This window comes from Eurypyga helias, unplaced genomic scaffold (genome assembly GCF_000690775.1).
Source record: "Eurypyga helias isolate BGI_N326 unplaced genomic scaffold, ASM69077v1 scaffold10637, whole genome shotgun sequence".
NCBI lineage: Eukaryota > Metazoa > Chordata > Aves > Eurypygiformes > Eurypygidae > Eurypyga > Eurypyga helias.
This window is the reverse complement of record NW_010263697.1, coordinates 1-71,860: the sequence shown is the minus strand read 5'-3', so window position 1 is coordinate 71,860 and position 71,860 is coordinate 1. Positions and strand designations below refer to the sequence as shown.

The 71,860-nt window shown below is 43.9% G+C and overlaps 1 protein-coding gene across 1 annotated transcript; it reads left to right on the top strand.

The window, feature by feature from the left end:
- Positions 1-47,422: 47,422 nt before the first annotated feature.
- On the top strand, positions 47,423-69,760 carry LOC104512949 (synaptotagmin-16-like; the record flags this gene model as incomplete). The annotated part of the gene is made up of 2 exons (XM_010156142.1): positions 47,423-47,978; positions 69,507-69,760. Coding segments are annotated over exons 1-2 (810 nt in total), but the record flags the coding sequence as incomplete, so codon positions are not given.
- Positions 69,761-71,860: the final 2,100 nt, after the last annotated feature.

Genomic DNA, 71,860 nt, shown 5'->3' with positions numbered 1-71,860 from the left:
CTTGCTCTTGCAGCCAGCAGAGAGAATGATGACCACTGGGTATTTACTATTCTCTCTCTTATTAAAAGTGTGCTCATGGTTTACAGGCTGGATCTGATGTAATCATCACAGCTCCCTGACTTCACTGGAATACTTCACTTCTACAGGAATTCTACTGGGACACTTCACTTCTACACTGGAAGATCTTATCAAGGTTTTAAAATAAAATGCAGTTCCTGTGAGCTAGTCATGAAGGCTATTCCTCACCGGCTGGGGCTACAGGCATGTGTCAACCTCAGCTAAAACCTGGACAAATGCCTGAAAGGGAAAGGCTAAATCACAGCAGCACTAGGGAAGGTACAGCACTCTTCTGCGTGTTCTTGTTCAACACACTTGTTCCTCAAATACTGCTGACTGTTTTAATGCTAGGTGGAACACTTTCCTGTCTAATATGTGAGAAAGCAAGCATCAAATCGTGTGATGGCAGGGCACATCCAAGTGTCAGTTATAGCGTGGCAGGAAACCTTTTCATCTCTGAGCTAGTGACACGGGAGAGGGAAAGTGTGATGCTGAGGCTGGGGAGACTGCACCTCCTGCGGGGTCCCGTGATGGTGGGTCCTTTCCAAGGAGCACAGACTCATTGGTGGTTTGCTAGGAAGGTGTGAATTACTGCTGCTATGAAGAAGAAGGTGCAAGACGGGCTGGTGGGTGAGTCATGAACATAAACCACTCGGAGACTTGACAAGTCTGTTGCAGTTTTGCCAAGATAAAAGGGCTGATTCCTGGCTCGTCCCGTGAACCTCTTGCCAGAAGCATGGAGTGTGGGAGCCATCCAAACACGCTCTGTATTTTTGTGCCCAGCGTCCTCATTGCATCCATGAAGGATGCAGCATTATTAGAGAAGTAAACCAGGGTGGCTGAGAGAAAAGGTATCATGGTGTGCTCTTACTATAACAGGAACTTGCAGGTGCTTCAGTGCTTGTCTGCCCTGGAGTTTAAATATAGTCGTTGCTAGCCCAGTGTGTAGTAGTGGGAAGAGACAGAAGGACCAGCCTGGCACACTGGCAGAAGGTGGTTGCACAGCCCATCCTTCAAGCACTGGCAAAGGGAGAGATAATGAAGTTTTCCAGTCTGCCCCTGGGGCTGTGGAGGGAAGCTCAACTGCAGTGGTTAGAAGAAAGGTCTGTCTAGCCAGCGTCTTATCTCTGACAGCAAGTGATGCCTGGTAGGAGCACAGGAGCGTGACTGACATGAAAGCTGCTTCTGCTTTCATGCTTTCTCCCAGCTTTCACAATCTGCAGTTCAGGTACTCCCTGAGCCAGGGATGGCTATCTCTGCTGCAAGCTCCCGCCGCCTTGCTTCACCAGGTTGCAGAGATGCAAACTTCAGGCAGGCAAGGTCACGCTGCTTTCCTGTAAATGGCAGGCAAGTGCAAAGTGTAATGGATAATTCCATGATGTCAACGACCAAAAGCAAACGTCTTGCAGGGTGTAATTGGTTTTTCTATAGTGTCAAGAGCTTTTATGTGTTCAGCATAAATATCTTTGCATTGATTGGGAGAAGGAGATAAAAATCGATGATTTACAATGCAGAAGTGCTTAGAACATGACATTAAAATGACTCTGGAAGACTCAGCTCATAGGGGACATAGTAAATACTCAAGAGGTACAGGAAATGAAGAGACTCTTCCTAAGTCCTGAAACCAAGCAATAAATTTAATAGAGTCTGTGTTTCTCTGTCTAATGGATTTTACTACTGATTTTCCTTTTGTAGAATTACTCTTCTACGTTGTTTAGTTGTGGTTATTTTTTACTCTTTTTCATTTGGGTGTTTAAGAGTGGAAGCTAAATGGAGATATTATGGTTTTGTGAGGAAACTCTCCAGCTGGAACAAAATGCGAACCAAATCCTGTGCTGGCTGGCTTTGTACACTAATGCGCAGGAGGATGTCTTGACCGATAAGTTCTGAGGAGCACAGGTAATCATAGAAAATACAGCTGGAAAGGACCACAGGTCCATTCCCTTGCCCCACATCCAGATGAACTGTATCTAACTCACTCCTGACGGGTTTCCTTGCTGCCATTTAAGCACTGTATCTAGTAGATCCAGAGATCAGATAATCTAGCTTCTTTACACAGGGATTTTTAAAAATGTTTTTCCCCTCTTGTAATATTCCTTTTTTCAGTCTTTCTTTATATCTCCTTGCGTGTCCAGTTTCCTACCACCTTTCTTTTTCTTTGTACTTTTTTAATGGGATTTGGGATTGTCCTTTCTTTATCCCCAGTGTGCTACTGGACACTAGATGCAGTATGTGGCAGCGATCCTAAGAAAGAGGAAGGATTGCTTCTTGTGCCCCATGCAGGGGTCGTCACAGCTCCATACTGCCAAAGGCAAAGGTAACCAACCATATAGGATCCCTCCATGTAAAATTTCATCTCAGTGGAAGAGCAGGAAGGTGCAGCCCTGTGGTGTCAGCTGGACGTGGCACTGGTGTCTCTTGGCTATAAGTGCACCGTAGTCACACAGGACTCTTTACAGGCGAAAGGGGTAGATCTCAGAGCTTACAGACTTTTCTGTGTCTATCCTGCAAATTAATCCTTGGAAAGATTAATTAGCTGTGCATTTCTGCCAAGGCTAGACTGACTAGACTACCTGTGCAAAGTAGCTTGGAGCCAGCTGAAATCTCTGCTGCATCATGTAATGCAATGTCATGTACAAAGCAGACAGACAGCAAAGCACCTTTTTTTCAGGGGTGCTTTGCTAGAGCTCTGCTGCAGATGAAGGCTTTTGCTGAGATGATTTTGATCCCCAGTACTTCCCCAACATAATGTGTTCACCTTACACAAGAGTTTCCCAAACTTTCTGCAAATATGATCATCTTCGGTCTCATCTGCATTTTTTTGATGATCCTTTTGCTTCCACCTTCTTTTCATATGAGAGAATTTGATTCCTTTAGGGCTGGAGAATGAGACACAATTGTAGTGGGTTTTGCTGCAAGTATTTATAGACTATTTTTGTATTAATCAGGAAAATCCTAACTGCCTTTCATTGCTGGCAGCAACTTGTGTGATTAGCTATTCCCTGGAGAGGATAAATGCTCTGAGCTTCTTGAGGACTTGCAAGCCTGTGTCTTAGAATCTCAATTTGAGTTTGGGTTTTAAAGTAGAAGAAAGAAATGACAGTTTAGAGATGAAGGATTCCAGATTTGACAGGTGAAAGAGGCCCTGTGATGAAGTATGCAAGTGGATTGCTGGTCTGTTTATGTGCAAGTCAGATGTTGTGTGCTTGCATTTATGCAAGGGGTACAAAGCAGGAGGTCCCTAAAATACTGTGTTGGCATTGTGCATCAGTGTTAGTAAAAAAGCAGCTCTGTACAGGTAAGACATGGACCTGCTGGAGCAGGTCCAGAGGAGGCCACAAAAAGGATCAAACAACAGGAGCACCTCTCCTTTGAGGAAAGGCTGAGAGAGTTGGGGTGGTTCAGCCTGGAGAAGAGAAGGCTCTGGGGAGACCTTATTGTGGCCTTTCAGTACTTAAAGGGGGCCTGTAAGAAGGATGGGGACAGTCTTTTTAGTCGGGCATGCAGTGATAGAACAAGAGGGTAGATGAGAAGGAAGGAAGGAATTTTTTGTGATGAGGGTGGTGAAACCCTGGCACAGGTCGCCCAGAGAGATGGTCGATGCCCCATCCCTGGAAACATTCAAGGCCAGGTTGGATGGGGCTCTGAGCAACCTGATCTAGTTGCAGATGTCCCTGCTCATTGCAGGGGCTTGGACTCGATAAGCATTAAAGGTCTCTTCCAACCCAAACTTCTATGATTCTATGATAAGGCTTTACTCTGTTTTTGAAATATCTGTAAGTAACAGGGCAGGAAATCATCTGAAGGGAGCTGTCCATGTATTTTCAAGAATTTGCACTATGATTGCATGTGGCTACCTGCAGACGCAAGGTAAAACATCACCTAGATCCAGTGTCTGTCTGTCTTCCTCACACCTATACCAGGGAAGGAAAACTGTTTGCTCAGGAGTTTCTGCCTCTTCTCCGCACAGGTCTAGATTGACTTTGGCTTCCTGTTTTAATTGCTATTTAATGAAAAAGCTGTAAAAAGCCTGTGGGACAACCAATATATCAGGAATATATACAGAAAAAACGTGTGTTCCCAAAGTGACACGAGAACAAGAGGGGATGTGATCTTCTGTGATGCTGTGACCTTTGTCTCCGAAAAACTCTGAGGGAGCTCCCATTTTTCCACCTGGCTGTTGTCAGAACTGATGATCTGTGTCTCACCATCTCCCCAGCCGTGAGCTGCCTTTGAATCCAGTCCAGCCCGGCTCCTCTGCCAGGCAGACTGGTGTGGGTGGTGCTGACTGTACACTTCATCTAGCACTGCCAGTAAACTGCTGCCCTCGCGTGAAGCCAGGAATACTTTTATGGTTAAGTTTGTAAGGAACAAATCAAGGCTACTGCTGAACTGAGGATAGAAACATGCTGTGAGCTGAAATAATTAACACTGCTTTGATCACAGAAATACGGGTTGCTTTGTGTATGGCTGCATAAGTATTGCAGAGTTAAGAAAAAAGGTGAAAGGTGTAAAGGTACCTCATTAACCTAATCCACCTGATTGCCATTTTGGACATTAGGTCTTGGTTTCTCCCCCTGCTACCAACGGTGATGTCCATCTGTGTTTTACCCCTTCCTCATTGTGCCTGCAAGTTCTCCTGCAGCATTCCATATGGTACCCTGAGCTGCAGTGTCTTAGTCTTGCTTGACATCTTGAAAGTGCTAATGTGATGCAAGTTATCATTTTATCAAAATTGGGTTTATTAAGGTATTCACATTCATTTGCCACAGAACTCCAGATGAAAGAAGCAAGTCTGTCCATGAGAAGGCTGCCTGCCTGCTCTGTGCCTTCCAGGGGCCCTGTTTTTTGGCCATTTTTTTCTCACAACTCACTGAGGGTTGCTGTTCCTGTTGTGGGAGCTCTGATTTTTGGATTACTCCTGCTGACAGGATGACTGGATTAGCTGTGTTGACTTGTTTATACCTGCAAAACCATGAAAGATGCAAGGTTGCCTTCTATTTAGTTCTTTCCCAAAACCCAGTTCTGAATGAAGAGTTGATGATGCCTTCTGTTAAGTAATTAAATGTGTTTTTCTCCCTCCTTAGTGCTTCCTCCTCTTCCTGTGCCTTTCCCTGTTCTCCCTAACTTTTGGTTTGATGAGGACTGATACTGGATCACTGGGTGGAAGATATTTATGACTGAAGCACAGTTTAGGTGGTCTGAACATGTGGTTGCCACTGGTGAAGTAAAATCAGGCAACAATGACCTTGTGCTGGATGAGTGTCTGGCATGCCACATGTTATCCCAGCCTGTTCTGTCTAGCCACTGCTTGTTTTCCACGTGGATTGCCAAATGCCAGCCAAGCTCATGAATATCTGTGCTGACTCCACATGTTATGGGATGATCATACACAAACATGGAGGAGATAGGGCTGCAGGTAGTATCTGAAAGCAACCAAACCCCATGTTCTCTCTAATTCCATCCCAGCCAGTTCAAGACTGGGGAGGTGATGTCTGTGCACACAGCTAGAAGGTTATAGTGACTGGCAGGAAAGCTGTAGATGTGTGATGCTGCCGAGGGATGAGCTGACCTTCTGCCTACTGTCCAGGCACAGATCCTAAGCAGGAGAAGCTGTGTGACCTCTGAAGTGTCCACAAGCCCCGTAGTACTTTGCCTTCTCCCTCTTCTGTGTGTCCTTGTAAGAGCCCTAGAGAGGCTGGGTTGCTGTGTGAGCACACAACACTGACTGGGAACATCTGTTCAAGACAAAGAATAAGCAGAAGTGGTAATGTTTGCAAAGCCGCTGAGGGTTTGGGAGAACAGATGATAGATGAGGACCTGGCTGTCCAAGTCCAAGGGGTAGGCTGTGTGGGGTGGCCTGCATTGGGGTGTCCTGCTGCTGGGTGTTGCTGTGCCAGGCAGAGCAGCCCCAGCCACAGCAGGCAGGGCAGGCAGTGTTCCCTCCTGGGGAAGCTGTCCTGGCTCTGTGCAGACCCATCTGCAGGGAATGAGGGGAGGTGAGCAGAACTAGCATCTGCCCTGGTTGCCTGCCAGCACCTGCCAAGGGCAAAGGCAACACAGATGCTGCTGGTTGAGGGCATCTGTCTTGGAAAGGCACAGAGATCCTGTGCAGGGAGTCAGCATCCGCTAAGCCTGCCTGGAAGGCTTGGCTGGAGGAAATGAGGTTAGCAGAAACAGAAGTTTCTACAGCATGCCTACCAAGTGGTGGCTAAAGTTGGCCCAGGATGCTGGAAACCATTTCTTAGCCTGGGCATGTCTCTGCCTACATCCAATCTGTGCAGCTACCAGCCATGCTAAAGAGCAGGGCTGTGATGCTCCCTAGGCCTGTCTTGTAGAAGGTAAAGCACCGTCTGGAAGCTGATGCCTCAACCTGACTGTGTAAAGTGTCTAAAGAGAGAGAGGACACACAGGGCCCACACCTTTAAAGGGGGCACGTGGGTGCCATTTCCTTTGCAACTGAAGCTGTTGCAGAGTTTGATCTCTGTGGTTTAAATTTCTCTTCAATAGCACTTCTGCTAAGGGGACAGGAAGAACTTCATAATAAACTTTCAGGGGAGATCAAATGTCAGATCAGAATATAATTTTTCTTGTTTAGTTTGTATTATCTCAGCAAATACTGAATTTTTCAGGTTTGAGACTCGTGTTTATGTCCATGAGATTTCTGCTTTGAATTCTGATGATATATCATGATATATCCTTTTTTTTAATTTTCATTTTTTTGATTTTCATCACTCATTCTTCTTTCCTGCCTATTGTTTTTGTCATTATCCCCCCCTCCTATTTTATGTCCCCTTGTTATTTTCTCAGAAGTAAATACTGAATTTTTCAGGTTTGAGACTCGTGTTTATGTCCATGAGATTTCTGCTTTGAATTCTGATGATATATCATGATATATCCTTTTTTTTAATTTTCATTTTTTTGATTTTCATCACTCATTCTTCTTTCCTGCCTATTGTTTTTGTCATTATCCCCCCCTCCTATTTTATGTCCCCTTGTTATTTTCTCAGAAGTTAAGCATTGGAGTTTTTCACTGCTGAACCCAGGTATGATTTTTGCTACAGTACCTTTTTTTCAGTACCCTGGTAGTTGCTTAGTCCCAGTTTTCTCTACATCTGTCTCATCTACAAAACCTAATTTTGATGCTCAGATGCTTTGCAGGCAGAAACCCATAGAAAGTGTGTACACTTAGCACATATAAAAATTGAGTACCTTGTGTCTCAAGGTGGACAGACAGAGGTTAACGTTTTTGTAAGTCTGGAGAACTTCTGGAAAATGTTTCTCACCTCCCTAACTGTGTTCTTATGATTTGCAAGCTTGGGGTAATTCTGCTATGGGAGGTAGCTGTGAAGGTAGTGAATAGGTGGTCATTTTTTTGTGCTCGGCAATTCAGAATGACAATCCACATCATTAAAACTCAGTGCATGTGTACTTGATACTAAACAAATTGGATATAGCTCTGAGATTGCTTATTTCTTCCAGAGATACAAAGATGAATTGAACCAAAGCATTTGCAGCCAGGCGTGTTTCAGCTCAAGGCCGCTAATGACACATCCTAGAAACACAGAGCATCAGCAAGTCCTTTGTACTTCGCTAATATTTTTCCTGCGGTAACATGAGAGCAATTACAGCTTGGAAGGATGGAAGCTGGAAGGCTGGAGGAGATGAAAAAATTCAAAGAGGAAAATAGGAGTTCGTGAAGTAAAGGCAGGGAGTGTATGTGGGTGGGTGAAGGAGCAAGCATCTGTAAATAGTTGGCACTGAGAGCTGTTTTTGAAATATATAGGAATTTGGAAAGAGAGAGGTAGAACAGCTGCGTGTGTCTGTATATTTTATGGAAAGAGAAGGATAGCAATGTTCAGCTTGTGAGGGAAGGAGCAAAAGACCAGAGCTAGGCAGGAATCCATGGAAGGGGTGAGAGAAAGTGGAGCAAAACAGAGTGAAGTTGGGAAGGAAATAAGTCAAAGGGATCTTCAGTAATGAGTATATACTATAGTGCAGCTGTTGTAAAATTCACTGTCTTGCTAGTGACTGCCAGGGAGGGGAAAATTGCTGTTGCTGCCTGCCTGCTCTTGCAACCTGGCCTCCCTCTCCTACTTTATCTTTTGATTTATAGTGATAAGAAATTGGCCTTTCTAAGAGCAGGTCCTGGGACTCGGCTGAGGGATTAAAGCCGAGTCTCTGACCTCCCAGCATCTTGTAATACTTGTGAGTCATTGACTCACCCTCTGTATTGGCAGGATGATGGATTCCTAACTAGGTTGTTAGTGGCATTTCAGTGTTGCTGCCGGAGATGTGCCTTTTGTGTTTACACTCTGACTTGGAGAAACAAGTTCATTGCAGGCTCTCTGTGTTTCTCTCCTCCTCCTTTTCTCAGCTTTTACTTCTTTAAATGTAGACTTCTTTTGACAGATCATCTCCATGGTAACTAACAGGACCAGGCTGCCTACAGAAATTGTAGTAATAAAGTGGTTGGTTTTTACACATGATGAAAAGATGATGAAGCACAATGATAGGTGATAAAGACACAGGTAATTGCTCTAGAATAATATTGCTGCCAAGAAGATGACTGAACTCCTACACAGAAGATGAACAGATGGTGTATTTATTGAAATTCATAGGCTGCGAGAAATGTAATTGATGGCTGTGTAGGTTTTGTTTCAGTTTACTATGTGCTGAGCAGAGCCGGGCAAGCAGCCTGCCGGCAGATGGAGCCCGTAGGCAGGGACACCCTATTTTCTCACTGGAGAATTGGCTTCTCGCTTGAAATCAGAATTCCAATCAGAGCCATAAAAGCAGCAGAACCGCTAATTGCTCTGATGCACTGCACTGTTTTAGATCTGTCACATAGCCCTGTTTTATTTTAGAAAGGGTGTAACGCTTTTGTAAGAACAGTGTAAATTATACTAGCATACTGGGAACGTTGAAGTAGAAAGTGGAAAAGCGAATACTTGTAAAACTTGTGCTTGGTACAGGTTTTCCAAGACCAGGCGTGTGTTTCTGCTAGTATGTGGCAGCCGTAGCTTGTTTGTTAACCTGGTTGCTGAAGACTGTCTTCTGGTACGTCAGGTCTGTTGTGCAGAAAGCACCGGAAGGCAAAGGCAGGGTGTTTTCCTTTGGTTGCTCTCTCTGCGTGTTCAAGCATAAGATAAGACGGGTCAGTTTGATGTTGAGGCTCTTGTCGAAATGTTGTCTGCCTGCACGTGGCAATGCTATGGGTCTGGTTTGGATGGCTATGATGCTGCTTTGGGGTGTGGTGCAGGGGTCACTGTGTTTGGACTGATGTGGCATCCCCTGCCACAGGGCTCAGTGCCTTCAGTTTCCCAGAAAGATTACATCAGTGCTTCCAGAAGAACATAAATGGCCGTGGGAGTCATTGTCTGAAAGGTCTTTCTCTGAAAGGTGCAGATAACCCTACTTATGACAAAGAATGCAGCTCTGGTGCATAAAGGTTTTTCCCATGTGTAACAAATGCTAGCTGTTGGGAGGGATACTGCTAGGAGGAACTGGTTGAGCTAAAGTACTGGTGGCAGACTGCTGCCTTCCCTGTGGCTCTGCTGTTTTCGGCAGCTTTATCACCCCTGTTGTGCCTCTGCTAACTCCCAGAGTACCATGATTTATTGGTGATAACGTCTGGGTGCTGTTTAGTACATCATATGATTCTCTCTTCCTCTACAGTCTAGTGCTACTTTATTGATTGCATAACTCATTTTCTCATCAAGTTCAGTGAGGAAACCACTTCCCACTTGGGTTTACATCCAGCTGCACCTACTCACATATTGACTACGTTTGTAGGACTTGCATGCAAGGGGCTTTGAGAGGGCATATAAATAAAAGAAGAAACAGGTTCTTTGTCTTACAATGGTAGTGCCAACAAGAATGAAAATAAATGTGGAGGTAGTACGGAAGAGACTCTCTCTCCAGGACACTTTGCCCTAGGGAAGAAACTAAAAGTTGTGGGTTCATCACTTGACAGTGTTTTTGTCAAATTCACCCTTCTTTTTATTTCTTCTCTCCAGATTGGCAGGACCCCCACATCTTCTGTGGCACCTGAAAAATCTGATTTCCATGCAAATTGCTCCCATTTAGGTTAAAACATTGCTGTCATTCTTTTTTTTTTCAAACTTCTTTCCTTTTTTTCCCACAGAAAATGAAGGGGAGAAAAAGTTATTTAAGCGATACACCTTCTCCATACAAGATTAAACAGAATTGCGCTGGCAGTGGAAAGACAGGCTTTTTTGAGACCTGTCAGCCAGCCAACAAGTGGAGCATTAAGTTAGAGATTCCAGAGAGATGTACTATATTAATAAAAGAAAGGAAAGGAAGAAGATGAGTCTGTTCACTGAACGGAGACTGGCCTACCAGCTTTATTTGAGTAGTTACTCGAGTGCATGAAGTGTGGTTGGAGTTATATTAACCCAGCTTGGTGAGTGTCGTTGTGGTGATTCGTTCCTAACGAGCCTCCTGATTTATTTTTAGCACCAGCCATTCCCATTACTAGATTCAGGCACCTGAGAGGCCCTGCAGACCTCGTTGGGGGAGCTGATCTGTGGGACCTAGGCAACGTGGTGGGATTCTCTGGAGAAGATGGTACAGGGTATCCTTGAAAGGATGAGCCTTGCTTGAGATAAAGGGCTTGGATGTCTTAGCTCAACACAGATTTCTCAGGTGCTTGGTGGCCTTGGGTGCTGCAGCTTCTCTTCATCAGGCTGGCTTTGTTTGCTGCCCAGCTGCTGGCCTCCTTTCTTCCCTTCTATCCCCACCCCCCTATTCCTGCTCTGCCCTTCACTTTCACCAGTGTTTCAGGAAAAGCTAGTCAAAACATTTTTATTCAAAACTTCTTTTTGATGCTGTCAAGCTCAGCTGCCAGGAAAATACGATAAATGAAAAGATACTGTTGTTTTTCTGTGAGAAATTCTCATTTTCAAAGTTGGAAAACGAACTGCTTTGTTACTTAATTTAAGGGAAGGACCTTTCCTATCGCTATTTCCTTTTCTATTTTACCTTCTCTCCCTTCTTCCTGCCTTCATTCCCCCCTCCATCTTTTTTTTGCCTACTTGGCTGTGTAAAATTTGGCAGAAAGGTCAAGGGATTCTAGGATGATGTGAAGATTTTATCTCCAAGTTGAGTGTTTTTTATTCAAAAAAAATAATTTGATGTTTTTCAATGTCCCTGTCCTCCCTCCCCCTCCAAAGTAATGATTGTTCTTGGTCTGGTTGCTGCCTCAGACCAGCTAAGGCTTCTCTGGTTTCCTTGCCCATCAGGGCAGAACTGGGCTGGTGCTCTGTGCAATGGTTCCCAGAGCTCTCCATCAGGCAGCAAAGCTCATCTGTGAAACTGTCTGTGTCTCTTGCATATCCCACTGGTTACGTGCATGTGGCTGAGGCTGAATCACAGACTGGTTTGGGTTGGAAGGGACATTAGAGATCATCCAGTTCCAACCCCCCTGCCATGGGCAGGGACACCTTCCACTAGACCAGGTTGCTCAAAGCCTTATCCAGCCTGGCCTTGAAGGCGGCCAGGGATGCTGTTATGCCATTTCTGGGATGGCCAAGAGAACTACTGCTTGTGTTTATCCTTGTGGCAGAGGAGTCTCCAGGCTGGAGGAGATCATGGCCTGGGAGAGGATTTGTTATCAGAGCGGTGACCTTTCCCTGTGCTGCTTGTCATGACTTGAGAGCACCTTAGTAAAATGAGCATAAATAAAGATAAGGCTCCAGATTAATGCCTTGCCCTAGTTTAGGGGAGAGCTTGGATTATGCAATACCCATGATAATTTTTACAGTTGAGTTGCAGGACCAGGGGACCGGTGTTTACTGGTGTGTACATAGCGTAGCAGTTGGGCTGGCGTGCTGTGCTGTTAGTTGCCGGGTGATTAGCAGTGTGAACTAGCTTTCAGATACCATTTCTGCTGGGACTGCTGCCCTTGAGTTTAAAGCAAATGATCAGAAAGGTTTATTTGACAGGTAAAGCTACTGGACCAGGTTACTTATTTGATCTACTGACTGAAAGCTGCAAACCAAGTGGTTAATTTTTCATCTTTTGTTAACAGCTTGCAATCTTCTGGGATCAGATTATTTTTACATTTAAAAATAATCTAAAAAGTTAAACAAAAAAAGCAATCTGTGGTGCACTGCCAGAATAATGTTGTGCTGTGTCAAAGCAAAGATCCCTGATGCTGGCTGGCAGTAAGTACCAGGGGGAATGTTTTAAGAACAGAGTTTGGCTATGTATTCCAGCTTCTGACAACCAGCAGCTTGGGGACTTTAAACTCCAGAGGTTTCAGTACAGCTTTTATGTTTGGAGCCTCTGATGATCTCAAACCCTATTTAATGTTTGCTTTTGAACCTATTTATGCTTCCAGCCTCTGCAACATCCTGCAGCAGCGAGTTCCATAGTCTTGTGTTGCATTAAACATTATTTCTGTGCATTGGTTTCTGTGCCTGATACCTATTCATTTTGGTTTGTTCCCTCTAGTTGTTTTCTAGAAAGGAGCAGTTACAATTCGTGCCTTATTTGCCACTGTCATACACTTAACCATTTTATTACCCCTCCACCCCTGCCCTAATGCCATAATTACCTCTTTCTCTAGCTGAAAAAGTCAAGTTTTTTCCTTGAGTGGAAGCTACCTCAAACTCCTCATTATCCAAGTTGCCTGTCTCAGTGTGGCTCTCATAACCTTTCCAAGTCTTCTACACTGTAGTGAAGAAAGGGGCTACAAAATAGATTTGTAGTAGCAATACTGCTTTTGTGGTCTTACTCACTAGTTTTCTTAGTATTTCTTTACTTGACTTGTTACTGAACACTGAGCTGTTTTCAAATAACTATTTGAACAGTCACCAAGATCCCTTTTCTGAGCGTAAATGGCTGAGTTACATCCTTCAGCTTCTCTGCAGGTAACACTGGTGCAAAATCTGACTTTCCTACTCTAGACCTATCATCATGAGTGTTCCTTGTACACTTTCATCATTTCTGACCCCACCAGCTCTCACAAAGGCATCCTATTTCTGCAACACTTGAAAAAGAGTGGTAATTAAATTTTTATGCTGTTAGGAAGTTGCTTAGCACAGTTGTTTTTTGGTCTGCCCTCCTATGATTCCACTTTTAACTTGCCAAAAGTTCACGATCTTCTTTTCTTTTGCTCCTCAGAACATGCCATTCTCATTCTGAAGGATATTCTTTTCCCCCTTTTTGTCTTTACTGCCAGTAATTGCCTTAATCTGCTGTTCAGCGCCAAGCAACAAATTGATTTTTTGTTTTGTCCCTTTAAAGTATTTTGAATTGATGATGATGCTTTCCTATAGTACCTGCACATAGTCTCCTGGAAGTATTTCCATCTTTCCAGCTATTTCTTTTTACTGTTACGCTGATCTTTATGTAGTTCTTGTCTTTCAAATCCAAGTTTATTGCTTAGATTTCTGTGGGGTATTTTTTCTTTGATAGGGTGTTGAAGAATAGTCATTCTCGTGTGTCGCCAGAGACTATCTGCTTTTCTATTACAGGTTTTTAACTCGTTATTTATTATGTCTAAAAATACAGTGTTTTCATCACCCTGTCAAGATAGTTTCCCATTCTGTGTGGGGGTAACTGTAGTTTCAGATCATGCCTGTTTTCTGTCTTACATACCCAGTCTCCTGTAGCCCTGTGTACAGTGTCACAGTCTGGTTGGTTTTAAACTAATCCGAATCTGTGCTTTTTTAACACATTGCAGCATTTCCCTACTGGCCTTGCTTGCTGTGATGCTCCCCTGCCTCTTGTATTTGGAGAGTTACATCTTCCTGCTGGGTTTTGTCCTCCCTTGGGCCTTATCTTGCTGGGTCCCCCTTATGCAAGTCCCTCCTCTCCTGCAGCAGCACGGGGCTTGCCCGTGGGGAGGTGTGACAGCCCGGGGACTGTGGTGGATGCAGCCCATCTCTGCACTCCTTGGCACAGAACTGTCTCTGAAGATGGGGAATTGCCTGATCTTGTAAACAAGCTGCCCTTTATTGCAGGAAACGCCACTGTGCAGTTGTGTAAACCTGGAGTTTACCTTGAGTACTGCACGCAGTTTTGGCCCTCTCCTTTCTGAAAGGATGTGGCAGAACTGGAAGAGGTCCCGCATAGGCTGCTAGGTCAGCTGTGCAGCCGTTTCTGGTGCTGGGCATGACTGATTCATGAAGACTCATAAACCGGAAGAAGAGATTAACTTTGGGGGATCATCAGATGTACGGATTTATGTGAGTAGTAATGCGGAGGGGGGTAGGGAGTGCTCATTCACTGCCTTGTAAGGCCTGAGGGGTATCCAAGGGAGCCGGCATTGGGAAGAACAGCAGGAGCTGGACCTTCATGCAGTGGGTGGTGGATCTACAGAGATCTCTTCTGACGGGTGTGTTGGCTGAAAAATGTTTCCCTGGGTTCGGTGTGAGGCTGGTTAAGTACCTGGAAGAAAACAAGCCATATCAGGCTCAAAAAAGCCTTGGGAATGAACATGGTTGGAGGTGGGAAGGCTACTCAGGAGAAGGCACATGTGGGTGTCCCGCTCTTGCTCTTTCCTCAGCATCCACCTATGGCGGTGGTTGGAAAGCAGGCTGTCCTGGGGAGAGCGGGGTCCTTGCAAAAAAGAAAGGCTGCTGGTGCATTCTCGTCTTGTGTGGAAGCTTTTGTCACAGGTTTTGATTTACATCTCTGATCTCCACTGGACCTTCACCCAATTGAGTAGATTGACCCTGGCTCTTACACAGCAAGCAATTAATCAAAGACTGACTAATCAGTGCTCTCAATGACTGGCACCTTGCAGAAAGGCTGGGAATCACGTGCTGCCTCTGCAAACCAGTTTTGTGCTCTGAGATTTATAACCAGTTAATTCTATTGAAGTCTGTGGATTTACTGTAAACTTTAATTATTATAAGCTCTGAAGTGTAATAAAAGTTACTTTACTTAGCTACCTTAAGTGGGAATTTAAAAACTAAGTTCTGTAGATGCTTTAACTAATTACACTCAGTAGTTTTATCACTTTTAAAATTTAGCTGAAATCTGTCATCTCTCCCTGAAATTAAATACTTTGAAAACTGGCTGGCTGAGCATTGGAGTCTAAAGTTATTCTTCAGGGTTTAAAAGTAGTTTTATTCTACTTAATTTTCATCTAAATCACTTTCTAAGTTAATGTTTGACACTGCTAAAATCTAGAACTTGGCTTTTGAGGTAAAGTTCTCATTTACCAAGCAGCAGTAGTTAATAAACTGCCATCTATTGTGAGTTTTAAATTGAAGACGTACTGTGAAATAGGATGAAATTAAACAAAGAAGGATAAATGTCTACAGTCTTCCTGCACAGCCAAACCTGTTTATGTTAGTGTGGTCTGTCCCAGGGCTGACGCAAAGGTCTCGTTGGAGCCTACGGCACTGTCCCATGGGGAGCAAGCCACTACTGACATCCTTGTCAAGAATGACAAGGGATGATTTTTCATTTTTTCCCCAGCCAGGCCTATGTACAAGCTCCTGGGGAGATCCTCTGAGCCCCTTTCTGCCTTCACTTTTCTGCAGGAAGGGGGTAAGCGAACTGTACTTCACTTTTGTTGATGCTGAGTTTTGCTCTGATGCTTCAGAAAATCACATCTATTCCATTTCAGGTAACAAATGTTCAAATCTCTGATTTACCATTGTTAATACACTTAATTAAATAAACTAGATTGCCATGGGCAATTATGCATGCTGGCTCTTAATGTACCACAACTTTCTTTTGCTTCATTTTCTCACCACCCTGAACACTGGAGGTCCTCTGCTGACTTTTTCCATTGCTTCCCACAACTGACTGACAAGTGGAGACCAGACACTCTCAGCTCTGCTATGTTGTTTATGGTCCTTGTGTTTTGGAAGCTGTCTGTTTTGCTTGGCTTTCTCTTAATAACTGTTGTGTCCCTTTTGTCACTTCTGTGACCTAAAGCACGCTGCTATCACTGAAAGCACAATCATTTTTTGCCCTCCAGTCAAATCCCAGGCTGGACTACCCTTGCAACTGTGTCTTAACTGATGGCAAATCCCTTCAGTAAGTTTTGGCTGCACTGTTAGTCTCGTGACTGTATTTTCACTGTTTGATTTTGTTTTCATTGCTGTTAGATAACTATATTGCATTCAAGTGGAGTTTCACAGACTCTGGGAGCATAGTTGGTCTGTTTAAAGTGTGGATTCCCTATGTGTTCTGGGCCATGGGCATTCCTCAAAGCATTTGAGTTTCTCTTCAGAGTTACTGAGAGTTTTGAGGCCTGCTGTTTTGATTTTCTGTTATTCATTTTTTCACCTTTCCTATCTGCATTCAAACAAATCTTTGTTTCAGAGCAGGGCTGGAGCTGGGCTGGGTTGACAGCATGGCCCTGGCATCCTCCTTTCCCTGCTTGGGGTGCTGCCCTCCAGGCAGATCCCTGGCTGTCACACGTGCACTGAGCATGGACAGATGACAGTGCTTGAGCGTGTCAAGTACTGTGAAGGTTTTGTGATAACATTCCTGGTGTTTTGGGCTCCTTATTGGCCACCTGCATTTGCTCATGCATCTTCAAATGGTTTTACTGTGTGTTTTCCTTCAGTTGGACTACTGCTGTTTATCAGTGTCACTGGGATTAGATTGCAGTGTTTGTACATGGCAAGTGTTTTGAGTTAGCTGAAGCTGCTCTGGAGGCACCTTCCTCTTATTTGGCAGTGTTCTCAATCAGTGCACGTGTTGCTGTTTTTTTCATTCTTACTGGGTATTAGGTTCTGTTTCCCTCATCCCTGGCAAGATAGCTGTTAGAGTGGGTATTGTCCTCTCTGCCTCTCCTATCACTTTCCTTGCTAGAGTGGTTGTTATTGCCTGTATTCCAGCTCTGCTTGTCTCATCTGTCCAGTTACCTTGCTTTAGTCCATGTATTTGTGTTCTTGTTTTGGTTCCCTCCCTGCAAAGAGACCCTGTGGCCCTCCGCTTGCATTTTTGGAGACTTAGATCTGCTCTTCTCCATACTCTAGCTTGCAAAATGGACTCATGTAATCCACAAGCTCTTTATTTGATGTTTCCAATGTAGTGTGTGGACTCAGTTGCCAGGTGAAGACACTGATCATCTTTATCTTGATTTCTGATCAAAACCTGCTGGTTTTCTGGGGAATTCCAGCCTCCATTCATCTCATCTGCAATTGTAACGGTTTTGGTTGTATTTCTGGCAACACTCTCTTTCAAAGCTGCAATATTATTAAAAACAAACAAATAATAAAAAAACCCTAACCCCAACCCAACCAAACAACAGCAACAACAACAACAACAAAAATCCAAACAACCACCTTTAATTAGAAAAAGAAAATCCTTGCCATTGACTTTCAGGTCTCTAAATAGACTTGAACCACCCTTATGTGCATAGACATTTTCTTTGGAAATGGCCTGTCTGCTTGCTTTGTTTCTTGGGGTTGATTTGCCTGCCAACTTGTCTTAGCTGGGCATCCTGACTGAGTGGTGTTCCAGGCTTCCCTTCCTCCCACCTTCGCTGTCACAGTAGGAGAAAAGGAAGTTGCAGAAGAGACCAGAACCTTAGGGTTCCCCTGAAACTTCTGCAAATTTCTGAGAAATGGATTACTCAGTTCCACTTCAAATACTATTAAATTAGTGTGAAACTTTACATTGGAATAAGTGAGCCCAGGAGTTCAAGCTTGGGGTAGAAGTCAGGATTGGATGTGAAAATCCATCTGTGAAGTGTGTAGGTACACAGGATTGTAGTGAGTCTGGCCATCCAGCAGCTCATACTGGAACAGCCACAGGGAAACTGTTTGATCAAATTACTGCTGACAATAATCTAAACAGACACACTTTCTCTCTTTGCATACTTCAGCAAAAGAGGTCAGATTTCTCTACTACAGGCTTAGTGGGCACATGGATTTTGTTGACATTTTGGACTATAGGTGAAGCTAACATTTTTGTTTGTGGGTAATGAATGGCTCACAGTCTCATTTCAGTTAGTTTTCAAGTGTGGTTTCAGATAAACCAGGCCGTGCATTTGGTCTGTGTCACTTCATGGAAATGGTGGTGATGAAATGTCGTAGAGTCCAGACACGTGTTTAATTGAAACACTGCTGCTGCTAAGACGGTGTCCTCCTCCTGAGTTCGGGACCTTGTCATCTATACCTGTCGGCAAACTGCAGGTGAGTATGACTCAGGCAGAAATGTGTTGTGCACAGGAATCTTCCTGCCAGTATAGTCTGCTTGTGGACCCTCTTAGCCCAGGGGAGTGGAGTCACGGGCAGATGCTGGATGAGTTCAGCAAGACGTGCCAGAGATGTTTCACTCGTATGTTCATACCTTGGTGAGAGGAGTGAGAAGTCACTGATCTGAACTTTGTTTCACAAGGTTCTGCGGTTCTGAGGCTCTTACAACAGAGTCAGAACTCCGAGTTAGGAAGTTCTCTCTTTTGTCATATATTTCTTTTGAATAAGGCTTGCAGCAAGGGGGAAGAGTAATTTGACTCTGAGCCCAAGAAATGGGAGATGTATTTGTTTTTCCAAGTCTAGAGAAGGCTTAATGTAGTGAACAAAGTGAAAGCGTGAGTCGTTGCTGCTTGTGTGCAGTTTCACTGCTATCCTGCTCTTCCTGCACATTAACGACTCTGTTCAGCCAAGTTCACCTCTAACAAGTGCTGTGCACAGTGATAATTGTTTTGCAAAGGAACTGAAATGGCAGCAGTTTGTGTTAAATACTGGTGGGGTGTTGTGGCAGGTATCCCATGGCTGCTGCTCTCCAAAGGAATGAAATCAGCCATGCCAGCGTAAAGCCCGGTTTTGTTGGCACAGCTGGGCTGTGCTGGGGTTGATCTCTTGCCTGGGCTGGGGACACTCATGCTGTTGGGCCCCTGTGAACCCTTTACTCCCCAGCAAGGCATGCAGGGCCTGGGGATGGCTCCCGTGGCTCCCTCCTGGGGTTCGCAAAGCTTCCTCTCTCCCCTCCCCTCACCACAGGAGGATGGGTCTGGGCCCATGGAGGAGTGGCCCAGTGGGGTGGGTTTCCCCACAGTGAGCTGAATTATTTAATTGAAGGGGGAGATGACATTCCCTGGCTGAGTGGTGACTACCCAGCATGTGCTGGTTTTTACTCCAGGTTTGCTACGGGGTGTGTGTTATCCACATCGGTGCAGGGGGTTCTGCATGACACTCGTCTTGGTTTGGCTCAGCATGGTGAACCGCTGCCTGTCTGGGGAGGAAGAACGTGGCATGTGAAGGCAGCGAGGACTTTGTGTGGCTTTAAATTAAAAAGGCAAATTCAGATCACTGAAAAAGCTCGGATGAAATACCCTTCCCCCCCCACCCCTGAGATATGCAAGCCTGGTGCACTTCAAAAAAGAAGAATTAGAAATTTATGAGGCGTTCTCTCGGAGGCACCTTGGCAAAGGGCTTTTGGTGGAGCTTTGAAGGAGAGCATGGCTGGCTGGGCGCTGAATTGGCAGCGGACGCCTGAAAGGGACCTCGCTGCTCGGCTGAGTTGGAAGCACGTCGTGTTGCTGGGGGAACCGGCCGTGCTGTGGCTCCCAGGTGAAAGGATGTTTGATCTTTAAAATAATGGTGTAAAGGTTTATGTGAAATACATTGTCTGGGTTTTAAAAATATCGTCTTGACATTTAGTGGGACATAGAGGGAATATTTCTACAGTTTAGCTGGTGATTGACAAATTATAATAAAAACATCTGAAAATGTATTTGAATTTCTGCCAAGTGTGCTCAAGGTCTTTTAGCACAATGGTTCTGAAATAAAAAATAAGAACCCAAAAAACCCCAAACCAGAAAAAGGACAGCATTGAGTGACGAGAACGAGAGTTTATTCTCCTAATATTATTGTGGCATTATTTTTGTATTACTTTTTCCATTGTAACTTTACAAATGGTGGACACAAGAGTAACGTTTAGAGTAAGAACTTAATGTGGGAGATCAAGGAAAGCAGCTGGGTGCCTGGGAGTCAGGGTGGAAGATTTAAGTTGCGTCCCATTTTCCTTCATAAATATGACAGTCCTGATGAATTCTGGAGAAATTTGAATAAAATTGAATAAACATCATATTAGCACAGAAAAGATGTTGGGGGCTACAGTGAAGGTTACTCAGGGAAGAGTTAAAAAGTAAGAGAATAGCAGAATAATGAATGGGAAGAAGTTTGGAGTAAGTGACTTCTCTGGTGCAATGCTAACTCAGTGTCATGGATGGAGGATGGTTCTTCTGGGTGTTGAGTAAGCGATGTTGAACCCGAGACCTTCCTCTCTTTTGGGCAACTCATTTCACTGCCTCCCTTTTGGAGGTGCTACATGGACATTTATTTTCAATCACGCACCATTAGGACTAAGTGTATGTACAGTGAATGAGGCACCAAGCAGCCCGTCTCTGCAAATCTTGAAGGGATTGGTGCTCACTTCTGCCAGGGAAATTTCCCACTGGCTTAGCAGGCAAGGCAAGTCTCCTGGGTAATGGATGAAACTTGCTCAATCGGTTAGCTGCAGTGACAGCCTGGCATAATTAGACTTTGTGTTTCCCTTGTTGCTCTGCTAAGCTCTTGCATATTTTTAGTACAGTGCCACTACTGTGTCCTGCTCTGGGACCTTCCATGGCTGATGAGCATGATCACTCAGCCACGCCTGATGTTGGCATTATGGAGCCAGGGGAGAGGCTGTGAGTTGGGAAAGAGCCCTGTTGAAAGGCCAGTTGTGTCCCCAACAGTGGTCTTTCACCAGGGCCCTGCTCATCCTGCACCTTTTGCCTGTAGCCATCACACAGCCCCGGGAACCAGATACCCTCTCCAGCTGCCTGATTCGTGGGGAACCTGTGTGGCAAGACCCACATAAGTCAAGGGGCTTGATGTCTGCTCAATATGGACTTTCCCTCCCCCCTTGAGCTCTTTCTAAGCAGCTTTTATTTTGAAGATGCCAGTCTGGACTACTCTTTAGGGATCTGCCAGGCAGCAGCTTTTATAAACAAGATGATCAGAATGCCTTTTTTGGGGGGAGGGAAAAGAGAGTTGCATTAGGAACACCTGCAGAAAATTGCCTCAGGGAGCAGTTTACCTTAGAGAGGCAAGATACTGCTGATAGCTGATTAGAGCTGACTTCCAAATTGCTGCAGGCAGTGGGGCCAGAAGCCCTTTTGGCTGTGACCAGACAGGTCTGCAAGGCCCTGCAGAGCGGGGAGTCAACCCCCCTCCTTCCCCCCTCCATTTTCTGTTCACCTTCCCCATGCTCTCACATGTTTTGAGGGTTGTGAGTAGCTGGGTTCAGATGTGTGATTTTATTTTACAGCCTTTCCATGCTTTTTTTGAGGAGCACCAGGTATTCTAGATGCTGGTAACAAAATTTTGCATTAATTAATAAATTGCTCAGAAGAGCTCCAGTTTCACTGCAGGAAGACTGTTTGCAGGTAGACAGTGGGGATGGACTTGTCCTGAATGCTGGGGAAAAACATCCCTTTTTCTACTGGGAATCAAATCTACATCCAAAATGCACATTTAAAGAAGCAGTTGGGTGGATAGTGAAAACAGGATGTGATCTCACAGTAAGTATCATAGAACCTTCCTTAAAATATATGTTAAGGTTAAAAGAAAAAGAAAAAAAAAAAAAGAAGGAAAAGAAACAGGAGTTGAAGTCCATTCTCTAGACCTTTTTTTTCTTACAATGAAGTAACACAGTCTCCAAGACGAAATCTCCAACTATGCATGGTTGTGTAGTAGGTATATGACCTGGTGTGCATTAGGATCAGTGCTGTGCTTCCACCTTTTGCCCTAAGAACAGTTTTTACCTCGGTGTACAGAGGTACAGATACAGACCCCATCAGCAAGCACAGAGCTGCTGGCGCAGCTTTGCTCTTCCAGCTGGGAGGCCACAGCGGTGGAGGGCAAAGCCATTCAGGGAAGTAATGCCTGGGTGAAGCTTGGCATGTGCAGGGGGTAGGCTGCTCCCTGGAAACATTCTCGTTTAGACTGAATGCCTGCTGTGATCCTTACTTAACTTTTTTTTACTGCAAATGTGTGGGAATCCAGGATGGAAAAGGTACATTTCTAAAGTGGATCAAAAATATTTATGACCAGGATGTGAATTTAAGCTGAGTAATAAATTTTATCTCTGTAAAGGAGAGATAAATCACTTAACAGTTTCATGATAAATTAATGGCAATTTTTTTTAAACCAAATTTATCAGCAAGGTAATTGTTTAAATAAATACCCAGTATTCATAAGGGGAGAGCAGTAGGAAAGCTACAGGTTTTTAAACAAACCCTGTCAGAAGTGACATAGGCTGCTTTATCTCTTGTTTCTCTGGCTAGCATTCCTTTGGTGGCTGTCACATATTTACCAACCAGCAGCCTTCCTCCTTCCTTGGGACATTAAATCAACAAATGCATGCAGAGAAAAGAGCAAGAGTACGAGCACCGCTCCTGTTTTTGAAACTCAGGACTGTGCTTCTTTTCAGCTTCACTCAGCTGGTGTGAACACCACAGATCCTGAGGATTTAGCAACCTGTCCCAGGAAGAAAGCTTTGAAACGTGTTATTTGTGAGAAAAGGGTTCTTGGGAAATTTTATTGCTGGTTTGACTTGTTATGCTGCTTTATGTAAGCATGATTAGGTAAGTCCCATGTTTTGAGTGATTTGTGGCTGTTTCTTGGTGAGAAGTTAGCTTTCCTAGTTTGTTTCTTTGGTGACAATTACAGTTTGAAAAGCAATCCTCAGTTACCAGCACTTCTTTCTTTGGAACTGCAGGCTTCTTTGGTTTTCTTGAAATACAAAGGTCTTGAAAATGTCAAGTAATGAAATAAGAGTTAGCCTTTTCTTCTGTTTTCTGCTTTGACGTGCTGTTTCCTCCTGTCGTTTCAGATTTTACTGTATGGAAATAAATAGGACCATAATTCTAATGAGTAACACGAAGTGCAGAGTGTTTACATTCCTGTTAGGCAGAGAGCACATCTGATCACTGCAAGCGAAGTCATGGACGTTTGCAGGTATTTGTGACTGAGGTAGGTTTACAAAAGGACCTAGGTGTAGCATGATGGCTGTGGGAGAAAACAGCTGAAGAGATCCAAATAAAGTAGTAAGTAGATTCCATAGCTTGGCTCAGTGTGTCTGAGAGCATCCAAGGAACATGCTGCACTTTATTCTTGTGCTCCTTTATGTCAAGTTTTTTGCAGAATGTGTATGGGGATGTTTGCTCACGTGGGCTGGACTGGAGCATCAGAATCGCAGAAGCCCTTGAAATATGTGGAAACTATTTTAGTCTGTCTCCATCACATCTGTTTTGGCTAACAGTCGCCTCTATCTGCCTTCCCACTTCTTACTCTTCTGGCTCTGAAGTAGCATGGCTCTCCATTTATCCCTGAGAATGGTCCGACGTCACAGCTGTTGCTTGAAAGAAACTCCAGGTGGATGCTTTGAAACGTGTTAACGCAAATGAATCCTCAGAGGCAGCATTGTGGTCGCTTTTATCTGGAGGGGGCCCTTCTCACAGGTTTTGTAGTGCTGGTATCCTGCTCTGCACGTTGCTTTTACAAAGGAATGATGGAGGGTGTCTTGCATCATCAGTTGTTTTCTCTGAGATCATTCCTGCCCCCCACTGGATCGGTGACAACTCTGCTGCTTTTGATTTCCATGCTTTTGATTTTTCATGCCCTGTAGAGACAGATATGTCGCACGTAAGTCCCAGGGTCCATCTTTGATTCAGTTTGGCTGAACTGAGATTAAGCAAGGCTGAGGAGTGCCTGGAATAGAAAGAAGGTGTGGTACAGGAAAAGAATAAGGTGGAAAAGCACACACAGAGGGCTAGCTGTTCTCCTGGCTATTAATACCAGCTCTGGTTCCCTCTTCCTTATGCCTGCAGGACTTCGTTGCCTTTCCCTTATCACAGACCCTTTGGTTAGCTGAGCATGACTTCAGTTCACACCCTTCTCCATTCAACCCTAGTGACAATTTAACCAGTCTGTTATACTAATTGGGTAGAGAAATGTTCATGATGACATGGTACAAGGTGGCAGTACTTGCTAAGCCCTTCATTTTATTAAACACGTGACTCTAGAAATGACTGGCATCTTTTTCCCCAAGCATGTGTTTTAATGGCTTTTGTTATGTTAGAACATATTTTCCCGGGGTGTAGGTCACTTTGTCGATACTAGAGGCCCAGAAATCTCCCACAATATGCTCTTTCTTTGAAACCACACCCTGCTTTGTGAGCAGCCTTCTTCCGCTTCTCGGCTCCCTTTTAAATACCAACAGTTCCTCCCTCCCATTCCTCAAGAGCTGGAGCCTGAGCTTGGTAGCTAGTCCAGTCCCAAGGAGTTGCACGGTGGGGCAGCCTCTCCTTTGCAGATGTCCTGCATATCAGAACAAAAAACACCTAAGGGTCCCCCACCCCAATTAACCATGAGTTAATCTAGCAGCAAACATTGTGTGTGGAATGAAACCCAGTGCGGGGCCTGTGGCTTTTGGGGTCAAAGAGTGGTGGGTTGGTGTGCTCTGAGATGGAGTAAAGAGTGACTCAGGAGGGCAAGGAGGACCTGAATGCTGGGGCTGAGGCTGCTGTTCAAATGGCCTGATTCCCTTTGGCCATTAAGTGGAAAGGTCATAGCCAGGGCCATCTTAGGTGATGTAGGGCTGAGGGTTGTTAGATGGTAACTGGTGAGTTTTTGCGGACATGAACCTCATCACCACCAAACAGAATTTCTTGTCTTGGCAGCAGCATGACTACAGAAAATTTCCCTCCTGTCTGCTGCTCATGCCTCTTTTTGTGGCCCCTTGACTCCACTAAATGCCAGACTGATTGTCTGTCTTTGCGGCTGGACTTATACGCAGGGGCCGGAAACCTTTAGTGGACTTATAGAAAGGTTGGTCTTGTTTCTACTTTAAAAAAAAATCAATTACTAGTTGTGCTTTCAAGGCAAAATTAGCCACCAAAGCTGCCCTTTTTAGCATTGCCAATTAGAAGTTTTAGAATAAAGCAGGTGTTCTGTGCTGCAGTTTGACAGCAGTCCCTGGTCTAGGAAGGTCAATAGATACGTGGCTGTCCCAATTTTTCTTTTCGGTCAGCAGTTTGTTGCTGCTGTTACCTGAATGTATTGAATGGGAGCTGAAAAAGGTATAGAGTGGATTGAGAAGGCTCAAAACATGTAGCAACCAGGCCTGTAGGGAGTTTATGTTACCAATATTGGAAAATTTAATTCTCTTTCAAAGGTTGCGGCATAGACCCTGTGAGGGTCCTGCTGCCCGCAGGCAGCTGGTCTTCTCACTGCCTGTCCTCTCTGCAGCCTGCCAGCCATGTGCTGAGTGCATGCATGGAGCTGCCGTGCAGATAGTGAGCATGGTGTGGCCTCTTGCTGCCCTCTCACCTCTTTTGGTAGCTGTCAGGAGATGTCGGTGGCATACAAGGAGCCAACAAATAATGGGTCAAGGAGGAACCAGGGCTGTGTTCGGAGGGTGCTCTGCTTTCCGTGGGCACGTGGCCGGCTCTCCGCAGATGGGAAGTTGTCTAAGTATTAAGAGATTTGGTTTGATTAGCAGAAATCTCCTGTTGGCAGCACATTGCCAGTCCCTGAAGCAATGGAGATCAGACAGGTTGCCAAGGCAATGCATAGCCTTCAGCGAAGAAAAGTTTACTGCTGCAGTGTCCTTGGTCAATTGATGGAGTAAGGATTATTTAGGTCTTTGGAAAAAAACAAAGCTGCTGTCCGGCCTTTTGCTGTGGTGAGTCATTCTGCCTTGGGTCAAATTGCTGGAACTAAGAACAAGGTTTAGTGGGTGAGAAAAATAAGTACACAAGAGCATAAAGATCCCAATTAGATTCCACTTTGAAGAGGTGAGAACACTTCAGTTTTAAGTGGATACAACTTATTCTTTGTTATTCCCCCAAATAAGAGAGAAGCAGCAACTGAGATCCTTTCTTCTCCCTCTCCTCCCCTTTTCTCTCTCTCCCAGATGTGAAATACTTACTTTTGTTTGCTAAAGGACTCTGTGCTCACTGTTGAATTCTTGACTCATACCAGGGATCCTTCCAGTTCGACCTTCTGTCACTGCTTCCCTCGTCGCTCTCTGGTCCCTCCTCTGTTGCAGAAGCCTTGGTAAATTCAGCTTATATAAGTTTTAATCTCATTACAGTATTCCTCCTTTTGCACTACTTGAGTGATGAAAAACTCATCAGGTCACCACTGTGAACACCACTGCAGCAGTGATGGTGTGCTGAAAGTCATCCTGTCTCTTGTTGCCTGTTCATTGGTCTGGAGTTGAAGTTGGGCAGTGTGTTGGGATGGGGCACAGGTGCCTCTCACCGTGTCTGCTCACTGGCTTTACTGAGATATGGGGGCTGCATGAATGGTGTGCAGAGCTTTCTCTGAAATTTTGGAAGGAGCCTTGATGCAATGTGCTCATATGCATGGTCAAGGAGGGAAATGCCATTGTGCTTAGTGCAAGGCCTTGATTTGCTAAGTTAGTAAAGTTTTCTTTAAAGCAATTCTGACAGTGATAGTAACGACATGCTACAAGACTAACAAGACCACACCTGGTTGCAGGCGGTATAGGTAGGACACCATCAGAGTGCCCTTTGTCGTTTCTCTTACTGTTGAGATGAATGTGGGCTGTGCTCAGTGGTAGATAACTTGTTAGTTCAGGAACAAATCCTTATACAAGCAAGAATTAGGAAGCAGTCACTGCATGGTTTAACCTGGGGAGCCAGGCTGGCATTTTCTGAACACACAGGTGCTTCTCTTCTCTTGTGAGTATGTACCTCAGCTGGTGTCGTGTACTGTGTGGAGAAGAGAAGGAATTAGAAAGTGAACCTGGACACTGCTTGCTGAGAGACAAATTCTGACCTTCTTTGTCATAAAACCAAGGCATGACCTTTGTAGACAGCAGCTTCTGTGTGAGAGGGAAAAATTAAAAAGGGTGGAGGAGCCTTTAAAAGCCTACATTGGCATCCTTACTTATTTACCCTTTTTGAGAGGATGGCAGTTGATAGATGTGTCATTGTGATGATGCACAGTTATCTTCTTCCCCTGTCTCAAAATACTGCATTAGTGATACCATGGCAACAAAGAAATTGTCTTTAAGGGGAGGAAAAAAAAGAGCGCGTGACTTCAGTGTTCAAGAAAGGTGACAGACCGACAGCCCTAGTCTTCCCTTTCTATCAGCAAGGCAGTGGTGGTGTCAGCTATGACAAATTGTATCCGATTATGAACTCTGTGTTGTACTGTGAAAACAAGCCATGATCAAAGACAAACACACTACAGTAAGAGTGGGCTGAGAATCTTCCGAGGAAACGTCCTCTTGTTGGACAATTAAATTCTTTTTAAATTATAACATTTTCTAAGAAATAAAATGTCTTGAAAAAACTTTCTTAGATGCAAGTTGTGTCCTTATTCAGGATAGAATCCCTCTCTGAGCAGAGTGTGGTGATGGTGAGAAAAGGTTTGCTGGAGGTCAGACAGTCAAAGGACCTGTGTAAGGGGCAAGTTCAAGTCTCTGCCTCCTGGATTCAGACTTGCATATGAGTACAAGTCTCCTCCCTACCACGAGAGCCCTGTCTGTCTTCTTTCTCTCATTTGATCCAATCCAGATTATATAGATAGTTATCACTACAGCCTTTTCCTTGCTTTCCTACATCTTAGGTGAAAGCTTTGTCGAACAAGTTAGTCGCCACACAGCTTTGTGTGATGGCTGTTTTTACAATGAAAAATAGTTCCAGCATGCAAAACTGAGAATTTGAGCATCGCTTGGATATTAGGGTGAATATTGAGATAGAGAAGAAACGTCAGAGCAAAGACCAGACTGGAAGAGTTTCTCATAGATTTGGACTAGGAAAGTAATTTTCTGCCCAGTTGTAATTTTTCTTCACTGATCTGGAGAAGGACTGAGACAAATGGTTGTGAAGGCTGAGGTTTTCACTTTATCTTATATTTCTTAAGTGAGTGCCCTTGCTTAATGCCACTGCCTCTGTGTCCTCTGTTGTGTCTGATGTGCCTTCACTTCCACTCAGTGTTGCCAAAAGGCATCAGGCACCTCTACAGGATTGCATCCCTGAGGAGAATCAGGCTTTGGGGGGAGAAATGCCAATCCTGTGGCTTTTAAGTGACACGAGGTGACTGAGGAGATGCCTAGAGGCCCGTGGCTGTTGCCATAGTGTCATCTCTAGGAAGGTGCTGTAGATGTTCTTTGGGACCCTCAGCCTTGGAGTGAAAAGTGAGGTATTTCTAGACACTGCAGTGCCTGTGTGGATGGATGGGACTTTTCTTGATTGTTCTTTTGGGTCTAACCTCAACCATTTTGGGTTGTGTCTGTGCCGTGATTCCCCTTCTGTTGAGCAGTTGTGTTAGTGCTTCCCTGCTTCATGGATTTGCTGGGGTGATAAATGCATTGAAGCCTGCAAGGGGTTTGGGTATTGTGGTTGGGTACTGTGGAAAGGAAGATGAAGTTGCTGTACTCTGAGACATTTGAAACTACATGTCTATGTCATAGGCCATAAGGGCAGCTTAAATATCTAAAGATGACCTGCGAATACATTGGCTGCAGCTACAAATAGGCCCATTCTTCCATCCTCTGATCAGTTAAATTTTGCGGTCAAAGTTAATACAAGTGTAGACAGGTCACAAGTGCCTTCATATTCCTTATATAAGAGGACTGGAGAACTCCCTCATTCTTGCTATCTGTAGATCAGCACATAAAAATAAAGTGTGTGAAACTGAACCTCAGCGCAGGGCAAGTCCTCCTGCCTTGGGTGGGAATTTCACCCTGCTGCTACAGCACTGAATGTGGCCTGATTGTGTTTCTGATAATGTATTTGTGTATCACCTTGAGGAGAAGAGGAGTTATACAACTGTTCCCTCACAGTGCTGTTAGGAAGGGTCGGGCTTTGTCTCCTTTGAAATAGATGTCAGGAGAGAGCTGCAATCCTGTGAAAACACACATTTATTTCTGAAGTGTTTGTGTATTGTGTGTGTGGTGCACATGAATAGAATTGCCACCTGTCCGAGGCTGATAACGATGATCTGGGGAGCAGTGGTCATGCGCTCCTTATTCTAGCAGTTTGCTGTATGAAGGATCAGCGCCTACGGCTTCTCTTGGTCTGAATTTATGCAGTACTGCATGCAATCAGTTGCTTTACCCATTATGGCACTTTCTTCGCTTGTATAGATACAGATTTGTTAGAGGCTTTGCTATAATGGAAACTGTTAACGGGCTCATGAAAATCCTTTACCTTTTTTCTGTCTTGCTCTCTCAGGAAGATCCCATTAGTTATCCTATTCCTTTAGGAATCCACATATAGCACTATTTTCCTTTATAACCTTGGCCTCAGCTTGTGAGCGGGCAAAGTGACAAGATCCTAACACCCACGTGCTTTGGGCACTGAGTAGAGGAAGTGACTGAGAAACCTTCTTGGTATTTCCATTACACCCAGCAGGGAACTTGTCCTTGCAGTGGGGCTGCCGTCATCAGTTCACCCCACATAACTTTCCTTCAGCAGCTGCTGAGCCTTGCTAAGCATGAGGCTTGTTACAGATGGACTCCTGTGCTTTGCTATGCTGTGATACTGCTGATAGGAATGAGGATATGTAGGTATGCAAGTAGGTGGAAACTTTCTAATACATCATAATAGTAGTAATAATAACGTGCACTTCTACTGCCTTGCAGCTTTTGCTAGAACTTCTGCCCACGCATCAGCCTACTTGGTTCACAATGCAGTGTGCATGCTAGACAATTAGTGGTTGATAATGAAAAATGTCATGGGAACCAGCAGGAAAATCATAGCTTACTCCAAATATATAATGAAATGTAATTAGCACAGACAGTAAAACAGACAATTTATGGTTTTTTTCGTAATTAAAAAGTACCAGTAAACATTCCTTTTGCAGGAAACTTGGTATCAAATGGAATTAAAAAGCTATTGTCTGGAATAGGATTTTATGCAAAATTTAACCCTTGCAAAGCTGAATGGATTAGGGTTTTGTTACTTGCATACTCTCCTAGTGAATCTATTGTGGCATTTCTTCCACTCATTGCCTTGGTCCTGGTCTGTCTGGAGGGGCCAAGTCTGCTCGCAGAATTGCTGTGAAACCTGCTACAAGCCAAATAACTGATTGGATTCAGTGCATGTGATGGTGTGGCTAATACTTCCCTCCTGCTCTTCCAGAGAGACTCTTCCCTGAAGTCACGTAGTAGTGTGGAGGTAGCTTTGAGGGAGAGGTTGGAGCAGGAACAGTATTGTGATGTCTTGTGCTCCCTGCATCCTCTGTCAGGTGGCTTCTGTTGATCTCACTTCCATCTCTGATCTCCTTCTTCCTGCCTTGGGGCCCCTCACACTGCACCTCATTTGCCCTGAAGTAGTGTGTGCAAAGCAGTGTGTGCAGTTACACAGGCTCTCAACTTGCCAGGCATGCAAACACCATTTCTTGGCTTGTGCAGTGACCTGGGGAAACAGGATAGGTGGACTCACTGTAGCATTGTACAAAGGCGTCTATGGGATTAATTCCTTGCCTAAAAATGGGCGAGTGGGAGAGACTGCTGGCTCAGTGGGACATGTCCCAAAGCACATGGTGCCAAGGGTTTAAAACAAGAGTTGAATGCCTCACTACATCTCCTCCTCTTGCCATCAGGTACAGTCTGTCATCGGCTGCTGTCAGGCTGGACATTTTACTCGTGTGAGAAACTCTGACACACTCCAGCCATGCGGTAACACATGATGCACATGCGTTTCTGCCTCTCTTCCTCCTCAACACCCACCCGGACCAAGACAGCCCACCAGAAGCCAAAACAGAGCTCTACTCCAAATCAGTTTTACAATAATTTCCCAGCCATAATCTTGGCATAGAATTTCAAGTCTGTGGAGAGAGCCCTTCAGCGGAGGGCTGAGAGGAGAGCAGGGCCACGTGGTCAGCACTGTGTGCAGGTGCAGCATGTTTTCCTCTCAGTGATGGAGGAGCAGAGAGCCAGCATCGCAGAGGGATATGGGCTTCCAGCTGGAGCCAGGTGCACAGACTGTAGCGTTTCTACCCACGTATGTGAGACAGTGCTCAGGTGCAAAATCACAGCCCTCCCTCAGAGACGCTGTGGCACAAACATCTAGTATCTGGCATGGGTAATGTGGGGGAGAGAAGAGGAAATTTCTTAAAGCTGTGGGACAGGATGCACGGGCCACTTTGCCTTGTGCTGCAGCAGTCCCAGCCACCACCTTGCAGTCGGTCAGATCCTCTTTAAGAGAGGGGCTTTGTGGTTTGCTGTGGGAGTTGCTGCCGGAGCCATCGTTGAAGGAGGTGTTGGTTCCTGCCAGAGCTGTGGTGGTCTTTCTGTGACACCTTTCGTCTTTGCTTAGTGCCTCCAGTGCAGGGGTCTCTGCCCTTCTTGGTATCTGGCTGACAGTCTCTGCTGTTCAGAATATATGGGGAGGGGTCTGTGCAGTCCCCCTCCTGTGCTTCCAAACACTCTGCCTCTGTGTGGGCACAGTTGTTAGTGTTTGGCCTTGAAAACTTCCTCCTAGAAGTTGCTGCTGGATCCTGCTCTGACAGGAGATGCCTTTTTGTCATGAAAGGGAAGAGTGGTTTAGGACACTTAAAAGATCAGCATCACAAACACTGGGGGGAAAAAAGCTATTTTAATACGAATTTGTGAAAAAAGTGACTTAACAGAATTCAGTGGCAAGGTCCACTCTATTACTTATTTAACATGGAAAAGCATACAAAGGTGAAATCAAATTAGAAATGTGTTAAGATGGTTTATACGTGAATTAAAAATTATTATAGGGTCAGAGAAATCGAGTCAGAATTGGGTTGTGGTGATATGGATTAGGAGAAAAGGGCAAGGAAGTTCCTCCTGTTGGGTCCTGAGGTTCAGAGTGGACCCCCTTTCTTTCTAAACTCCTCAAAAGAGAAGTCTAAGTGTGACTGAATCCACTCCTAGTCCCAGACCTGGGATAGGTTTATGCCTAAAGAATCAGGGGAAAAAGGGGATGAGTTAGGTGTGGGGGGTCAGGGAGTTTCTCCCATTGAGTGCCAAGGTTCAGAGTGGACAACCCTCTTGGTTTCTAAACTTCTTGAAGAGAAGTGGCTGACTCCACTCCTAGTCCCAGACTTGGTCAATGGTTTATGTCTAAGGGATTTGATGTAGGGATCACAGTGTGTTGGGTTTTGTGCTTTGTGCAACTTTGGGATAGCAGGAATTTGGAATAGCAGCAGTTCAAAGTTCATTAACACTATTAAGATGTATCACACAGTTAGATTATATAGTTCCTTAACAAAACTTAACTATTATGAATCAACACAACAACTTATTCAAAGACTTAACAAGGTTGTCGACATAAAATCGCACACATACACACAGGCAGATATAGAGATAGAGGTGAATATATACAAAGGTACCTGTTAAAATTTAGCCTTCATTTTGGTGAAAATATTCACGTAGGACAGCAGTGCCTCTCTTAACGGGTGAAGAGTTGAGCTTCAAGGAGGGTTTTAGCCTAAGCTGCATCTATGTTTCTCTGATTTCCCAAACCTGAGAGTTTGTGAACTCCGAAAGGCATCCCACTCGGAGAGAGAAACTGGGCACAGGCACTGTGGTCCAGAAGAGCTCGAAGGGTCTTTCTTGGAACCCCTGTTTATAGGGTCACAAGATAAATGACTTTAGGCATCAGTGACTTGCCACTTTGGCCACAACTCGGATTGGTAATTACTAGAATGTCAGTAACTGATGGTGCCAACTTGCCTAAGCCTATGAGTTGTCAAGGAATGATTAGTTATTCCATTCCCACTCCTTCTGTGGCCAGGTGGTTGAATTCCTGGTACACACCTTGGCCAGGCAACCGAACTCCCAGTATGGAGTAGACATGTAGATCTACTCTGCCCCAAGGAGTAGAGGAAGCCTGAAGGGTTGTCCCAAGTCCCATGTTCCTCTCTAGCTGACCAGAAAACAAGAATAATGCTGTTGTGCCAGTTTTCTGCCAGTCTGAGATCCTTTAGAGCAAGTGGATAGCAGCTGATAATTTGTCTCCAAACTTTCTTTCAGGATGTCTGGTCTAGTTAAGGGTCTGCTTTATCCTCTAGGATTTTGCAAAGTACCATGCAAGTCTGTTGGGGAAAGAGGCACTTTGAGGATTTCTGCAGCTGGGGGTCATGTAGCATATCGGAGCACGTATTGGACAATATTTGTTTAAAAATACTGGTGGCTTGCTTGTGCCCTGTCTGAGAAGAGGAAACCCCAGCATCTCCTTGGGCTCAGGGCTGAGATTTTATAAAAGGGCTTAATAAACAGCAACAGTAATGTTCTTGCCACCCCTCTACATCACACCGTCTGCTATGAAATCACTCGCAGTAGAGCCTTCAAACACATGATTGTCTGCTTGCTACATACGTGCTCCAACTTCACACACACATGCACATGCATGTGAGCTTGTGCACACACACAAGCTTGTGTGATGACATGTGGTGATCCCAAGTGTTTTCTGTGTAAAATAGAGCATAATCCTTCATCCTGACTATGCTGTGCTCAAGAATAGGAGTCATCGGTGATGCGACCCAGCCAGGTTGTCATGTGTATTCTTGGGTTATGGCTACTTTGATTTACACTCAACTCCTCTGACTTATACTTGGCTCCAGCAGCCATTTGATGGTGACCTCAGCAGCTGAAAATAGCCAGAGTAGATGTATCACTCAGCCACTCTCATGTCTCCAGCCCTGCTTCCTGGGTTGACGTGTGAGGGGAAGATAGGGCTGGTATGTGCCTGCCAAATTATCCAGGGAAGCTGTGTCACCAAATTTCAGCACTGACAGGGGGACCCACTGTCTTCATGGACCCTGCTTAGTGCTGGTGTGGCACAAGGAGGACACATAAGTAATTGCCAGAGAAGGGACTGTGCCACACAGAAGACAGCAGTGGAAATGTAAACTTGATCTTCTTGTCATTAAGCTGCTGTAATTCAGTGCATACTTCTGTCCCTTCTTTAGGCTGGAGTCAGCAAGGTCAGAGCCGCCTCTGAGACTGGGTTCAGTCTCAGACACTCGTCTGTTTTGCACATGGACTGCTGCCATGCATTAGTGATTTTTTGTTTCCAACTGAGGCACATTGGCTTGTATTAATTTAGGGTTTTTTTAATTCCTGAGGTTGTAGTCCTGCTGTGCACTATCAAGGCTGGAGACAATGTAGCTCTTCTAGCCTAAGTCTTTCGCTGAGTCAAGTCTTGTAAACTCCCAGTGGGATGTTTCACAGGCAGGGCTGACTGTTTACATCCTTTCCTGTTCATCTCATCTGCAAGCTGCAGCTTTGCAATCACAGGCATCCCTGGTGTGCCACTGATGCTGCTGATGTTTCATTTTTATGGGGTCTTTGACTTGAATTGTGCAACTGCACTTCACCCCTTCCTGGTGAAGTAATTAACAGAGTAACAAGCCAATTTTTTTTTTTTTTTTTTTTTTTGGTAGATGGCACTTACAGTTTTTGACGTGTTTGCCCTTGCCATCCACATCGGATGATGTATGTGGTGTTTGTCCCTTGCTTTGGCATTTTGATATGTGTGAGAGAGGTGAAATGGCTTTAAAAGCTTTTTGCTGGCGCCTGCGGTTTGTTGCAGACCCAGTGGTACAGGCAGAATGCGATAAATTGAAATAAGACTGTTTCTCTGCAGTTTGACATAGGGATGCTGATGTATAGGATGAGGTCGTCAGCTGGTGCAAAACCACTGTGCTCATTACATGTGGTCAGTCCTGACACCAGGGGAGCTAGAGTGAATTACCTGAGCTGGAGGCTGGTCTTTTGCAGCAAAGAATGATAATTATGGAGTAGAGTAATATACTTCTTACTTACGGGTAAAGTAACAGTTGAATGAGGATCACAGGCTATACTTTAACCTGGTTCTTAGTAAAACTAATAAAGTTAGTGAGTACCATTATGGTGTAACCGGGTGGGTTTAGAGAACATACACAAATTACAATGGAGGTGTTGGGGCCTTTGGCCCCCTCGAAATTGTCCTCCCCACAGCCTCTCCTGAGAATTTACCACAAGCTGTGCAGAAATGGTTTATGACCAACTGCCCTTTCTTGACTGGATCCTTGTTGCAGTGTAGTTTGAGAGCTTCTTTCTTGAAGCTGGTGGAATTCAGCATCAATAGGAAGTTTGTTAAAATCAGTTTGAGTCTTTCCTGTGTTGGAGCTCATCATGTGACAGAAACGAAGAAACGAAGATCTTAATAGGAACCAAGTTTGGTGTGTGATGTACCTTGTGGTCAACGTCCTCAACAGACTGGCCCAATGTGGATGTTGTACCCATTTAATGCAAGTCCAAGTTCTGCTGAATTTCATTGTTATTTCTTCTGGGGAGAGGATGAGGAAGCAGAGCCATGGATACAATTGTTGTTGAACCATACCATCTTTCTCTGGACAATTTTTCCCACTTGTGCTGATGTTTTCTTTCTGATTTTCTGTTCCTAGTTACTCCTGAGACTGCTAGGTTTTTGTCTGCAGTTGGAATCTTCATTATCCTCCCTGCAGTCCTCTTCCACTTCATCAACAAGAAGCTCTGCTTTGAAAAGAGAGGTGGTCTTCCATGCCTGGAACAACAGAGGAGAAGAAAGCACCACAAAGAAAAGTCCAGAGTTTGTGAGGGCCTCGGTAAGTAACAGAGTATTATACTGCCTTTGATGTACAGAATCTTCTTGAGGCTGTGATTGCTGGGAGGACCCATTTTGCGGTGTCTCGGGTTATTTGTGTGGAAAGCAGTGGGGTTTTGGATAGACTATAGTAACTTCCAAAACTTGATCAAATGGATATGCAATTGCTACAAGGCTCTCATTATCTTTGTTGTCTGGAGTAATCTCTTGAAAAATGGGGAGCAGCACTGGGGAAGAAGCACACTCCCCACTCTCTCTGTTGTGGGATTGTTTTGTTAATCCAGCGAAGAGCAAAATGTGAGTAATTCTGAGTAATGACACTGTCTTTCTGCTTATGAAGGATATGCCTGTCCTGGTTTTCTTGTAATAGCTATTATATGCTCTCTCATGCGTTTGTTCTCATCTGGAAACATTATGTCTTGAGTAAACCCATGAGTCCTGAATCAAAATAACCAGGAATTTTACTGTGTTACAAAAATAACATTTTAATGTTTCTCAGCCATCAAAAATGCATCCATTCTGGTAATGTTGGTAACTGAGAATTTCATAATTTCAGCATACATTTGTTTGTAGATTTGCACATCATAAGTGTGTGATCATTGAAATCATTGACCAAGAAGAGGCCTCAGAAGCCTCCCAATTAAAAGATCTACTCAGTGGTTCAGTCTTAAAGCTAATTATAGAAGGGTAGAAGGGTACTGTTGCAAAGCGTGGAGCCCTCGGAGGTTTTTTTGATGCACATTTTACCTTGTACACTGAGTTCAGCATGGCTGTTGCAGAGGGCATGATCTGGTCATACCTTAAGATTTGAGAGTCAAGGGTTTATGGACAGTTGAAGGCTTGGATGCCATATGCGATCAGTGGGACTGACTGCTTCTTGCTAAATGCATTAGTGAGCCAGGAACAGGTACCAAGAAGTTAAAAGTACTTGAAATTATTCCCACCCGCTCCCCTCTCTATTGAAAGTCTTAACTTTAATGTTTCTAAACAAATACTATGGGGTTTTGTAATAAGTTTCCTTCGTCGATATTATTTTTAAGTCTTTCTTCCCTTCTCTTCACCTTCCATCAAGTGGTGTAAAAACTGTGGCTTTTATTTCAGTTTTTAAGATGACACATCTCCCGGGAGTGTGTGGGTGTTGACGTTCTATGAAGCTGTCACAGGCTATCATGTAAACATGTATTTGCAATGCTTTCTAAAATGTGAATTATTAATAAACACGGTGGCTTGCTTTTTTGTGTTCTGTTTCTTCCAAATTTTGAAGGACAAAAAATTGCTTCCCAGCTGACACACTCGAAGGCAATTTTTATTTCAGACTAAATCTTATGTGTCTGAGTAATAAACCTTTGAAAACATAGGTTTATAATGGAAACACTAATTCAACGTTAACTACAGCTGTGCCGTACAAGCAAAATACCACACACGTTAATGAGGTGCTAAATCTGATATGGCAGAGGAATGTGTTGTAATCATTAATTACAATGGAAGCTTGAAGTTGGAGCCTGGTTCTTCCGTTCAAACAAAATCAGCTTGGCAAGTTGGAGCTAAGAGCTATTTAAATATATCGTCTCTATATTTAGTTTGAATTTCACCATAGCATTTTGATACTTGTAAGGCCAATATGGAATATGCGTGTAGGAAATGCTAATGCTTTTAAAGGACAGCAGCATGAGAGAATAGATTAAACCCTGGGCTGCCATATTGTGTCATATGGCGAATGTAGAAACCTGGAGCCTGAGGTTGGGTCTGGAAGCCAGAAGAGGCTGTTTCTAGCATGGCAGTTGCCTGGTGAGGGAGCTCTCCCAAGAGGAGTGTTGACAAGCAAGAGTTGGTTTCAAATTCAAAATCTGACTTTGCTGAGTAGAAAGGAGGCAGGATGGGAGTATTTGTGTTGTGTAACTTACTGGTTGGCATTCATTTTTCTTCTTCTCAACCTCTTTCGATGAGTTGTGTTTGTTACAAGGGGATCCTGATTCTATAGACTCTGATGTTCTTTAATATGTAAGACGCTAATGATTGTTCTTCCCGGTTCTAAGCTCTGAAACTGGGGAAATCTTTTCGCTTCTCCACATCTGGAATTAAGAGTGGCTAGAACATACCTGTCTGCTATGACTATCAGCTTTATAACTGTCTAAATTGGAAAGAAGGCCTTTTGCATTTTGATCCCTCTGGTGTGGCTATAATCTCTGCAATAGGATAAACCCAGATGAAGGCTGTAGCCTGGGAGGGTGTATATGGGTTTAGTGCATGAGATGTTTCTCTGGTCCTTGGATGTAGTTGAGTTCTGAGTTACATACCAGTAAAAAAGATAATCAATATAGAATCATAAGCAATTCTGTCTACTTTGCACTATGCAGCTGTACAGTCTGATGTTCAGAAAATGTACTGTAAAGTGTCCAAGATGCTTTTGTTTTGTTTGTTTTTGCGTTTCTGTACAGAGCCTGACCTCAGAATTAGGCAAGTGACAAAATTAAATAGGTGTTTCCATTGTCATGGCTCTAGGATACATCTGGACAGTTTGTTCCTAATTTAATTTTAATTGCGCAGTTTGTGTCCTTATGAAAGGAACAAGATAAAGGAAAGATCTTTGTGAAAATGAAGAATTAATTGAAAACCTTTCAGGAGACTCCAGGACAAAGCCTCTTAATTACTGGGACACAATGGGTAAGGTTTTTGATACTGGAGGCTTTTGTGGTTCCTATTCTTGACTGCTTCATTGACCTTAGTGATGAGCCCATCTCTTGAGCAAGGATGTGCTGCCCCAGATTGCCTCTCACTCAGCTGCAGAGTCCATTCACTGTGGGGGCTGCATATCCTCTGGACACTGTCCACCTGTATTTCGGATGGATTTGGCACAGCAAGGGAGAGCTCAGAGGAGGCTGCAAAGCTTGGAAGAGAAGCTGGCAAACACATAACCTAGAGGAGGGTATCACAGAGTTAACTTCACACATATCAAGCTTGCTTGGCTATGCCCAAGCATGTGCAGAAGGAAGTGGTGGTGGTGGCATGGAATCTTAAGCTGCTGCCTGGAGTGATGTGGAGCCTTGATGTAGGTTGTGCAGAATTCCTTAGTGAGGGAAAGATCAAACACCACACCTTTAGCCTTAATGGAGTCAACTGGAGTGGTTTCTCACAGCACTGCGATCTTTTAGGGGGTGGTGGAGTGTGCGGGGGGATGAAATTTCCCTTTGGAGCATCCCCTTGCACAAGGAAGGGAATACCTTCCCTTGAACAGAGGCCTGACAGATGTCTGTGTGGTCTTGTGTGTGTCCTCTTTTGATGCTGGGATGGTTCAGTGTTCCTTCCTGTAGTGTGAATTTTGTGACCAAGAGGTGGTGGTTCTTACATATGGTGTTTATAGTGTTGCTGAGCCTTTTTCTTTCATGAACAATCATAAGTTCATGGGTGAAATGAACTTCACAGAAACATGTGACAGTGCTAGGCAAACCCTTGTGTAAAGAGCTGTATGTAACGATGTGCTTCAGTGCTGTGACTTGAAAAAGTAAAGGGCCCTTTTTGTTCTATACCATAATCTTTTGATAGTGATGTGACCTAAGACCAGGAAACAAATTGTGTTTTTCTGACCGTGCTTTATACAAAAATATTTCAGCTGTGCCTTGCCTTGAACCCTTGTTTTGATGTTGTGTGTACACCCGCTATGTAAAATCACCTTAAACATCATGATGTTTGAGGAAACATTATTTCTTCCATTTTTCCCTTCTGTCTTACCAGCCTTGAGAGTGCTTTCTGTTCATGCTCTCAAGCTGTTCTGCACAGCCACGGCTCTAGCCTCTGGGGCTAGCAGCACACTTAAAATAAATAAACAGAGGTGTCGTTCTATAAAACACTCATCTCCTCTAGCTGAGGCTTTAAGGAAAGTATCAACACCTGTAACACTCAACAAAGGCAGAAGTGTCAGCAGCGCTACCGGGATGTCGACCTCTCTTTGTCAGTGCAGCCCTGGGCCAAGCCAGGCACAGAGGACCCAGTGAGGTATGGGGTCATCACATGCTAGCAGAGGCTTAGCTTCATGTTTAGAAAAAAGGACTGTGGGTGCAGCCTGACAGGACCAGTTTCATGTCCAGTAGCCTGGCTGCTTCTGTCAGCCTGGAAGATCACGGAAAGCTCAGGATCATGGTTGGTCTTTGTAACCCTGATGCTGAGTGCCCAGTAGCTCCATTGTCCTTGGCCAGGTGCAGATTGAAAATGATTCTGGCGTTATTCATGTCACCTAGTTGAGGTACGCAGCTCGGCCAGGATGTTAGGTTCCTTCACTAGCCGATGGCAGGAGGGAAAGGAGCTCTTGAAAGGGATGTTGCTCAGTGCTCAAATGAATCTGCTCTTCTAAATTGCTTTTTCTCTCAATAGCTTCTATAGAGACTGTAGGAAGAGGAGCTGAACATGCGACAGTGTGACTGTTGCCAGTGATGCCTGTCCTAGACATTAGAGAGCCTGGTTTGTAGCAAAGCTGAATTAAATGAAGGATAAGGGTAGCTGAGAGAACAGTTCCTAAGTTGGTAGGGACAACTCCCTGCTCAGATCTCTGGCTCTGAATTCTCTAAAATAATTTGAAACTAGGTCTAGTTTTCCCAGTGACCCTTCAGCCTCACAGCATGTCCTGTTGGACTGGTGGTTGACTTAGCAGAAGTGAAAGGAGATGTGAACTACAGGCTTAGCCATGTTCAGACACAAAGATGGATAATCATAGAATAGAATCATAGAATGGTTTGGGTTGGAAGGGACCTTCTAGTTCCAACCTTCTAGTTTCAACTACTAGACCATCTAGTTCCAACCCCCCTGGCATGGGCAGGGACACCTTCCACTAGACCAGGTTGCTCCAAGCCTCATCCAGCCTGGCCTTGAACACTTCCAGGGATGGGGCATCCACAGCTTCTCTGGGCAACCAGTTCCAGTGCTTCACCACCCTCTCTGTGAAGAATTTCTTCCTGATATCTAATCTAAACCTCCCTGCTTTCAATTTAAACCCAATAATGATCCACTGCATTCGCCCCGCAGGTCTGTGATTCCCAAACAGCACTGTCTGCACTGCTCCGTGGTGGTCCTTACAGAGCAATTTCCATAGGCTCTGTAACAAGGAGTGTGTGTGGGGGAAGAAGGAGTAACAGTAACTGGGTGACTCCTCAAAATGTTTCTAAAATATGTTCATTGTGTTAAACAGCTAGACATGCTCTCCCACTGCTAATTTCCATGTAAGTAATTGCTCTGATTGACCCTGGTTTGTTCAGTTGCTGCAGACTGGGTAGCATGATTGCAGGCGGGGTGGGGACTCAGTCTATTGAGTCTGCTCTACGCAACAGCTTGACAGCATAGGTGGGTGGGTTCGAGTGGTGGTGTAAATTGGTGTTTCTCCAGTCTTTTGAACTTGTGATTTCCTTTTGGCTCTTCTGTCTTCATGTAAGCCAACAACCGACAACAGCTCAATTACAGAATGTGCTGTAATTTCTGACTGCAGGTTTCTTCTTTCATTCCCCTAATCCAGTAATTACAGATGTTTCTCACTCCTTTACCTTGAAAGAGCGCAGTTGCCACTACTAACACCACTCTTCTAATACTCCAATGATCTGTGACTTTCTTTATGCCCTATTTGTAACCCTCAGTTTGAGAAGTATAAATAATTAAAGTTATTCATTGTTGCTTTTTGTACTACCTCTTGGCTCAGAACTGTTAGGTTTTTGTGCCTATGGTGAGAAGTGGCTCTTTAAATGCAAAGGACCTTATTTTGATTTGGAGGATGTGACTGGCTTCAGTGGAGTGACTCTGGACTTAACACCAGTGCTGAGGCAGATTCTGGCTCTCCAGTATATCCAGGACTTTTTCCTTCCTGAAAATTCCCTCAAGCTTTATATTAATATTTTGGTGGCAATAATATCTGTCTGTGCAGCCACAGATTCCCTGTTTTGTGAGTGCACTGGGCTTACGTGAAATGAACACACTTCTGAGTTCAGGAGGTCTTGCAGTCTAAGCAAAACCAAAAGTGTGAGGTGGTCAACACAGATCACCATCAGGTCCTCAGCCCTGTTGCTGGTGGAGGTTCTGAGATGCTGGTCTTCCAGGAGCCGGTTTTTTTTTTTTTGGTTTGAATTTATCACCATACACTCTATATGGTGGAGAAACCTGGGTTTTTAGAAAAAGGCTTCACAGTTATGAACGATTAATGTCACATTTGCATAATTCCTTTTTTCTTCAATCCCTTCCTTCTTCTCCCCATCCCACTGAAACTGTGAGGATCAGTAATTGTTGCCATTATTTTTGACAAAAGGAGAGCATGCAACAAAGGAATGGGAAGAAAGGAGGAGACACCATGGGGCTAAATATGCCGATCAAAACCATTTCTGTCATTTGGGTATCAATTTTTACAACTAATTTGGCACAGCATCACTAGTAGCGAGCTGCCTGCAAAGGCATGAGATGATCTGGGAGTGAGGAACAAGTTTGCAGGTTTCCTCTGCGTAGGCTAAACCCTGTGCAGCAGGGTGCATTGCTGTCTGTGTGATCTCATCTTTGTTTTCACTTCACCATTTGGGGGCTTGCAGGACCAGTGTGTTGCAGCAGTGGGTTTATTGCCCTGTTGATTTGGAAACCAATGAATGTTTCCAATGAGATGTGTGTAATTTATTGGCATAAAGCATTAGATCCTCCTTGAATGCCCTGGAGTTTCTGAATCATCAGCTGAAAACTATTATTACAGAGCACATAATCACTTGGAAAGTGCCTCTGTCTTCTCTTTTTTTGCATTAAATTCAGCCACATAAATAGCATTTTTATAGCACGTAGGCCAAAAAGGTACCAAGATGTTCTGTATTTCTGTTTTGTTTTACCTTAGGGAAACTTGGTCAGCAGTGACGCTCACAGTTGATGTGAACCTTGGGCACTGCCTGTGAACTCTCCTCATAACGCTTTTGCAAGAAGCTCCAATCAACTGAACAGCTTCGAGTGCACAGGCTCATTTTGGCACTGTGACAATTTTAACTGGAAATACAGTTTCATCATAGCAATGCTTGATGATCCTTCAGTGTGAGGGTAGAAGGGCCTTGCTATCATCTCATTAAACATGATTCTGGCAACTACAGAAGGAGACAAGTGTCCAGATTGTTCCCAGAACTAGGATAGAGGATTTCTTAGCCCAGCACTGCTGCTGCCTGCCTTCAGCAGAGTACATTTCTGATCTCCCATTTTACAAGTGTGCTAATTGGGATCCAGTCGGAAAGGAGGATCAGGCTCATTATAATTTTCAGTATCTTAAAAAGAATTATTAAATCATCTTGCCCCTCCAAGCCTTCCTCGCTTCCTCCTTTCATGATCAGGAAAATGGCTATGCCATTTGTGCAGACCTTTGATGCTCAGGGGCATCAACTTAGATTCACACTTTGGTTTAGGTCTTTCCTCCTAAGCTTGGAGCAAAGCTTCATGGTGGGTCTGCAACACTGCTTTACTTAGGTGTCCACACAAATAAAGCTTCTGTCCATGGATACAATCAGTGGCATGCCAGTTGGGCATGAGGAGCTGATGCTGTCTGTTTGACATCAGGATAAAAAGGTAAATCATTATCAGTGATTTAATTAAAATTTCTGGGAAGAGGGGAAGGCAGAAATTGTTCCTCTGAGTACACGTAGTGTGGCTTCCTAATCTGGTGACCCAGCACAGTGCCCAGAATTGTAGCTGTGGACAGATGGATTCAGCAGCCTGCCCAAACTGCTAAAAAAGCTTCTTGGTACGATTTTCTTGGCAGTGGCAAAAGAAATGCATCTTTCTGAAAACAGCGTGTGACCAAGATGTCTGCTGATCTTTTGAAGCTGGGAGCTGACTTCCTCCTCTACTGTCTACACGGGACAGTACCTTCCCAGGCAGAGAGGTGAGGCTGTGCATTTCTTCCTCATCTAGTGATTCAGAAATAAGCACTCACTTGAAAATTGATCAGTTATTGTATGCTGGGACACTGGTTTCAACCTGTTTACAAGCTTCCCTACAAGGGAGAAATTTGGTACAAAACTTTTGCAAGGGCATCACAAAAAGTGACTGAGGAAAAGGAAATTCGTGCCTATGTTCTATGACAGCTTGAATAAGGGAAATCGTTGTAAGAAATGCATATCTGATGGCAATTTTTGAGGATCCTTCATATCAAGAAGGTTGAAAGACACTTTGCTAATATTACAAACTCCTGCATTGTGGTAGTGTTTGAAATTCTGCTAATAGTTGTCTTTTTTTAGCAATACAGTAATTGCACCTCTCAATGGGAATGCTACTCTGGAATAATGATCCTAACAAGACAAAGGAATATAGATTGTAGTAAAGGTTATGATGGTTTTTGTGAAAGGCTTAACATTGATCCTTTTTGCTCTCTGATTTTACAAGAGGAAAAAAGAAATCTCTGAGTTAAGCAGGCGATTCAGTGTGAAAATTCTTGTGGTTAGTTTTAGAAGATGGAACTTGAAGTGAATTTGCTAAACTGTTTTTTTTCCCTCTCTCTTTTTTGATGAATGCTTTTAAAAAGAAATGGATTTTTCCTTCCTACACATTTTAAATGCTCTTCTCAGTTCTTTTTTTTTTTTCCCTAATGCAAATCAAAATTGGAGGAGAATTCAAAAGTAAAAATCCATTATGTTGAAAAGGCCATGTTGTGAAATGTATCATAAACACCCTGTTAGAGCAGTGCCTGCTAGCTCCTGGGAAACAGCAAGCCTGTATCAGAGCTCAGCCCCCTTTGCTCCTCTCTTGAGTTTGTAAAAAACGTTGCCCACTTAAATTTGTCTGCAGCTTGTTACACATTTTACCCATCTGCTGCAAGACCAAAAGTAAGTGATTTATAATTCAGTTGAACTCCAGTTGTTCAGTATATCACTGACTCTGGAGTCTTCAGTAAGAGGGAGAGAATGGGAGAAAAAGCCAAGCAAAGGCTAAACAGAGTCAGGCACCCTAGAAAGAAATTCTTCCCAGAGGGGGTGGTGAGGCACTGGCACAGGTTGCCCAGAGAAGCTGTGGATGCCCCATCCCTGGAAGTTTTCAAGGCCTGCTGCATGAGGCTTGGAGCAACTTGGTCTAGTGGAAGGTGTCCCTGCCCATGGCAGGGAGTGGGACTGGTTGGGCTTCAAGGTCCCTTCCAATCCAAACCATTCTATGATTCTATCATTCTATCATTCTATGAAATGGCATTGCTTTTATTTGTGAAGATTATGTAGGCACTGCATTACGAGATGTGCAAATGTGTTGCAGGTGTTACTGCAGAGCAGTTCAGATTTTTGGGTGGAATATGCTTCAGTGCCTATCCATTGGCTATAAACTGAAATCAAACCATTATTTGTGTTCTTCAGATTGAAGCCAGACAAATTTCCAGGTCTTGGGTAGGACTCTGGGTGTGCATATATACACGTGTTTATGCGTCATTTCCCCCTGCCTACTTATAGCAAGACGATTGGGGCAGCTACATGGTATATGCAAGATGCATGTTCAAGTCTTATCTACCTCTTGGATGACTGGGCGACCACATCCAAACCCTGCAGGTCGCTGTTTTAATTCTGTAACTTAAGTAAAATCTCACCTTGAAAAACCCCATCCGTGTTTGTGTTGTGATACCAACCTCCCTGACGCGAGTCCCTTGTGCAGGACTGTGTTGTTTGCCTGAGCCCTGCGGCAGCCAGCCACAGCATCCGGTAGAAGTGGGATGGCTCTGTTGGACCAACTGGGTGTTAGCTCTGAAATCTAATAACACGAGGAGCTAATTATTCCCTATGCAAATATCAAGAGTCTATGTTCTGTTGATTTTTAGAACAGATCAGCGCTTCATTTTAGCACCCATATGTTTTATCTGTATTGGTTAGTTATCACTCCTGGGTGCCTGCATGCCTCCGAGGGCTACTGCTGTCATGTGTCTGGCTGCTGAGGCGGAGGCAGAGCGTTCTGGAGCTCTTTCATCAGAAATCAGAGATTTGCTTGCTGTTGCCTGTAAATAAATGACAGGTTAAAAATGTATCCAGCATCCAGTACTTACCCATCCAAATTTATCTCCTTCCGTGGCTGGGAGAATCTCACTGTTACAAGTGCCATCTCCTCCCAGTTACTTCCCTGGTGCTGTGACTTACCAGTAGCAAATCTGCATTATGCTGAAAAGGGGTGGTTTGCAGTGTGTTATTGCTTTAGGTCTATGAGAAAGTTAGTGGCACAAAGCAGAGAGGCTTTGCCAAGGGCAGGGTTGGAAAGAGGAGAGTCGATCAAGGCAACAGCTCACCTGGAATGTTCCGCTGTGACATGTCTGTTCTTTGCCAAAGATTTAATGCGTGGCAGGGAGCATTACCTGCGTCTCAGCGGCTGAGCCAGAGGCCAGTGCTTGACAGGTGGATACTGGAACAGTGTGTGCCCTGAGCCCAAGGAGTTTGTAACAGCCATGAGCTTTTAAAATGGCTTTGGTAACCTACATTCATTTACTGCCCTTGTTAGGACTGTAATTCTCAGTACATGCTGAGGATGATAATAAACTTGTTGTAAGTGTCTGCAGTGTAAGTCAACATAGCTGAACAAAATTATTCAGCAAAGGTGTTTCGAAAAGTAAAGACCTCTTAAGTCACTGATCTCATCTGTACAAAAGGCTGCTCACCAAGCAAGATGGGATCTCCTTAGTCCATGCCCCATCTAAAAATTCAAACCACTGTGATTCCCACTACATTTCTCTGGAGACCATTTTACAAGGTAATACACGTTGCTGCTGAGCTTATTTTCTTGCTGCCTATACTGTATTTACCGTTTTAGGGTCTGATTGCTCCCAGACCTCTAAATTCAACAAAACACTGGTATTAATTTTTGAAGCTTCTTTTGCTTCTTTTAAGTTCTTTTAGCCTAAATCTGCAACTGTTTAGTTCTTTCTTTCTAAACCAATCATCCTATTTGTAGGTTTCTCCTTCTCAGGATTCCTTAAAGAATATCTGTCTTTGGATAATGTGGGAAGATGTGTATGGGACAAAAAGGCACCTTAACTTTATACAAGATACATGTTTTATTTGGAGTTGAGATGAATTTTGAGCAAACACACCACATCAACATGATACCAATGCTTTTGTTCACTTGCTTCTGTTCCCAGTAATTTCATACCTATAATATTCCACCTCTTGTGGCGTTTGTTGTTTGGGTTTTTTTCCATTTTTTTTTTAAGGGCAAAAGAACACTGGGCTCTGTTCCTCTGTGGGCAGAGAGGGCTTCTTCGAAGCCTTTCTGGAGCAAAGCTTTTGAGATAGTTGTCTGCCATGGACAGCTTCTGCATGATTTAGGCCTGTCACTTTAATCAATCAAAGCATAATTCTCCCCAGATTCTCCAGCCTTCAATTTTCCCATCTGGACATCCTAATGCTAAAGATGTGGTGGAAGTCAGGGCCAGGAAATTGAGATTTTTGACTGCAGATTGTCTTGTACTTTTTTTACCAGGTCTGTTGACAGCTGTAAACAGAATGTGAGCACTTCAGAAAAGGTACTTCTGTTCCAATGTTCTATGTTTTTATTTTTATATAAGGTTTAGCAATTGAATGAAAGCTTTCCAGATCTCTGCAGGAATGTGTGTAATTTGTCCATCATTGCTGGATTTCTAGTGGTATTCTCAATGGGTAGAAGTATTTTTTCCATTTCTCCTCTCAGTTCTAGATAACTTACGTAGATAGTGTGTCGACAGGTGTTGATGGACAAGCAATTTACAGTAATCTCTTATGGTGCTTATTCTGTAGCTCCCTGAATTTAAGTGACATGCTGGCAAAGCTGAACAACTGATCACCAGATACTGGCATAGTGTTAAACATGGCTTCTGAGGCTGCTCAGAATTTCCTTCAGCCACTGTCGTCTTGGATGTCTCAAATTTACGAAGCTATCCAGCAAGCAGGAGACTCTATATCTGCTTCACTGCTGAATCTGAGTGGAGTGGGTCGTAAGTCAGAAGAAGAGAAGAACCGGGACTTGGAGAATAATGGAGAAGTGTACGAGGATTATTCTGAGGAATCAGATGATGAACAACACCTGGACCTCTGGGATGAGGATTACTTATATCCTAGAGAAGATGGTCACACTGGGGATCCTAATCTTCCTTCACGTGACCTCCCTCATGGCACTGACATGGGTCTGCAGAGACAAAACCGGGTTAAAAATACCAGCAGCTTACCAGAGCAGTGTGTTGAAAGCACCAAGTCTTTGACAGCCAATGGATCTTTCTGGATGAATGAAGATCTCCAGCCACTTGATCGGCTTCCTCCCATTGCTGAAGAAGAAGGTGAGCCCTCTATGAGGATGGGAGGTCATGAGCACAACCTCAGCTCGGGTGGCTCCTTAAAAAGTAATAATGGCAAGGCAAGTTTTGCAGGTAAGCAGCTAGCACGCACCCTGACAGTATTATCCAGACCTCTCTTTTCTGGTATTGCTTTGATTTAGTTACTAATCTGCTCATAATGTTTTGTGTTGTCTTTGTTTCCCACAGCTACAATAAAACTCTCCAATTCCTAAAGAAAAATCTAACCTTTTCTCTTCTGTTTCCAATTCTTCTCTCATTCGTAAGACTAACCTCATTGAAATAAGTGGAAATCTCCAGGGAGAAATGCTGTATATTTGAACACAATGGGGCCCTGTTGCTGTAGCAAGGAGTATTTTGCTCTCCCCATATTTTGTTTCTGGTAGCAGGACCCTTCAAAGGGAATGTTTAGCCTTAAGCCTTTGCTGTGAGAACCATCTGCCTTTGCGTCATTGCTATTAAAGATATATATAATCTCAAACCTTGTTTCGTTGTGCCAGGAATCTCAAGATGTTACTGTGCCATGTGCTGTGAAATGCGGTACTAAAAAGCCAGCCATATCTCATGATTTTATGGATGAAAGGCTCCCAAATCGCTTTCCTCCCCTCCCACCACCCCCACAGGCTTATCAAGTAAGCCTGAAGAGGACAGCAGGCAAGAGATTATGGGAAGGAGGACTGAATTTGATATTTTCAGTTTTAAATAGGCCTAACTGACTTCTGATCATTAAGTGACATGAACAGCTTTTCAGGTGATTATGATCAGGACTAGATTTCAGCCATGTGACTTTTACTCATGAAATATCACCATAAATGTGGCTGCAAGTTACCTGGGTCATAGAGGACTGATGGAGACGTATGTCCCAACTGCAAGCAGGAAAGCTGCAGTCCTGCTGACACCATGCTTGGGTCCTTATGGGTTAAAACTGCTCTTCACAAACATCCAAGGAAAGGGATGGAAAGGGGCCAGGGAAGTGGGTCTAAAACATGGAGCTAACAAAGAGCTTGAGAATCATGGAGGGTCTTCAGAATTTGGCTTAAAATATCTAAATTCCCCCCTTTTTTTTTTTTTTAAAGCAGTAGATGCTTTTGAATAATTTTGTTTTATAATGACCAAGAGCTTTTCATCTGTCTTGGCTTCTCGGGAAGTCTTACATATTTAGCCTTTTCTGTGCAGACTGCAGAAGATCAGCTGTTTGTTTTCATTTTTAATAGGAGTATCAGACTGAGAGGGTATAAACCTTGACGGTGTTCTTTAATGAATGTTAAAATTAGCTCTTTTCTTTACTACTATTCCTCACAATGTTATGGCCAGGGAATAAATAATTAAAAAGAGCTTTTGGTCTAGCTGTTCTGTCTCCCAGACTGGGACTGCTGAACAATTGCCAGTTCTCAGGTTAAGCACCTCAGAGTTATATCTCTTGGAGCTCAACCTCTAGCCTGTACAGATCCCCTACCTTCTCGTATCCCTATACAATGCCTGTGTGATATCCTGCCCATGGGCATTCTTCATGGGCAAATGCAGGGCTGCATTTACTGTGTGCGCTTGGGTTATGTGTCCAGTGTGCACAGATGACAAGGAGCGGGGCATGTAGTGTCCTTCCAGGGCATGCTGGGGTCATGGATCCTCCTGGACAAGTACTATGCAGGGTGCAACCTTGCCTTCTGCAGAGCCTGTACCCCCAAGAGGGGCTGTCAGAATGATTTATGGCAAATCCTGGGGCTCCTCAGAGTAGGCTGTGGGCAGCCATGTGCCGAACGCACTATTCTGATGGTGACCTCCAGATCTTTGTCCTGTCTCTGGACTACATCCTTGCTCCCAGTGCATGGGAGAAAAGGCAGTGATTTTTCAGGGAAATGGGGGCCAAGAAGGGGCTGCTGTCATTGTCAAAGCAGTTTCTCACCTGGAACCTTCTCTGCAGGGCCATCTGAGAAATCGGGTCCTTAGGAGCGTATGATGGACCAGATAAATTGTCCTGGTGAGAGTCACACAATGTGGCAGTCAGATGCCAGAGTAACCCATCACTGCAGCTAAAGGAGGGGGCCACTCTGAACCTCTCTCCCAGCTGAGAGCAGTACTGATCAAGTTGCTGTTGGACTCTCTCTGAGTATTTATTGGCTTTCCTTCTTACTAAGCTGTCTGGAGCCACTGTGGACTGAAAGGCTGGCCTTACAGAGCTCCCCAGCACCTACACTGCTGCTGCCTAGAGCTCTCTACTTCTGCAGAAAGCACTTTAGAGAGGGCATTGCATAGCTTTTTATACCAGAGGGGATGTCACTCCAAATCTCTCAAATAGTCTTTTGTCTTTTTTTTTTTTTCCTATGCAATGCTCTGCACAAAGGGACAGCCAATGGTCTCAAGACTTTGTAGTCATGAAGTTGGCCATTTGAAAGTTGAAGGGCCTGAGAGCTGATGACGTTTTTCTTAGAACTATCTAGGTTGTATAATAGGAGAGAAAGTCCTGAGCTGTAATTTGAGAATGTCTTCTGAAAGGAAGAACTCATTTTGCTCCCCTTCACTTCCAAAACACACACATGTTCATTGTATGTTATTTTTCAACTCTTTATTTCCTCTTTTTCCTTTAGATTCATTCTCTAACATCAAGAGTATGAACTCTTCTGATGGTAACCTAGACATGCAGAGAGGCTGTAATACCCTGGCAACTTAAAATTTCAGTCATGGATTTAAATGGTCGAGAGAAAACGAGGTATCCTTATTTCTGTTAGCTTTGTTACCTAACCCTAAGTGACAATGTAAGCGAGCATATGGGCTTGCTGACATTCAGCAGAGGTGTTCAGTAGCATCAATATTAGCTTTGAACATTTTTTCCTTCCATTTGGCTTTTTTTTTCCCATTTCTGCAAAATACATGTTTCCTGTTTATCCTTATATTCTTTTCAGAACATTGCATCTTGACTTTATTTCACTTAATGTACCATATTTCTCTCCACAATAGAATATTTTAAAGCTAAATTGGCACAAAACAGTAGCAATGCTGAATGCTTTTTGTTGCCATGGAAATATTTCTGGGCACTTACTGAAGACCTCGTTGCCAATAGTAATGTTACAGAGAAAATAGATATGCTTCATTTAGCAGCCACTGGTGATTAAAGAGCCACAGAAACCTGTTACAAGGTCATTCCAATATGTAGTTTATTTGGTTTAGGGGAAAAAAAACCCCACCAACCCTGGATGAGAATGATTTTGTTTTAAAAAAGATGGAAACCCAAATGCAATAGTTGTTTCCCTCTCTTAAACTTGCAGCTTACTTTTCTGAGATGAAATAAAATAAAATTGCACTTAAAAACCATCTTTAGCCCTCCTCCTTTTTATCAAATATGTTTTTGGCCACATTTTTGCCTCCTGGGAAATGTTTCCTAGCTCCAGGAGAAGATTTTCTGAGGCCCCAAAGCAGCATACACATTATTGAAAACCATTTTTAGGCTTAGGGAACTAATAAAGTGTTTGAGCAGTGAAATTCTTGGGTCCTGAAGTCCAACGTCTGTTAAATACTGTGAGGCATGCTAATCAGCAGGGTGCAGGTTTGGCTGCCGCTGAGTTCTGGTCTGTACTTAAATGATGCTAGTAATGTTGTGCCAAGGTTTCAAACAAATGCAGGGAAAGTTTGTTTGTTTGAAAAATGAGGAGGTGGTTCCGCAGGAAATATTGCAATGCCAGGTGGTTTAAGAGGTTAATGATGGGAAGGCAGACTCTTCCACGCAGGCAGATCCCTGTTGCCATCATGTAGTTGTAAATTTTGCAGATACAGATGAACTTGCTCTTGCAGCTTCCTTGAGACCCTCCTTCATTGTCAAACCTCTGTGACAGAGCAATTGTCTCCCGTTGCAGAATGGGGAGAGAGCAGCCTTCGCATCCCCCCGCGGCTGAGGAACTGCTGATCAGCTGACTGGGGGTGGCTGGCGAGAGCGTGGCTGCCAAATCCATCATTGCACATTTAGCTTACGAATTGACAAAAAGCAGTGGAGCAATAAGCGACTTCTAAAAGTAGTTCCCTGCAACAAGAGGGGTAGAGCTGGCAAGTCTGTCTGCTTCCCAGCCTGAATCTATAGAGGGAAAAAAAAAAGTAATAACAAAAGAGGTGAAGAGCACTAATAATTGTGCCATGAATGCAATGGCTTTAGCCCGCTTCTTCCTCAAGGTGAAGTGACCATTAAGTTAGCAGTTTCAGCAGACACTGCTCTGAAGAGGCATGGGAACAGACACGCCAGGAGAGCTGAGTCTTCTGAATCGGAGCTGAACTATTTTTGCACAGTGAGTTCTGTGATTGAAGAGTCTCCAGAGCTGTCTGACACTGTGTTCATAACATTCATGTAATTTATAGGTGAGCACTGCACTTAAGCTGCATGAAGTCTTCAGAGGTTTTTTCACATCAATTAGACAATCTCAGTGCTGGCTAAAGATTGCATTTCAGTTGCACTAAAATAATTTTTTTGACCTTGGAATACTAGGAAATTTGATGTCCTAATAGGAATCTTGTCTAGATGGCTGGTTATCCTCAATACGTGTGTAAAGGGAGGCATGCCACTGCGGCTCTGGGAGTTTTTAAAACTAGGAAGCACTATTGCATTTACTTACCTTGGCCTCCAGCTTAACAGGGGTCATTGATTTTTGCCAGTAATTGCTGTAGTAGAGGAAATCATTCTTTCTGCTGTATATGAGCACTCCTGACCTCAGTAAATGACCCTTCACGCGGCCAGGAATTCCTAGGCAAGAAGTGAGTTTTCCTTAGGTCCTATAAACCCATATAGCAAAATATACCCATAACAAAAAGACGTTGTTTGTGTGATAAATAAAACTTCTGCTTGAACCTGAGACCTGAGATAGATGGCCAGTTTCTGCGTGAAGATCCTAAGTGCTGATCCTAAGTGCTGATGAATTTTATCACCCGTCTGGCTATGGAGCCAGCCAGTGCTCTAGCCAGAATGTAGCCCTATAAAAATCAGTGCTTGTACTCAAGACAGGACATTTAAAGAGGCTACACTGAATCAATAACACCACTAGGACTGAATGAATAGAAGCAAAAACATACAGTGGACAAAAACACTTCACAGAAAATACTCCTTGCTGCTCGAGTGGGAGAAAGCGCTAACGTGACTGGGGATATGCGTCTGGTCTCTGAAGAATGCGGTACAAGTCCGCAGCGTGCTGAAGTGCAGACATGGGTTTGTATTGAATGCTTTTCTCTGGGAAATTCAGAACCTCTCAGAGTTTGTGCACAGAATTCTGTCCTTGTGAAGGCGGTACCATGTTCCTTTTAATCTTTAAAGTACTCCTTTGCATTTCTGTCCTTTCAAAGTTTCAAATTATAAGGCATCATCATCCATGATGCCAAAACTAAGTGGCGATGAGCGTACAAAATAGCCCTGAAAGGAAGATGGATTGCAGTATGTCAGAATTACAGCTGGGCAATGATGCCAAAGAGTGGTTCAAAACACATACCATTTCATGCTCTGTCTTTGACCTGTCAACGTTGTTCATCTTCAGTTGGTGGTCTTAGGCACAATATCTTTTTAAGCCCACAGTAGATCAGTAGTTTGGGTTTTCATCAAATTCCTTGTCTGATGGGCAGAGCTTCCTTGTGCCTAACTCCCTAGTGACCGTCAGGATGGATGCTCCGCTCAGGAGTACTTGCCATCTGCTTTTGCCATCTAGAAGGTTGCATAAGCTGTGTGGAGAAGGATGTATTTGAGAGGTAGAAATGGATTTTGCCATTCAGTGCAGTTACAGAACAAACTGCGTGTGTGAGCGTGTGTGTTTGTGCATGTATTTTCTGATCCAGTTTTGCTAAGTGGCATCCTCTTCCCACTCCCCATATGGCAGTTGCGACTCTATCTTCCTCTGGGAAGGTTGTTTAGGACTCAAGAGGCTTCATTTACCGATAAACAGCATCTTGGCAGCATCTGGGAAGTACTGCCTCTCTCCTAGAAACCCTGCCTCCTCACCTTCCATCTCCTACTACAGGCGAGGCAGGTGTGAATGATCTCATTGTGTTGTGGTGGAGGTTACGTGCAGGCATACTAGCAGCACTCTGTGCAGAGCTGGAGCATAGTATTTCTGTGTGCTGATAAAAACAGCAGTGCTTTTTGTCTTTTTTTTTCAGTTGTTGCTAGCTTGGCCTGCTTTGTACAAAACTACTTACACAAACCCATAATGGCAGACAAATGCTTCCAGAAGGGAAGGACCATTAGGACTTTTGCAATCATGGGTAATACATCTCTGTTTCCTCCTAGTCTCTTTGCATTGCCTAATGTCACAAAAACGCAGTAATGCAAGATTATATGAGATGGGAACACTCTGCCAGAAGGTGAATTGGTGAGTTGGTCCTCACCTCTTGCCAGATAGAGGTATGGAAATGACTTCCATGTGCCCCGTTCTTTTTTCATAGAATCATAGAATCGTTTAATGGTTAGGGTTGGAAGGGACCTTAAAGATCGTTTAGTTGCAACCCCCCTGCCATGGGCAGGGACACCTTGCACTAGACCAGGTTGCTCAAAGCCTCATCCAGCCTGGCCTTGAACACTTCCAGGGATGGGGCATCCACAGCTTCTCTGGGCAACCTGTCCCAGTGCTTCACCACTCTTTTGGCTGTTGCAATGACCTGTTGGCAGCAGCCATCATTTTGAGTGGCCCCACAGACCCCTGAAACAGTTTTAGTGACCAAGGGTAAGGATTTCAATGAAAGAAAAGAGGGAGATTACTCATGGAGGTAAAAATGTGCAGTGTTATAGACAGTGAATGGCACTGCTGGGCTGTGTTGGTCGTCAGGTAACGAGGAAGGTGCGGTGGGGCTGTACCTCTGGAGAAGCTGTTTGCGTGATTCTTGTGCGGTCTCCTCCTCCTGAAGGAAGGCCTCATCAGCGACTATTTGTAGACCAACATGAATGACTTCGGTTGAATCTTAAGCCAATCATAGCAAAACCTGTAGAAAATCCCTTCTAATGGCCATGAAAATAGCTGATGCTCTCATGGCTTCATCAGCCTAATTAAAAGTTCCCTGATGTTCAGGCAGTTGATGCCCTGCCTAGCGAGCTCAATATCCATGTGAGATGAAGCATCCCTGGAGGCACTCATTGCACTGGGTGTGAGTGTTTGCCCACGCAAGCTGGGCACTTGGAGACATTTCTCTCCTCAGGCTGAGAGAAATTCAAGCCCATACGGTCTATACGTAGCAGCATAATCTGTGTGGGAGTGTTTTCCAGCAAATAGTGAGAGAGTGGTGGTGCTGGAGAGAAAGCCCTGAATTTGGATTAATGAGAGCACTGAGGTTTGCTGATGCTCTGTGTCGCAGGGTCAATTTTGGGGTCTGGACTTATTGCCATAAATAATGTAGCTATAAAACCATTGGGCCTGAGGGTGCAGTTTTGTAATTGTTAGTAGCTGCTGTAAAACTGCAGCTGAGATATATTATCTTTCCCCCATCACACAGTCATGCTACTTGCCATGTCTGGCCTCACAAGCCTGCGTCTGTATGGTGAGCCGAAACAGCTCGTGGCTTCAGCTGAGAGTTACCAGCCCCTTCCCTACCACTTTTGGGTCAGGTGAGTTAGCCACATGATTGTTAAAACTGAAACAAGGGGAAGAGGGGAAAGGAAGGAGGACAGGATTGTTGCTTTTGGATGACAGCTTTGGTCCTGAATACATGTGAGCCTTGTTGCGCCACATCCTCACCCACTGCCTATGCTGAAGTCTGTGACTTTCCCAGGAGTGCCATGGAAACGGTGGTTTTACAGTGGTGGTAAGGGGGGGGTGTGGTGAATCAACCCTCTGGTAGCAAACAGAAGGTTTCAATTAGAAAAATCGGTGGGAAAATAAATATCTGCCTTGTTGCAATGCAGTTGTTATCTGTAGCAAGCCCAAACCAATATCCTTGCGAGGGAGTTGATTTCCACCCTGTTAATCAGCAAACAAAGATTTGTGGGTGTGAAGCTAATGGGTACGGCGTTGGGTGCTGTATGGTGAATGGTATGCAATCGGTGTGCGTGCGCTGGGCCTACCAGTTGTGAGTGTGGTGTAGCAACACTGCGCTTTAGAGAGGAGCAAGAGTCAGTGTCCTGGGTTTCCTGAGCATTTCCTTGGCCACTTTGATTTCTGCTAGGTGGAAGGCCATTTTCTGGGAGAAGCTAGTGCAAGTTCAGAGAAGCTTCCTTGAATGTAGTGGAGAGAGCTTACAAAGTGACTCCCTTGGATTAGAAGGAGAAATGAGTATCCAAGCCAAGCAAACAAGTAGAAGAGGCGATTGATGGAGAACCTGAAGGAATTCAACCCATTGTGATGTGAAAGCTGTCATAAAAATAATGCTTGTAAAGTGGAAGTTGTTATTTGTTGAAATGAAAGGACAGTGTTTTCTAACTCGCTGGCCATAGCGACCCAGCAGTTTGCGTAGTTTCCAAGTCCACGAACATTTACAGCCCCGTACCCCAGAGCGTACAGTGGTACACCCGTGCCCTGCAGTGTCCCCAGCACAGACACAGCAGCTGCTGACAGAAGGTGCTTTTTTCAGCCTCTACAGCTGCATGTTTTCTTCAAGCAACCTAACCTGGGCTGGCAGAGGGCTGTAACTGCATCCACACCAGGGGTTTTCCTGGCTTAGCAGTGTCTCCTACAGTGTGTAATCCCTTCTTTTTCTTCCACTTCTCTGCAAATCCTGGGCCTGTGCTAATAAAACCCAGTAGCATAAATGAAGCCTGACTCACACTTATTCCACATGTAAAATGTAAAGTAGGTGATTGGGAAAATGAGGGATGATTGTGCTTCTGCTTCTTGGCTGCCATTTCCTTTAGCTGTGGAAGAACCTTAGGCAGCAATGTGAGAGTCAGTTTGAAGCTGTGTCTCATGCTCCTGTTTTTAAAATACAAATCTGGGAGTAAGAAAAAAGCAACAGGAAAAGATGTTGATTTTCATGCTGTTTGCTGTGGGCAGCTCTGTATTTCTTTGCACAGCAGTGTGCAGAATTGGAGTTTATTGCTCTGACTGCTGTATTGTTCGGCTATGGTCAGAGCCAAATAATGACTTGTTTCTGATTACTCTCTGAGTTTTTTTGTTTGCTTTTTCACTTTTTGTTGAAAATGTCCCCTGGTATGAAAGCTGCCAAGTTGTGACTCTTTTCTGCCTGCATCACATGCAAACACCCAAGCTTGTTCGCCTTGGAGAGCTCCCAGTTGGTATGGGAATGGGGTGAGGACAGATGGAGAGGTAGAGATTGACGTGTTACAAAAGCAGGACGTTGTCTCTTGTCACTCAGCAAAGAGGTGGGGACCTTAGTGTTTACCACTGGGCACTAAATGGATCTCTGCTCAGTATACCTACCAGAAAGGGACAAAACCACATGGCCTTGGGTGCAAGGAGAAAGTTGAGGTGAAGGCTGCCTTCTGCTCGTTAGGAAATGAACAGTTGGTGTTAGTCAGTGGTGCACAGTCTCTATGTCCGTAATGGCATGTGTAGAAACATGGATTTACAGTATCACAGCTCTTTCTCTCTCCATTTTAAGTACATTCGAGGTTTAGGTGGATGTTTTGGATTTTGGTTCTGTTTTATAAAAAGAAGGATTTTTGGTGACCAGATTGTATCTCCAAATAGTTTTGAGCAGAAGTGAAGGCGTGGAGTAATCTCTCTAGTCAAACCCATAAATCAGGTAGTCTCCTTACTTTGTACTTTTACTGGAACTCCCAGTTCAAATGGTTGACAGCAAGAGCAAGATGGTGACTCCCGATTGGAGACACTGCAAATCGGAGCTGTAGTTGCATGGCAATCAGTAGTAGCAACTCCATGTATGTTGCTAAATGTTCCCTTTACAAAATGTTCCCCCTTTTTTCTGAGAAGCTTTAACGTATCCATTTTTTGCAGCAGGCCTTTGCAGTTTTCCACAAGAAAAGCCCTTTTCTTTCTAAGTGCAGTTCCGGGTTTTGCTGAGTTAGGAGCTGTTGCAGATCGTTGTTTCTCTATGTCAACCTGGTCATGAAAATTTTAAGACCAGGCCGATGTGACTGCTTCTGTAATAGCAAAGAATGTGGCACAGAGCACTCTTGGGATTCTCCGGGTATATGCATTATGCATAGATGTACTGATATTATCTTTGGTTATATGATCAAATACTTCTTTTTCTTACAGTACTGCTGCTTTCTTCAGGGCTTGGTGGTGCTCCCACTGAAACTCTCACTGACTCCCATAAAGCAGAATCAAAATCTTTAAGAATGAAGTGGAGGAAGCATTAAATATATAGGAAAGCAGATATTTGGCATTTGCAAACTTTTTGTTGTTTAGCCAAAATGACTGTTGTTTGTTTTTTGGTTTTTTTTTTTTTTTCCTAACATGCAGGCAGACAGGATGCATGCATTATATCTTTATTTTACATCTACACTCTGTGTTTTATTCAGTAAATTATTTTTTTTATAAACTTTGAGCAAATGATAAGTTATTCATTATACTTGGTAACACTGCAGAGAATGCTTGAATTATTTATTTCATGCATTTTAGCTTAGTGTATTTGGATGCCTGTAAGCTAACTTTGTAACTGATTGGGTGTTTGAAATTTCTGAATAAATAGTGGTAGTTTGAACTACTTTGCCAGAAAAAGAGGTCACCTTCCTTCCTCCCCCCGTCCCCTCTGGGGGAAAAAAAAAGAATCCCACATGCCTCCTTATGAGTGGTGGTGATTTGATTTGTATAACAGATGCTGCATAGAAGTAATTGAGCTGAAGTTGCTAGAAATATGTATATGCTACACAAACATCTGCAGATCTCAAGATGTATTCACTATCTTTCCAGAATTTAGATTGTAATTATGGGTCTTTTATTTAAGTTTCCATGGTGATAGAGAAAATGTTCCCCCCCTTGTCCTTTCCTAATCAGGACACTTGTATATTTGAATGGTGAACATTTTCCTCTCCCCTGGGTAAAGTTAGTTTTATTAATACAGAGATATTAAGTTGACACGGAGCTGTCTGCTGCTCAGGCAGAGATTCAGCAGAAGACATATCAAGCATTTGCTACGGATTCCCCAGTGCCACCGTTTAATTGGCCTGTATGCTTTCCAATGCTAGTAAGAAATAGCATCCAGTGTCATAACAAGTGATGCAGTCATGCTTTGGGGATTTGTAAAGTTGAAGTCACAGTCAAGTGGCCAATAATATATCAAATTGGGCCAAACTCCTCCCCTCCACCCCTTCCCCTTCTGCCCTGAAAAAGGTCTCTGCTCTGTTTTGCAGGGAGTTGCATGCAGCTCACCTGGGGGAATGCCCTTACAGCAGCGGTCCAGGAGTGCCCTGTCCATGTAGCCTTTGTAAAATTTCTTGTAATAACCAGAATTGTAAACTATGTTAATGTGCATTTGTTTAGATATACAGCCTCATGCCCGTGGACCCAGGATTTTACTGGTACAGTTGTTTTAGAAAATGGTGAAAGATGTGGCCTAATTGCTAAAGATGGTATTTTACTCAGTATTTTTGACAAGCTGTTTGAGTGAAAAGTGGACTGTTGTTTATAGTGGAATGATTTTTATTTTTTATCTTAAATACCTGAAAGAGATGCACATATAAGTAGAACTTACCAGCATTTGCTGAGCTTTTATTTTGTAGAGGTTGCATGGGCTGCAGGCAGTGAATACAGTTGGCTGAAAAAGTGTGTTTAGTTTTAGGTTTCAATTATTTTAATAGATCATAGCACATTTAGAGCATAGGGTTGTTACAGCTTGAAATAATTTTTATTTAAAAAAAGTCAAAGAAACTTATTTTTAACAGCTTACATAAAAATAATCAATCTTTATGATAGTTGGTCACTGACCATTTACAAACTCATGTCTAAAAACATTTTTAATTTTTATCAGCATGGGACCACTTAGCTTTTCCCTCCAATTGAGAGCAATTTTCTAGAAGGAACAGCAGGTTTATTGTTAAACTGTGACGAATCAGACCAGAGGATCAAATCTGCCAGCGTGGTGGCAAGAAGAAGCCAGCTTCTGCTGGGCTGGTGGTGGGAGCAGTTTGCTTTGGTGTTGCCAGCTTCCTTGCTCTGCCCTCGCTGCCCGAGGAGTTGCATGCCGTTCTCTGTGCAGCCGCAGGTAAATTTATGGAGCAGTGACCGCAGCTGTCATTAAGGTTATACTGCAGATTTTTAATAGACATAACACAGTGTGTAAAAGCAGGATCCAGTTTCCCCACTTGTAGCTGTGTGGTTGATGTGAGACTCGAGTTAGAAAAATGGGCTTTCCCCTCCTCCCCAAACCAGGCACTGTCACTGAGAAGTCTGCCCTCCACCCCTTTGTCTGCCACGCTCATTTGTTCAGCTGCTGGGGTTTGCCATGGCAATTATCAACGTGAGTCTTGGCAACCGTACTGTGTACTTCATGCTCAGGAGCAAGCAGCCGACTGCACTGGACAGCTGGCTTGTTCACACGCCTGTACGCAAACACAGACATACACATCGACTGCCCGTCTTCCCCACCATCCCGTCTCCGTGTCCCAGTGGGTCAAAATGTCCTGCTGTTATGCTTCCTGGATGCTGATGGCAGGGAGATCAGCAAAATGCCTCTGCGTTTTCATCCTGACAAAGCAAGGCCAAGTATATATAGCACGTATTGAACCCTCCTTCCCCCATCTGGTGGATATTCATGCCGTAATGAGGGTGCAGTCATCTCGTATTCGAAGCACGTGTTGGTAGCAGGAGGGGAAGAGCAATCACAGGGACGTGCTCAAACGTGTATCTTCAGTTTTAAAGGTTATAATTTACGTTGGTGTTCCGAGTTCCTCTGGGGCTGGCAGATGGAGTCAGCGGTGCCTGTTAGCCGTGTACCGTATTTATGTGTTCATGGTATTACCCAGAGCAGGTTATGTCTAGTTGCTTTTTCTGCACAAAAGAAGTTCCCTCTCCACCTTAGCAGGAGCTGAAGGGGAAGAGAAGCATGACCAAGTTTTCAAGTCCTTTCCTTACTAATTTGTCTTTGCACATGCTAATGACTTTATGAGTGGTTCTCTATGTGTGCCTCTTACTTTGTGTTCTGCTCTCTTAAACATCTTAATTATTATTATTTTTTTAAAAGAGGGCAAAAGGCAGAGTAGGGCAAGGTCTAATAATGTGTAAATGTTGCTGATACAATATGACATTCACAGGCTTTACAGAAGTTTGAAGAAGCAAGTAGTTCTCAACTTCATTCCCCAGCCCTCTCCAAACTGTTGGTCCCCTTTTTCTCCCCAGAAGGTCCATCTGAGAGCTAGAAGTGTGCCATGTCATCTGGCTTCTTGGCCAAGGGCAGCAGACTGTCTAAAGCCCGAGTTGTATTTTTCTCCCAGTAAACAGTTATGGGGAAGATGAAGAACAGACAGCATCTTCAGGCAGCGATGCTGAGGTCATTAAGCAGTTTGAGATCCCTGTGTCATGCTCACGTTTTCAATCAGAAGTGTCTGAAAAAGCAACACCAGCAGGCATGGAGTGTAGACCCAAATTCAGCTATTTGCTCTCAGGCCGTGAGGAGTGCAGCACAGAGGTATCTGAATGCAAAGGTACTGTTTGCATGATATGAAAGAAGTTAGAGTCTTTAAATTCTGTAGCCTCAGCACAGAGAGGTTCTTCTGTTGTGCAGAACAAGTCCTGAATCTTGCCTTCTCTCTTACTAAACTTGGTTTCCTTATTGGTTACCTGCAGCTCATTTCTAAAATACTTAGAGGGAAGAGTCTGGATCCAAGCCCTGATGAAGTCCATGAAGGTCTTTCCATTAACTGTACATGGCTTTTGAATTCTGGCTCCTAATCCACAGGGATTTTATTGCCAATTTTGCCAGAGTAAAGACTGCAGGACTTCATTCTTATTATTTTTGAACTGTGTCACTTAAGTAATTTCTTTAGCAAGCCTTTTAGCAGAAGTTGAATGTCTCCTTTTCTAACAGCTTTGCAAACACAAGGTGAACAGTGAATGAATTATGCTGCATCATTTGCCAGCACATATGCCAAATGTCAGGCAATGACAGAAACTAAAAATTTATGGCACAGAAGGGAAGAATTTTATGATCTTCTATGGACTAATGTAATGACTCTTTTATACAAACAGAGGTGAAATGCATTTTAAAATGTAGCTACTTAGAATATTGGCCTGAACACATTCTAAAATCCAGAGAAGTTCATTAGAGGGAAGAGCTGTGAAAGTGCCCTTTGGGTTTAGATCTGTAGAAGGTTTTAAATTTGAAATATAATTGCTTGATTTTAACGCACCATGTGATTAGAGCGATCATTTCAAGATATAGCTGTCCATTGAGTTCTTCTGGCACAACATGGTGCAGAGTTGCTCTTACTTTTCTTTACAGGAGTAATATTAATATTGTTTAAATAGCTGTTCAGAAAGTGGATGAAACCAGATGTTGAAGCCTGCTTTCACAAAGACGTTCATTTCTCTACCCCATTCCTCACTAAGCTCAAGATTAGAACTTTTGTTACACACAAATGCATATAAACCTAATATCCTTGGTATGTCAGTCTCCTTCAAACCCAGAGAGGCTTCTGAGGCATATAGAGCTGCTGTTACTGGGTGTACAGCGAGTTACACACACCCATGGCTCCCAGTAGGAGGCATTTCTTTGGGAAAAAAGCTGATCATAAAACACAGAAAGGTTTGTGTGTGTATAGCCACCATTGTGTCCCGAGGGTGTATCAAACAGTTTTCAGCTGAATTGATCCTCTGGACTGGGATCATGGCGCTTTCAGACCTTCTTTAGACTCGGCCCGTGACTCCTCCTTGTGTTCTCTTAGCAAACCTTTTACTCATATAGCTGGTAGTTTCCTTTTCTTACAGAATCAGAAATCTATAACAAACTTGGGCATACAGCGAAGCTGAGCATCTTGGAGAGCCCTGAACAGCTTCTCTCCCACTCAGCCTTGACATATGGCAAAGTCTCACCTCATGTCCTTACATGAGATTTTCCTTACCCCTCTGTTTCTGTTATCAATGTCATGACAGTCTGCACTTTGGACTCGTCTAGCTTTAACTTTTCACCTGTTAGAAATCTTTGTAGTAATCTCAGTAGCGCTTGGAAAGAGGGAGTGCGCACTGCAGGAAGGAAGCGTTCGGAGGATGCTCTGGGGAGCTGAGTGGCTTGAATGCCAGCTCTGCCCACAGCCTCCCTGCAAATCACTCTGTTAATAAAGAGCCTATTTTAGTTCTGGAAACATGGAGTCTTCTCAGGCTATTACCCAGCATGTGGTAAATTAAACAATCTTGGCCTGATTGCATAATGTCTCTTGAAATTTAAGATCCTTTTTCTCTTTAACCCCTAAAATTTACAAACCATTTTTGTTTAGATTTATTGTAATTAGATGATGATTCTGCTCCTTTGAGGCTCTTCTAGGGAGTTTTTTAGCACTTTTTGGTGGCTAATCTCAAAATAACCAGAGCCAGAAGCACTGTTTGGTCTCCCTGCATCTGGTTTGGTTCAGTGCAAAGGAGCACGTGGTGCTGGGATACTGCACAGGGATTTGGAACTGGAGCTGTAGCAAGGGCCAGGTAAGAGGATTACTGCTGTATGAGGACAAATATGCCTCAGTCCCACTAACTCATACCTCTGCTGCTCTTACTGTCTTTCAGGAAGAGGTGTTTGATCACTTCTGGTAGCTAGGAGGTTTTCAATTTCAGAAGTACCTAGATCCATACTGAAATCCTTTTCTCCTCTGGACCATATTTGAACAGAATCTTAGCTTGCAGCATGTGTACAGTCTAGAAGAAGGGATCAGATTTCTTTCATTTTGGAAAAACACAAAGACATGCTTTTTCTTGTAAAAGCACAGTGATTCACTGCAGTCCACAGAACAAACATCACCTCAGTCAGCACAAGCAACAGGCACACATTGAACTCTTCATCTCGGTTTCTTACTGGTCAGTGAACTATGTAGTATTAATTTAGCTAGATCTACTAGGTTCCATGTTTTAATTGACACTGTGGTTTAGGAACTGACGAGGCCTCTCAGCACGTTTCTTTAGCACACTGCATTGCTTCTTAGAACTGACGGATTTTGTATCATTGAACAGGAAGAAATATGCTGTAGGTTAACCAGGTCGTTTACCTGCCAATATGAGGTGGGGACTTCACAATATTTTCCAGCCTGATTTTCATTGCCTGGTGGACTGAGCTTTCCCTGTATCTTTGGAGACATGCTTCCATATCCCATTACCTGTTAAAGTTCTGTTTGGAGGTAATGCTCATCCTTTCTTCTGAGAAATGAATGCAGTGTGCGCTGCACACTGCAGTGTGCGCTGGCAGCCCAGAAGGCCAACCGTACCCTGGGCTGTATCCAGAGAAGTGTGGCCAGCAGGTCGAGGGAGGTGATTCTGCCCCTGTACTCTGCTCTGGTGAGACCCCACCTGGAGTGCTGCGTCCAGCTGTGGAGCCCTCAACATCAGAAGGATATTGACCACTTGGAGCGAGTCCAGAGGAGGCCACGAAGATGATCAGAGGGCTGGAGCACCTCTCCTATGACGAAAGGCTGCGAGAACTGGGCTTGTTCAGCCTGGAGAAGAGGAGGCTCCGAGGAGACCTCATTGCAGCTTTCCAGTATCTGAAGGGGGCCTACAAGGGTACTGGGAGAGGACTTTTTACAAGAGCCTGTAGTGACAGGACAAGGGGGAATGGGTATAAATTGAAATCAGGGAGGTTTAGATTAGATATCAGGAAGAAATTCTTCACAGAGAGGGTGGTGAGGCACTGGAACAGGTTGCCCAGAGAAGCTGTGGATGCCCCATCCCTGGAACTGTTCAAGGCCAGGCTGGATGAGGCTTTGAGCAACCTGGTCTAGTGGAAGGTGTCCCTGCCCATGGCAGGGGGGTTGGAACTAGATGATCTTTAAGGGCCCTTCCAACCCTAACCATTCTATGATTCTATGATTCTATGAAATGTCGCAGTTTCTTTATAGCTGGTTCTCCCACCTTGAATACAGACTTTCCTGATTTGTTGGTGTTTTCTGTTCCCCAGTATTTCCCTTGCCGCCTTCTTGGCTTGTGAGCACATGTGACAGAACAGGGAAAGGTTGTGGACAGGAGTGAAAATCCAGCACTCTTTTAGTGTACATTGTGATGTGCTCTTAATTTTTGAATTGGCTGTTATTGCTCTGCAGGGACTCTTGGCTAATTAAAGTTCAGATAGTTGGATAATGCTGTCTCAAACGTATATCCCTGATGCTCTGCTGTTTATTCATGTCAGGTATCCATAAGACAGTTGACCTTTTTCTTCCTTAAAGATCTCAGAGGTAAATTACAGGTTTTTTACTGCTCTGACCTTTTCCTTTACATGAAAAACTTCTGTTTTGACCATTTTGTGGTGAATATAATGTTAGAACAGAGCTAATTGGAGAGGTGTAGTTGTTCTAGTCTGTATAGTTGGGCTATTACCTGTAATGATCCTCTACTACTGGTATTTATAAGTGATTACTCTTACTAAACTACTTTAAAGAAAAAGCCAGACTGTTTCACTAAATGGTTTTGGTGAATCACCTTTTCCCTTCTTTCTCTGAATACTACATTTGCTTTCCTAACACATTCATTTTGTGCCTGAGTCTTAGGGAGATGGCTTGCTCTGTGTCTGGAGTTCTCCTGTTATGAATAACCTTTTATGGCTTTAATGTAGTTTTTGAAAATTCCTCTATTATTGATCTAGATATTATCCCAGCAGGAGTCAAAACCACAAGACAATTGCGTGAGGATAATTTCTTACTACAGTAGCATTTTATTCTGAAAGCCTGCTGTGTGGTGTGTGCTTTGATGGATGACCCACTGTTTAAAATGTGTATTAGACATTGGCTTGCTAATTAAATGCCTTAAGGAGCGCCTGTACCCATTCAGTCTCAGTAAATTTGTGGAATTTCAATGATTTTATTTCTTGCTTACGTTCTTATGTTTACTTATTTCTGTTTTCTGACTTTGTAGAGAAGAATGGGAGTAATGGCAAAAAAACAAATTACTTTTTGCCCTCACTCAAGAGTTTCAGCTCAGGGTAGAGGTGAGACAATGAGGACTCTGCATTTCAGGACTAGGTCTGCCAAATGGGAGGATGAGGAGGAGCAGAGGTGGATTTTGCATTTTAGAAGGGGGTGAGAAGAGCACTCACCTGGAATTTGAGAGATATGAATTTGGATCCCTCTTTCCTCCTGAAGGATCATCTCCCACATATCAGAGGAGGACCATAATTACAAAGCTGTGAAGTGCTCTCAGAGTTCTCTGTTGAAGTGCCTGTGCTTGAAGCATTTTACTGGGAGGCAGAGTGTGGGACCATTTCTAGTTGAAGAAGGAGGATAAAGTTATTCTCCTAATCTCTGTTAAATTGAAAGAGCAGCACAGTGGAGGGGCAGGGACTTCTGCAGACCTCAAAGAAATGTTTCCTAAATATAATCCCCATTCCCTTGCCCCCCCCGCCCCCTCTTTTGTTTTTTGCGGGTGTGGGGGTGGTGTTTGTTGGTGTTTTTTTGATTGTTGCTTGGGTGTCTGCATTTTTTTTTTTTTTTTTGAGGAGCAGGTATGAATCAGAAACAGCATATTTGCTACAAGGCCAAACAGAATTTCTTCTACTCAGAAAGATTTGGGCTTTTTGTTCTAGAAAGAGGGATGTGTAGAAAATCATAGAATGGTTTGAGTTGGAAGGAACCTTTAAAGATCATCTGGTCTAGCCCCCTGCCATGGGCAGGTTGCTGAAAGCCCCATCCAACCTGACTTTGAACACTTCCAATGACAGGGCATCCACAACTTCTATGGACAACCTGTTCCAGTGTCTCACGACCTCATAGTAAAGGATTTCTTCATTACATCCAATCTAAATCTAGCCTTTTTCATTTTAAAACCATTACCCCTTGTCTTATCGCTACAGGTCCTGGTAAAATATCTCTGTCTTTCTCATAAGCTCTCTAAGTGTTGGAAGTGCAGCAATAGCGTCTTCCCGACACCTTCTCTTGTCTAGGCTGAACAATCCCAACTCTCAGCCTTTCTTCATAGAAAAGGTGTTCCAGCCAGCTGACCATCTTCATGGCCCTCCTTTGGACCTGCTCCAGCAGGACTATGTCTTTCCTGTGGTGAGGACTCCAGATCTGGTTGCATTACTGCAGGTGGGGTCTCATGTGAGTGGAGAAGAGGGGGAGAATCACCTCCCTCTACCTGCTGTCCACCCTTCTTTTGATGCAGCCCAGGATATGTTGATTTTTTGGGTTGCAAGTGCACATTGCTGGCTCATGTCCAGTTTTTTATCCATCAGTATCCCCAGGTCCTTCTCTGCAGGGCAGGTCTCAATCCATTCATCCCCCAGTCTGTACTGATGTTGGGGATTGCCCTGACTCATGTGCAGGACCTCACACTTGGCCTGTTGAACTTCATGAGGATCACATTGGCTTACTTCTCAAGCCTGTCAAGGTCCCACTGGATGGCATCCCTTCCCTTAGCGTATCAACTGCGCCACTTAGCTTGGTGTCATCTGCCAACTTGCTGAGGGTGCATGCAATCCATTGTCTATGTCAGTAATAAAGATATTGAACTGTACCGGTTCCAATACAGACCCCTGAGGGACACCACTTGTTACTGATTTCCATTTGGACATTGAACTATTGACTGCAAATCTTTGTATGTGCCCATTCAGTAAACTCCTTATCCGTCAGATAGTCCATCCATCAGATTCATATGTCTCTAACTTAGAGACAAGGATGTTGTGCAGGGTCATGTAAAAGGCCATACAGAAGTCAAGTTAGATGACAACTGTTGCTTTTCTCTTTTCTACCAGTGCAGTTACTCCATTGTAGGCAGCCACCAGATTAGTCAGGCAGGGTTTTCCCTTTGTGAAACCATATTGACTATGTCTAATTACCTTCCTGTCATCCATATCTTCCAAGAAGATCTGTTCCATAATCTTACTGGGCAGAGAGGTGAGGCTGACAGGTAGGTAGTTCCCAGAATCTTCCTTTTTACCCTTTTAAAGAATGGGTGTGAAGTTCCCCTTTTTCCAGTCTCTGGGGCTTCACCTGGCTGCCATGACTTTTCCAGAATGATATAAAGTGGCTTAGCGACTATATCAGCCAGTTCCCTCAGGACCCTGGAATGCCTCTCATCAGGGTGGGACTTCATTCCTTCAGTCCCTGCCTTGAGATTCAGGGATTTGAGAGATGTGGGATGAGCAATTGCCAGTGAAAACTGAGGCAAAAAAAGTTGTCGGGTACTTCAGCCTTCTCCATGTCCATTGTCACCAGGTTCCTTGTCTCATTTATCAGACAGGGAAAGAAAATATTGATTCATGTAAACCAAAGAAAACAAGTAGTTTTCTATTAAACACAGTAATTAATACTATTTTTTTAGAGATTTGAGTTGGAGGCCAAATTTGAAAAAAAATCATTGCTTTATAGTAAAGACCTTCTTAAGAACAAATGAACAGGTGGCCCTGCTTGGTCAGGGGGAGTGGGTAAGATGATGTCCAGAGGTCCTTTCCAACACCATTCTGCGAAACCTTTAAACCCCAAATAGCTGTGTTTATGAGAGAAGTCATTCTGTTTTCATTACTGTCATCAGCTGTCTGGAAGCACAACTTGTTTTCTTTCACTGTAACTGCTGCTTGCTTATCTGAAAGAGATGGAGACAGAATGTAGCTCTTTATGTTCGTAAAGCAAGTCCTGGCATCAGATGCATTAGGAGGAGGAAGGTCCCTATTTTTCTATTGAAAGTGCTTACAGAACACATTCAAGGCCAAATCATGATGTTGTTTTCATCTGTGTCCCTGCACATGTAGTTACCTTTGTTGCTCAACCCAGAGAGCTCTCACGGATGCCTTCAACTAGAGAAAAGTGACCTGTGTTCAAAACAGAGACTTTGATGGTGCAGAGGAGGAATCTGTGGTCTGAACCAGATAGGACTATTTTATTCTCCTTAATTAACCTGATTTTATGCCATGGAGTAAATGTGTGGGATCAAATTAATTAAAATGAATAAAAGCAGGCAGGAATTTAGGGAGGACATCTCCCCTCAGTTGCCCTTGGTACAATTTAGCCCAAACAGAGGATTTGGAGATTCCTAGTTGACTTGTGGAGCTGCTCATGTGCACCCAAGTGCTCGTCGTGGTGGCACTCTGTTATCTCTGCAAAACTCCTTTCCCCATCAGCACCTCCCCCTTGAGGGCAATGCTAACTCCTGTCCTTTCCTCCTTCTCCTCCTCTGTAGAAACAAATTGCTAATACCTGTTCATCAGGCCTATGCTGTGCTTTCTGTAATTTGTCTGACCTGTGTTTTCATGGAACTAATTACTTTGGGCCTCGAAGCATCCCCAAGGTACTTGAGTATCCCAAACACACCATTGATAATTGCATTTGGTGGTTAACTTCTTCAGGGAAAGGCAACCGGTTTCTCAGTTCAGGATGGGATGAGAAACAGCCATGTCCACTCCATCAGATTATGATTTATACAGGAGTTGCTGGTTTTTAGGTCCAGGGCTGCAGTTCTCAGAATTAGAAACTCTCTTGCAAACACTGGAGATGAGGGGGAAAAAAAAAAGAAGAAAATAAAAAAAAGAGAGAAAGGCACATTTTGGGAGGGAGAGGGGGAGGAATGCATTCTAATCCTTTGAAATTATTTTCTTGCTGCGAATTGTTAGATCTGGATGGACTAAGCCAACTGAGTTACCAAGACAACCTATCCTATCGTGAAGATGACCATGGATCTGTTGATTCAAGAACAACTGAGAGTAGGGGTGCTGGGCAGCGTAAAGGGCCTAGGATGGAGTCCAGCACTGCCAATGGCATTAGCCGGCAAGCCACGGAAGGACGTTTGGAAACGGAGACAGCACTTGCCAACCAGGGATTTGAAGTAAATGATGCTACTGACAGCTCATCCGCTTGGAGCCCTGAGGTACGGTGAATTGTCATTTATTACACACAGTGTAAGCTTTTGAAGGATACTGGAGGTCAAAAAATGTTAGAGGAGAAATTCAGTGAAAAATTGATCAGTGCAGCACAAGGTGAGGGTACTCCTGTGTGCATGTGTTCATGAACATACACCCCTCCCTATATATTTCTCCTGTTTCTGGTATTTTACCTCTTGCTACGAACACTCATTCAGAGTAGCTGTTTTATTGTTGATTTCTGCCTGCAATCTCTGAACTGAAATTAAGGCCACTAGCTGTGTGACAGCATTTGCTATCATTTAGCAAAGAGCACTCGGTGGTGGCCCAGGGCTTTGTTGCTGGTTGTATGTGCAGGGTCTGTGCCTAGGGACGTGGTGTGTGGTCACTGGGTCAGATCTGTGCCTCTTTTTCTGGGTGGTTTCTATGGCTTAGACAATGGGAAACATCTGGAAAGCTGGAGGCAACTGGTGGGGGTGGCCCGTGACTTGGCTGAGTGACCATCACGCTGGTCCCCATTGATACCAGGCATCCTTCCAGGGAAAGACCGAGCCGGAGAGACCCTCTGCTTTCCCCTAGTTCTGTACCTTTATTTTGAAGCCTCAAGAAAACATTACAGATTTTAAGGCATTGTAAACAGCTGATGACTTACATCCCCCTTTTCTCTCATAATCTTTCTGCGTCATGTGTTGATTTTCATTATTATTTTACCACAAGATTAAATTTCTGAAAAAATATCAGCCTGCATCAGACTTATTAAAAGAATCGCACAAAGGTCACATCTGCCTGAGTTAAGAGACTGTTTTTCAGCAGTGGAAATGAATACCTCCGTCACACTCTGAGGTTTTGAGGGAAAGGTTCCTTTCCTCAGAGCATGCTTCCTGCAGCCAGTTAGAGAGATGGAAAGCAGCTCCTCAGTGAATATGCTCCAGCCCTAAGGGCTGTTTTGAACAGCATTTTAGTGTGCTGCACAAACCAGTCTCACAGGATACTACACAACACATGGGAACTCTGCACGGCGGCAGCTCTGCCCTCTCCTTGCTGCGTGCCTCTGGCACAAACTGTTTCTCTACCCATCGGAGGTTCATTTCTCCTTTTCCATGTTTGATGTACATTGCTATGGTTCACATGTGCCACAATGTCTTTGGTGTCCGCTTGTATTTCTTTGGAATACTTCTCTCGTTTTGCTCATGGTATCTACATTTTAAAAATGCAAAGAATGGTTGTAGCATCAGGGGACACATATGCCCAAGTCCCAGTTTATCTACTACAAACAGTTTCTCATCCAAAGGTATTGTGTGCATTAATGAAAGACTTTTTATGGCAGGAACTGAATGTTCTGACATGCCAGAAATGCCCAAGCACTATTATGCTCCACTCAAAGGACTTCTCTTTAGAGACAAAAATGATAATTTTATGCCCCTGTAGTGGAACCACAAGTACCGTTTCAAGCCTTATCCATAATTAGCTGCTCTTTCAGGTTTCTCTGACAGAAATTGACTTATTTTACCTAGTGTTGGCTGTCCTGAACAGTTGGGTTAGACACACAGTATCAATCAGTATACTTGGCTTGACCTCTAACAACTGTGCTGGGAAGAGGGAAAGAAAGAAATTCAGATGAAGTGTCTAAAGCCCAGACTTGGATACCCGTTTAAGTATCTGCACAGCCAATACAAATGGCTCATAGCTTTAGCTGAGCTCCAAAAGCCAAGGGGAATTCTGTCAATGACTTCCACAGAAAGAAAACTGAGCATCTGTAAGCTTTGTGTGCTGAAAACCTGTTCAAAGGTGAGTCCCAGACAGCACAGTGCCCTCTGAAAGGGCCAGCCCATGAGGTCTCTAAAGCTTGGGGAGGTCACTGCCAGAGTTTGGCATTTCTCTATCCCTCTCTGCCTCCAGTTCATGCAGTTTTCCCTGCAGTGGATGTGGCCACAGCTATAGTAGCACCATTAGAGATTTTCTGAAATCTGGATCTTTTTTAGCTATTCTGTCAAAAACCAGACCCCTCACCTTCAGTCTGCCCTGCACACTGCCAGAAGATGAGATGCTCAGCCCTGTTGGGGCAGGAAAGGGCTCAGTACCTGGTCCCGTTCTATTCAATATCTTCA